This window comes from Pan paniscus, chromosome 15, assembly GCF_029289425.2.
Source record: "Pan paniscus chromosome 15, NHGRI_mPanPan1-v2.0_pri, whole genome shotgun sequence".
In the NCBI taxonomy this organism is placed as follows: domain Eukaryota; kingdom Metazoa; phylum Chordata; class Mammalia; order Primates; family Hominidae; genus Pan; species Pan paniscus.
The window spans coordinates 21258727-21330815 of NC_073264.2; the positions used below are offsets into that span (position 1 = coordinate 21258727).

Below are 72089 nucleotides of genomic sequence, written 5' to 3' on the forward strand. Positions count from 1 at the left end.
TCCTCAAGGATATACAACTAGAAATACATTTGACCCAGCAATCCCATTACTGGGTATGTACTGAAAAAATAATAAATCGTTCTAATATAAAGACACATGCACACATATGTTTACTGTGGCACAGTTCACAACAGCAAACACTTGGAACCAACCCAAATGCCCATCAATGACAGACTGGATAATGTGGCATATATACACTATGGAATGCTATGCACCCATAAAAAAGGATGAGTTCATGTCCTTTGCAGGGACATGGATGAAGCTGGAAATCATCATTCTCAGCAAAGTAACACAAGAACAGAAAACCAAACACCTCATGTTCTCATTCGTAGGTGGGAACTGAACAATGAGAACACATGGACACAGGAAGGGGAACATAACACACCTAGAACTGTTGTGGGGTGGGGGAGGAGGGAGGGATAGAATTAGGAGATATACCTAATGTTAAATGACGAGTTAATGGGTGCAGCACACCAACATGGCACATGTATACATATGTAACAAACCTGCACGTTGTGCACATGTACCCTAAAACTTAAAGTATAATAATAAAATTTAAAAACTAAGCAAAAGTTTTAAAAAATTTCCAACTGGATTTTTTTTTGCGTTTTTTTTTTGTTTTGTTTTTGTTTTGGTTTTTTGTTTTGTTTTTTGTTTTGGTTTGGTTTTTTTTGCAGCCATAGGAGTTTTAGCCAATTCAGATGCCTTGCTCCCCACAATTTGGAACATTCCTTTGGATTTGACCAAGTCAGGAAGAGATGGGAGAAAAGTGAAACAACAATAAAACCCCAAACATAAACAAAAAGAGTTAAGCAAAACAAACAAATGCACAATTCATATGATTAAGTGAGTGTTCTAATGGTAAGGAGGAATTAAAAGCAGCTGGTGGGTAATCTTAAATTTTAGTCATTAAGGAAAAATTTTAAGACAAAACTCTAATTCAGCTACTTACCTGGAAATAAGGCTCAGACTGGGTGATCATTCTCTGCCATCTTAGAAGCTGGAAAAACTTACACTAACCTTCCCTGTCAGAAGCAAGCTGAAAGGAGGTGCCTGCTCTCCTTTGTCATGGAAGCAGGAAAACTTGCCTTCCTTGTTGGAAATGAGTAAAACTTCAAAAAAGGAGTTGTACAGCAAAATCAACCTTACATCTCAACCAAATTTTGGGAGATCAGGGACTCTCTGCAAGGGAGAAGCTCCACAACCTCAGCAAATTATCCTATTGGTTTGGGCAATAAAAATAGCCCAGGTTGGTATCAAGCAATAATGAGATTTATCAAAGGTCAGGACCACCTTTGTAATGTCCTTCTCTTTTTTTATCATTATTGGTATAGTCTGTTTTGTCAGAAACTGGGAGTGCAACACCTTTTTTCTGTTTTCCATTTGTTTGAAATATTTTTCTCCATTCCTTTATTTTGAGCCTATGTATGGCACTGCACATGAGATAGGTTGCTTGAAGACGGCATACTCCAGTGGGTCTTGGTTCTTTACCCAGCTTGCCCCGTGTCTTTCAATGGGAGCATTTAGCCCATTTACATTTAAGGTTAGTAATGGTATGTGTGGATTTTATCCTGTCGTCATGCTGTCAGCTGGTTATTTTGCAGACTTACATATGTGGTTGGTTTTTAGCATCATTGGACTGTGTACTTCAGTGTGTTTTTGTAGTGGCAGGTAAAGATCTTTTCTTTCCATATTTAGTGCTTCCTTCAGGAGCTCTTGTAAGGTAGATCTGGTGATACCAAATTCCCTCAGCATTTGCTTGTCTGAAAAGGATCTTATTTCTCCTTCACTTATGATGCTTAATTTTGCTGGACATGAAATTCTGGGCTGAAATTTCTTTTCTTTAATGGCAGTTGATGTGGGTTGGGGTGTGTGCTGCATTCCCGTGTGCTGTCAGGGCAAGTAAAGCAAAACCCACCCGTGTAAAAACACACAGCAAAGTGATTTAGGAAGTTTCCAAATAAGGGGCTGCCGTATGGACAGGCAATGGGCAGGCTGGTGCGTGGCTGTAGGGGCCACCTTGCTGCAGCTCTCCACTGATATGGTACAGTCCACTAGCATGGAAGCTATGGTGTGGGCATCTAAGAGTGCCCCGTAAGCAGGTGTGGCCAGGCTGGGGCCATGGGAGAAGCAAGCAGACTAAGGAGTGCTGAGATCAGACCAGCCCCATCTCAAGTGCAAGACTGCCCAGCCTCCAGAGATCAGATCTCAGAGGAGAACTCTCTCAAAAGTGAACCCCCAGCACAGCACAGCTGCTCTACACAAACGTGGCTAGACTTCTTTTTTTAAGCAAGTCTCCTTTTTTAAAAAAGGGAACTCTCGGACCTGATCTCTGCTGGGCAATCTCGCACATGAGATGTGGCTGGTCTGACCTCAGCATTCCTAAAGTGCTGGGATAAAGTGTCTCACAAGGGCAAGTGGACCCTAGAGAGATAGCCGTCCCTGACCTCTGGGCTCCACATCACCTGACTTGCTGCTCCACCACTTTGCTTGTCTCCTGGGTGCTCCATCCCAGAGACATGTGAGTTAGTAATCACTTAGTGTAATCAGCCCAGGATGGAGGGTCTGTGCTGTGGGCCCAAGCCAGGGTTCCCTGTCTGGTGATGAGTAGTGGAGGGTGTGTGGTACCTGTGGGAGATGGACTGGCTTGTTCTTTGGGTCAACGGCAGCTTATTGGAAGAGTTGATAGGGCACTTAGGGTCTTTGCTCCCTTGCATCTTCTGAGGGTAGCAAGGGCAGTTCCACTGCAAAGGCAGTGGCAGAAAGGATTTCATTTGCTCCTGGAAGCTCTGTCCCAGGAACTGCAGAGTTGCTACTGGCTTGATAGCTCCAGTGGTGGGCTGGCTAGAGACCCAGGCCAGGAGGACCTGCCCATCAAGTAGAAAGTCCGGCCACTTTTCTGTAGGGCTGCTGTAGTATGCTGGGGGTCCCCTCCAGTCCCTAATTGCCTTGTATTTTCCAGGGAAGATGATAGCCTGCCCCTTCCTCTGGAAGCTCTGTACCACTGAGGTACGAACCTGTTGCCAATCTGAACACACCTATAAGATGTGGCTGGAGGCAAGTTGAGAAGTTTTACCTAGTCAGGAGGAACAAGAACAGGGACTTGCTTCAAAAAAAAAAGTCTGGCCACGTTTTTATAGAGCAGCTGTGCTGTGCTGGGGGTTCACTTCAGCCCCTGGTCACCTCAGACACTCTGAAGCCCTAAGGCTGAAATGCCTGGGTCGCCCAAACAGCAAAGATGACAATCTGGTCCTCCCCCTGGGAGCTCTGAGAACAGCAGTCAAGGTAGCCAGAGACCCTGGTTGAAAGACTTTACCCGCTGACCAGAAATGTGGTCAGGGACTGACGTAAACAAGAGTCTGGCCACATTTTGGCAGCGTGGCTGTGCTCTGCTGAGGTACCTCTTCCACCCCTTGTCAGCTTGGGCTCTCCAAAGCCCAAAGGCCAGAATGGCTAGTCACCGAAAGAGCAATGGTGGGGGTCTGCCCCTCTCCGGGAGCTCTGTCCCAGGAACATTTCACATTTCCATTGGCCAAGGAATGCTGGTGGGGGTTGCTGGAGGCCCCAGTTGGGAGGTCCTGTCCAGTGAGGTGGAACAGGATCAGGGGCCTGCTTACAGAAGCAGTCTGGCCATGATTTGGTAAAGCAGCTATGCTGTGCTGTGGGATCTCTTCTGTCCCTCATTGGTTTGTACTCTCCAAAGCCCGCAGGCTGGAATGACTAAGTTGCCTGAATGGGAAAGATGGCGGCCTGCCCCGTCTTTTCTCTCAGAGTTTTATCTTGTTTCATGGAGCTTAATTTTTAGCCTGTTGATTTTACTGTCTACATTAGACTTGTTGAGAAAGAATCTGTTCTCTTTCAGGTGAGATAAATGAGAATTCATTGTCTTCTGTAAATAAACCTGTTCATGTCTTGTTCTTTGGAAAGAAGTCTCTTTCAGCTATCTGACTTTGGTCACAATCATGTAGAGCAGTAGCCAGTCTACAATGACGTAATTGAATTTCCATTTCCAGTGTTTCCTCGTTGTGTCTTACATTGTCCAGTTCAGAACTGAGCATTTTATTCTCAGTTGTCAACATGCTAAGCTGTCCACTGTACTGAAATACTGTGTTTCCTCAATTTTTTTTAAGGTGTGCACTTTTATCCAACTCTCCTCAAGTCAGAGTACAGGTAAGCCCTGGCTGCCTCCAGCCACTCTCAGGGAGACCAAAAGCCTTCATACACCCCAAGTTGGGGTACAAAAGAGGGGGGCCATGAAGGCTGATCATTCAAAATAAAACAAAATTAAAAAGTATTAAGGCGAAGATTCAAAAAATTTTGCATTACGTAATTTGCACAAAAGCAATGCTATCACCACCCCTGTGTGAAATAGGGAGAGGACTGGGCCATTCTCCTTAGAGAGAAGTGGGGTGGCTTTTAGCAGGGCAAGGGACTTCCTGAAACAATGCATCTCACAATATTTGGAATGACTATTGAAAAGAAGAACAATGTACAATCAAAGTCCTCGGCCACATTGTAGAACTTTGGAGGAAGCTCACTCCAACCGACTGCTGTCACCTTCACCATTCCGGTTTTTAAATCCTGAGTCAAGCCAATAAAAAACAAAACAAAAAATGAAACAAGAAAACAAATAAAGCCATGCCAATCTCATGTTGTTTTCTGAGAAGTTTGGTTTTGTCAAGAAAGGGTGTAATGCAACTAAGTCAGAGTCCACCTAGAAGCATTTGTGGTGGACAATGGAGGGGCCTGACTCATCATACTCCTGCTTGCTGATCCACATCTGGTGGAAGGTCACCCCACGATGGAAGGGAAGACAGCCCGGGGGGCATCGTCGCGCGCAAAGCCGGCCTTGCACATGCCAGAGCCATTGTCAATGACGAGCACGGCGGTATCATCATCCATGGTGAGCTCATTTCCAATCGTAGAGCCTTTAAAAGATTATCATTCCTTTTTTTCACACTTTCAATTCCCTCCAAATATTTCTTTTCTCTTAGCTGGCTCTGATGTTTCATTGTGTCTAGCTCCAGTCTTAGCAGGGCAATTTCTTCCTGCAACGTACTATTTTCATGCAAGAGGTCTTTTTCTTTCTTACAACTAAGAGAAAGCTAAGTAAACAAAGAGAACTTTTAGTTAGCACTCAATAGATTGACATATCATGATTTCTTCTGAAATTAAAAAATAACGTGTATTTGTATAATGAAAGAATCCCCATAGTGGATATTTAACTGGAAAAAAATTGGACAAAACTTCAAACCTAACAGAGTGTAAATTCCTCCAGTGATTTATTTTTCATTGTCTTTAAATATTTAAAGTTTTAGGAATCTGCTCCTGAATTCCTAAAAGTTTAAATATTTATTTAAAGACGATGAAAAATAAATCACTAGAGGATTTTTAAGAATCTCAGAATTAAAAAAGCCTTTTTCTGAGTTACAAAAAACCCAGAGGCATAAAATATAAGATTAATACATTTGACTATATTTTTAAGATTAGGTTTATACTCTGATATCTAACCTATCAACCACACCATCCTAAGAGCCTTAGCTATGCATTTATTTGGACAGAAGCAATTTCTCAAAGTTCTTTAAGTTTCTTTTACTGAAGAACGTTTTACCGATATTCTACATTTCTAATATTTTTATACTCAGTTATAAGAATTACATTTATTTATAACTGTCAAATCTAAGCACTGTACCCTTCTACACTGTACACATCTGTATCTAAGCATTGCACTCCTACATACAATACTGAACTCATTTAAGATCGCGATTCTTAAAAGGAGAGGTCAAAAAATATACACAGATGCAGGATTTTCCCCAGGTATGCTGATGCTACTTCTAGTGACCCTCCACAAAACCACAGTTACTTCTGTGGTGTAAATATATAAATACAAAAGAAGCCTTTTGTTTCAAAATATGAATGGTAAATAAGATACAACTTATAGAGATTTTCTTCGAAATCATGAGATTATTTGCCATTGCGGTAACTTTTATTTCCTCTTTATAATGTTTGAAACAGTAGTAATGGTGAAATAGGGGAAATATACTGAACTATTTCTCCAGAAACAAAATACTTATCAATAAATTATTACTAAATGTGTATCGCGGCATGTCATTGTTTTCAAACCTCTTTACATTGAAATGAGAAACTACTTGGAGCAAACTGTTCCTCTCTGCAAAAGTAAGGATAATGGTATCCACAATGTGGCCTCTGACCCAGCTATACATTTCCTACTTTCTCATCAGTGAACATAATCAATTGACTTCTCTATTAACATTTTTTTAAAAACTAATGTCCAAAAACAAGAAAATCTGTTTTCAGTCGCAAAACTTATTTCTGATGTGGAAAGATCATCAATTCTTATGAAAAATATCAAATACTTCTCCTTTGGATTGAGGCCATTGTGCAGGTCACTACTCAACTGTTGCAGGCAAATGGAGGTGAATTAAGAACATGGCTTTATCCTATATGTACATATATAGATATATGACAAAGGACATATAGAATATATACACACATATATATGACTTAAAAATCCTTTATATTTCCAAAATACAGTTCTTTAAAATATACACACATATAAAAACATTTGAAAATAACTAAAGAAAATACCTCAGAATTCATTTTTTCGACCACTTCTATCTGCTTTTCTTCATGAATCAGAATCTCATCTTGTAATATTCCAGTGTTCTGTTCTTCACAAAATTGCTTCTGAGTATCATTTTGTTCATCACTAGAAGAAATTTTAATTTTCATGAAATACTGGAGGTGTCCCTAAAATGATTTACAGGGCAAGATGGCGCCATCAGATGTCACTCACACAATGCATATCTGCACATTATTCCAAGACAAGGCAGAGGGGTCTCACATCTGTTAACCAGGTGTCCCCAACCATGCTGGCACCAGGGACTGGTTTTGTGGAAGATAATTTTTCCAGGAACCTGAGGTGGGGGATGGTTCCAGGATGATTCAAGTATATTACATTCATTGTGCACTTTATTTCTATTATTATTAATATATAATGAAATAATTATATCTCACCAAAATGTAGAATCAGTGGGAGCCCTGAGCTTGTTTTCCTGCAACTACATGGTCCTATCTGGGGGTGACGGGAGATGGTGACAGATCATAAGGAATTCAATTCTTATAAGGCGTGAACAACCTATATCCCCCCGCATCAGCAACTTACAACAGGGTTCAGGTCACACTCAGGACAATCTAATGCCACCGCTGATCTGACAGGAGGAGGAGCTCGGGCGGTAATGCGAGCGACAGAGAGTGACTGTAAACAGATGAAGCTTCACTTGCTCACCTGCCTCTAACCTCCTGCTGTGTGGCCCAGGTCCTAACAGGCCAGGGACTGCTAATGGTCTGTGTCCTATAACCCATACTTTTTATGTTTATTTTTTGGAAACAGTTTCCACTTATATTCTTGATTCCTATGTATTTTATAAACAACTTAGAAATTCCTTTTAGAACAAGACAGAGTCTAATATTATGTTTTTAACATAGGACTTTGAAATAATTTTATCTGTGTATGAGAGAGAGATGTGAAATAAACTCATCGTTAAGCACTTTCCATTTTACTTTTATTTCATGCATATTAAGAATAAAACTGGGAAGTCCTAGGCAGAGCAATTGGGCAAGAGAAATAAAGGGCATCCAAATTGGAAAAGAGGAAGTCAAACTCTCTCTTCACCAATGATATTATCTTATACCTAGAAAACCCTAAAGACTCCTACAAAACACTCCTAGATTTGATACATGAATTCAGTAAAGTTTCAGAGGTTACAAAATAAATGAATACCAATCAGTAGCACCACTATACACCAACTATGACCAAGCTGAGAGTTCATATCAACAATCCAATCCCTTTTACAGTGGCTGCAAAAAAGTGTGAAATACCTAGGAATATACTTAATGAAAAAAGTGAGTGATCTATATAAAGATAACTGGAAAACACCACCAAAGAAAATAACAGATGACACAAACAAATGAAAATACATCCTATGTTCATGGACTGAAAGAACTGATATAGTGAAAATGACCATAGTGCCCAAAGCAGTCTACACATTCGATACAATTCCTACCAAAGTACCAATGTTATTCTTCACAGAATTATTTTAAAATGCTGACATTCATGTAGGACCACAAAAGAGCCTGAACAGCAACAGACATACCAAGCAAAAGGAACAAATATGTTGGCATCACATTACCTGACTTCAAATTATACTCTAAGGCCACAGTAACAGAAACAGCGTGGTACTGGTATAAAAACAGATACATAGATCAACGGAACAGAACAGACAACTCAGTAATAAAGCCGCTACAACCAAGTGATCTCTGAGCAAGGATACAAAAACATACACTGGAGAAAGTACAGGTTATTCAATAAATGGTGCTGGGAAAAAAAGAGAGCCACATGTTGAAGAATGAAACTGGATCTCTATCTCTCACCATATACAAAAATTAATTCAAGATGGATGAAAGGCCTAAACCTAAGACCTGAAAACATGGGCCTAGGCAAAGGATTTATGAGGAAGACCCTAAAAGCAAATCCAACAAAAATGAAAATAAATAAATAAGACCTAATTAAACTAAAAAGCTTCAGCACAGCAAAAGAAATAATCATCAGAGTAAAACAACAACCTATACAATGGGAAAAATTTGAAAATTATGATGCTAACAAAGGATTAATATCTATAACCTACAAGAAACTCAAACAAATCAACAGGAAAAACACAAATAATTCCATTGGAAAGTGGCCAAATTACATGAATAGACATTTCTCAAAAGAAGATGTGCAAACGGTAAACAAGCATATAAAAACATGCTAAATATCTCTAATCATCAGGGAAATGTACAATAAAACCACAGTGAGATATCACCGTGCTGCAGCCAGAATGGCCACTATTAGAAATCAAAAAACAACAGACGTTGGTGTGGATGCGGTGAAAAGACAACAGTGATACACTGCTGGTGGGAATGCAAATTCATACAAATCTATGGACAACAGTATGGAGAGTTCTCAAAGAACTAAAAGAAGATCCTACCATTTTATCCAGCATTCTCATTTCTGGATATCTACACAAAATAAAAGAAATCGTACTCTCAAAAAGACACGCGCACACATATGTTTACTGCAGCACAATTCACAATATGCAAAGATATGGAATCATCCAGTGTCCATCAGCTGATGAGTGGAATAAAGAAAATGGATATATATACATATATATATCTCACATCACGTATATGTGTCATATATATGTATGTGTGTATATACACTCACACATATACATATGTACATAGCTGAGACTGGGTAATTCACACACATACATACCTGAGACTGGGTAATTCATAAAGGAAAGAGGATTGATTCACAGTTACGAATGGCTGGGGAGGCCTCAGGAAACTTAACAACCATGGTAGAAGGGGAAGGGGAAGCAGGCACCTTCTTCATAAGGCGGCAGGAGAGAGAGAAGAGAGAAGTGAAGCGCAAAGAGCCCCTTATGAAACCATCAGCTCTTGTGAGAACTCACTCACTATCACAAGAACAGCATGGAGGAAACCGACCCCATGAGCCAATCACCTCCGAGCTGGTCTTTCCTCAACACCTGGGAATTACAATTTGACATGAGATTTGCATAGAAACACAAAGCCAAACTATTGGGGGGGTGGTATCCTTATTTTTAAAATATCTAAATGTCATTATTTATAATTCAAAATAGCAATTTTTATTACTTATGATTTTGTTTGAAAATAAAATGATCTCGTAAATTTTCTTCACTTTTAACCTATTCAGTCAAAATATAGAAAAAGCTAGATTTGCCAGCAGAAAATTGTAACAACTTTTTAATGAGATAAAAATGTATAACAATATCACTACTATTGTACAGAGAAAAAAGTGAACAAGAAAAGGAATTTAAAAAGACAGAATATGACTATCATATACATACATGAACTGACAAAGAGACTAAAATCTCCTACTGGAGATTATGTTAGGACTTGAGCAAAAGCTTCTAAAAATACCAAAAACAAAAACAAAACAATTATTTTTAAGAAATAAATTATACAGAGAACTCTTCTGGTTAAGATGATGCATCAAAAAAAAAATGTTCGTGAGAGCTATTATTAACCAAGTCATCATAACCAAAACTTTAAATCCACAATTCTGGAATATTAAAAAGTTTCTTTTTGAACATAGTTAATGGAAGGCAACTTTTGAACAGAAAATTTCTGGTTAAAGTTGACTCAAACTTAGGAAAGAATTGACCTGTAGCCATGGTAACAAGAAGCCAGCCAGAGCCAGTTCAAAATCTTGTCAATCGATCAATGACCACTGGCCTTGCTCACCAACCAATATCAATGTGAGCAGCTTGCTTCTGAAAGACAGCCAAGCAGCAACAGCTGCTCCATCAGAATAGACAGTGCCTGACCAGTATAATCTTACTATCGGAAGCGAAAAATTCCAACTGTCTTTTTATTTCAAATACCGAAGGTCCATAATCCCTTGGAAAGAATTTGTGAGTCCATTACATTTACCACCCTAAAAAAAATAAAATACTAGTGGCCGGATGTGGTGGCTTACACCTGTAATCCACCCAGCACTTTGTGAGGACGAGGTGGGTGGACTGCCTGAGGTCAGGAGTTCAAGACCAGCCTGACAAACAGGATGAAACCCTGTCCCTACTAAAAATACAAAAATTAGCCGGGTGTCATGGCATGCACCTGTAATCCCAGCTCCTCAGGGGGCTGAGGCAGGAGAATCGCCTGAACCCAGGAGGCAGAGGTTGCAGTGAGCCGAGGTCACACCACTGCACTGCAGCCTGGGTGACAGAGCGAGACTCTGTCTCTAAATCAATAAAATACCAGTAAAGTTTGCAATTCCTCTGACTCATTTTACCATAATTGCAATTATCATGATTACCAGTAAAAGAATAGTGAATAACCACAATATTGGGCTTTTCTACCTAAGTGAAAAAATATTAATATAAAGAATGTAGCTTATTATAAAAAGCCAAAAGAATTTTTAAAATACATATAATTACCAGGCAAAATTGTTAAAATGAACCTTGTCAAACATTTTTTAAGTGAGAATCAATCAAACGATATACCCGGGATAAACTCCATTCATTCATTTAATACCTATTTATTAGGTAGCTACGTCTGATAGGCTAGGCCTTTTTCTAGGAAGTGAGGATATGGTAATGAACAATAAAAACCCTATTCATGAGAGTGAGATAAACACACAATAACAACAGACAGATACGGCAAAATACACAGTACGTTAGAGGAGAAAAACTAAATCAGGAAAATGAAATCTTTATGTGTTTGATGGGAAGGGTGGTGGGAAAGTTGGGATGGCCAGAAAAGTCCCTGCTGAGAAAGAGGATTTTTCTTTAATACAAAGAAACTTTATTTGTACATCAAAGACTCTAAAAAATGATGATGGTAACAGAGTTGATGTCAAGACACAAATAGGTTTGAAGTTAGAGATGATAAATCACTTTGTTTCATTGAACCTTCCCTCGATTACGTTAGAGAGCATCCCTGGTATGTTCCCAATTGAATCTCAAGCCTGATGCGTCCTGATGATACAATCCTAATTCCTTTCTGTTAGTCCTCATTATCTCTCTTTTTTTTCATTTTCTTCATTTTCTCTGGACTAGGAATTGTGCTGGTACATGGTTCTTCCTCAGGAAGTGGTTATTCCTTAATGTATTTCTTTTTACCCTTTTTCTTCTTCTTAGAAAGGGGATTTTAAGTAAAGAGCTGAAGTAATGGAAACAGTAAGCTAGAAGAATATCTGGTGAAAAAGCATTCCAGACACACGGAACTGCTAAGTGCAGAGGTGTGCCTGGAGTCTTTAAGCACTAGGGATAGGTAAGGAATAGCAACAAGTTCAGTGTGGCTGAAACACAGCAAAAGAGATAAGAAACAGAAGTTTAAGCAGGAGAGGTAACATGCCAGATGGTTTACTGCCTTTCAGTTATTAGGAGGAACTCTGGCACATACTCAGAGTGAAATGGGAGGCAATCAGAAGGGCTGGGGCAGAGTAATGACAACATTTGACTTATGTTTTAAATACATCCACTGAGATAAGAATTGATGAAAGGGGAAGTTTTTAAAAACCAGGACTATCAATTCCCAGTCTATGACACTCATCTAAACTGCAGATGACGGTGGCTCAGTTGTACAAGATAGACTGGCCTCTGGATATATTCTTCAGATAGACCTGACAAGATTTACTGAGAGATTAGATGTGAAGTGTCAGGACAGAGAGAAAGATCAGTCAAGAATGACACTGATGTTTTTGGCAGAGCAACTGGAAGAGTTGCTGTTAACCAAAGTAGGAAAGACTACATGAGGTATAGATTTCAGGAAGGACATCAGTAGCCCAGTTTTGGATCTGACAAGTGTGTGATACCCAACAGCTAATCAAATAGAGATGTCAAGTAGGTGGGATGATATAGAGATCTAGAATTAAGGAAAGAGATCTAAGTTGGAGACATACATTTGGAAATCACTAGCATATACACAGTAGAAAAAGTCACGAGGGGCCAGGCGCGGTGGCTCACGCCTGTAATCCCAACATGTCATGAGGCCAAGGCAGGCAGATCACCTGATGTCAGGAGTTTGAGACCAGCCTGGCCAGCATGGGGAAACCTGTCTCTACTAAAAATACAAAAATTAGCCAGGCATGGTGTCGCGCACCTGTAATCCCAGCTACTCAGGAGGCTGAGGCAGGAGAAGTGCTGGAACTCATGAGGCAGAGGTTGCAATGAGCCAAGATCATGCCACTGAACTCCAGACTGGGAGACAAAGCGAGACTCTGTCTTAAAAAAAAAAAATTATGAGAAAGAAGATTGAGGACTGAGCCATGAGAAACAACAATGTCCAAAAGGAGAAAGATGAGGAGCAGCAAGCAAAACAGACCATGATAAACGGACTAGAAAGGCAGGAGGAAAAGCCAGAGGGAGTGAGGTCCTGAAAGCCAAGTGAAGATGCCATTAGGGAGGAGATGCCCTCCATTGGCTCAAATATTGCTGACAGATTAAATGAGGTGTAAGAAAAATGCCTAGATTTAGTACAGAAAAAATTAGTGATAATCTTGAGGAAAAACAACTCTGGAGGAGTGCTGAAATTGAAGACTTACCAGCATTGAGATCAAGAGTGAATGGAAAGAAAATTTGAGTTCATGAGTGTAGATAGTTCTTTAAGGACAACATACTTAACACTCATGACTGAGAATGATGTAATTTTCATCCACAGTCATGGAAAAGTGATAGACAAGAAACAGTAGCTTCCAAATTTTACATACCAGGTGGAGTTTTCAAATTTTATGTAACAATTATATATTCTAAAGGTTATAAAAATTATACACATATGGCATTTAGAAATGTCAGACTAAGGTTTTAAAGGCCCTTTGAACATTTCTAGATTACATAAGCTGATTATCATTTTGTTCATGCTTATACATAAAGACCAAGAAATACTAAAACTCTCAAGGAGAATATTTCTTGCTTGATAAAAATCAGCCAATTCTAGGACAGTTGACACTCATCAAATATATGAAGTAATTGATCATAGTAAAATACTGAGTTCTATTAACAGGAATAAAGTGGGAGAAATGCAGAAAATAATCTTATTTTATAAATGTAGTTTTCAAAATCATATGAAGTCACTGGAAAAATATGGTGAGGTGAATACTGAAATATATCCTTGTCTCAAAGGGAGGATAATGTCACACATGCAGGGCACTTTTACAAGCAAGAGTCACTGCATTAGCAGCACCTTCCTTTTAGCACAAGGGTCAGCAAATAAGCACCTGTGGGCCAAATCCAGCCCACTGCCCGTTTTTGTAAGTCAAGTATCCTGGAACACAGCCATGCTTATTCACTTTACAGTCCATAGTGTCAGTTAGCTGGGTGATTGCACACCTGTGGTCTCAGCTAGTAGAGAGGCTGAGGTGGGAGGATCACTAGAGCTCAGAAAGTCGAGGCTGCAGTGAGCCATGATCACACAACTGCACTCCAGCCTGGGAAACAGAGTGAGACCCTGTCTCAAGAAAATAAATATATGTAGTCCACAAAGCCTAAAATATTTACTAACTGGCTGTTTGCAGAAAAAGCTGGCCAACTCCTGGTTTAGTAGATCAAATATCCTTTCATATATTTGAATAAAAGTTTTACCCAATATACTGAAATGTTTATATTAAATATAGATCCCCATGTACAATCCCTTGGCAATATTCAGATTGAGGGTCCAATATTTCAGCACTCAGGCACTGACAACAAAAATTTAGTAACTAGCAATCTTGTTGCTAACAAGGTACAGTGTCAATGTAGCATGTAGCTTCCATTTGCAACACAGCAGATATTACAAGAATTTTAACAAGAACTCTTAAGATGTGTCATCAAACTAAATGCTTTAAAAACATTTTAATTGTGAAATAATCAGTATACCCTAGATCTAACCTCATTTTTTAAAAATGGTTGCATAATACATTATTTTGGGGATATGGAAATTGAGCTATTTCCTATTGATAAGGAATTAGACTAGCTCCAAATTTTTTATATAATAATACTATAATAAATGTCCTTATACATAAGTATACATATAACATATCTATACAAATATCCTTTACATGTATTATATATGCTTACTCTGTTGTATATGTGTGTGTGAATATGCTACTAAATTAATGTTCAAAATGTATTTACCAACAGTGTATGAAATGTCTTTTTCAGTGAAACCATTTCCCTTGCAGCAACACAGATGGAGCTGGAGGCCATTATCCTAAGCAAACTAATGCAGGAACAGAAAATCGAATGCCACATATTCTTACTCATTAGTGGGAACTAAACGTGAGAACTCATGGACACAAAGAGGAGAATAACAGACACTGGGGCCTACTTGAGGGTGGAGCATGGCAGGAGGGAGACGACCAAAAAACTACCTTTCGAGTATTTTGTTTATTATGTGGCTGATGAAATAATCTGTACCCCAAACCTCCATGATACAGTTTACCTATATAATAAACCTGCACATGTACCCCGAAGCTAAAATAAAAGTTCACTGAAAAGAAAAGAAAATGCCTTTTCCCTCACATTTGCCAATACTGGTTATTTTTCAAATAAATTAATGACTGGAAAAAAACGGTAACTGATTGTTTGCTGATTTTCATTTTTCTGATTAACAGGCAAGGCTGAATATCCTAATAAAAGTATAAAATTTGTTCATCATGAATATTAGCCCAAATTAGGATTAGTTTGACAGCACAAAGTCACCTCCTGTTCAATGTTGCCATAGGCTTACCTGTGATACTCTTCATTCTCAGTGTCAGGAAATTGCTGGCTGTCAGGTGTTCTGCTCTTCCTTGGAGGAATTAATCCATCATCATCATTGCCAGCAGTGGCACCATTAGTCAGGTTTTCTGGGAATCTGACATGTGTACTTCCGTGCTTCTTCATTTCCTCTTTGATAGCCATAAAATTTTCTAGCTGGAAGATACACAGAATAAGAAATTATCTACTTTAGGCACATTATCTATTGATAATCAGACTAAAACCAAGAAAGATAAAATAATTGGTCTAAAGCTCCTAAAGTGGCATTACCTAGCATTTTATGGCACCATTCGGGATTATTCCATAATAATGAAAGAATAGCTCTAGGGTTTGCACCTCTTTAAAATTCAATGTACAGAATTCTGAGTTAAGTATTAAATTTTTCACTGATGATTTATGCTACTTACATGATAGGATCATGTATGCCTACATTTACTACACTTTGTTAAACAACATAATGTAAAAATCTAATTCAACACAAACATTTGAATATAAAGGTATACCTCTCTATCACCATCCTTATTTATTTCTGGTTCTTGAGATCTTTTCTGCAGATGTAAAAACAGAAGGTTAATTTGCTTGTTGTATTTCTGTGACATTTCCTCTTTTGGAGTGCATGTTTTTAAAATAATTTTATTCTTAAGTAATCAAGTATGGGCAATAAAAATTAGAAAATAATTAAAATTAAAATTTAACTGTTAAATAATAATTAAAATTAAGAATTAACTTTTTAATCTATGTTTAGCTACTGCCACATCACTGGCTTCTAACATGTGAAAAATAATTCACCTTAGACAAAGGGAGAAGAAAAACATGAACCAGCAAATTTAACTTTCTCACTATTTGTTTGGACTAAATTTAATTTGTTATGTGTTAAATCTACCAAAAATGAATCAGCAGATGATTTGTAGTGTTCCAAAATCTTCCTCACTTGAAAAGAGTTTACCTCATGAAACCCTAATTAGTGAGCACCTACAGTGCACTGAAGTGCTTTTTAAAAAGATTCCTAACTGGATTGTAGGCACCTTTTAAACTGTTAGGAGCCGAAATCAACACCAAACAGAAAGAAATGCAAATTCTCACATTTTAATTGAAATTATATACTGTCATATGATAGTGTTATGTATCCAGATTATCTGCTTAAGTCCAGTTCTAATATATTCTAATGTGTGCTAATGACAGCAGATAAAAATTTTTAATCTGTACTGATTTTCTGCAATTGAAATGAATTAGAATGTTATTGTGTTTGTGCACTAACACCAAAGGTCCCATTCTGCAAGATATGGTTCTTGTAATAGGCAGTTGCGTTGCTTTTATGACCTGGTTCCCTCCCTGAACAGAAATGCTGAGGTCAACGAGAGACCACAAGGCAGGATATGTCCTTAACCTTGGTATCAGTGACTGACAATATAAAACTGTGGATTTTCAATCACAGGTCATGATTACTCTTTAACCATGAATCCAGCTCAGGGAATCAGTGTTACATTGTTCATAATTCCTATTGCTTAATAATATGATTCAATAATTGATGTTACTTTATCATGTTAGGGTGTTGTAAAAATAAAAGAACAAACAAAGTTCTGAAATTTGTTTTTGCCTCTATTTCAAAAGGAAAGATTAGCTATAAGCTAATCAAGAAGGTAGATAAGAATATTTTAAAATAAGAGTATTTTAAATTTTATAGTGGGTTATGTTGAAGTTAAATATCAAATATTAAATTAGAATCTATTGATTCTTCTGTTAATAAGGTTGCTGAATTTATTACAATAAATTTTAAGAATCTATTAAAATATTCTTTTTTTTTTTTTTTTTTTTTGCGATGGAGTCTCGCTCTGTCACCCAGGCTGGAGTGTAGTGGTGGATGTCAGCTCACTGCAAGCTCCCTCTCCCGGGTTCATGCCATTCTCCTGCCTCAGCCTCCCGAGTAGCTGGGACTACAGGCACCCACCACCACGCCCAGCTAAGTTTTTGTATTTTTACTAGAGACGGGGTTTCACCATGTTAGCCAGGATGGTCTCGATCTCCAGACCTCGTGATCCACCTGCCTCAGCCTCTCAAAGTGCTGGGATTACAGGCGTGAGCCAACTCGCCTGGACAAAAGATTCTTAAAAAAACAATCTACTGATTTTCAAAGCCTAGTCTGAAAGGTAATTTCATTTGGACTATCTAATATTATTAAGGCAAAAAAAAAAAAAACAACATTAAACAAAAGTTTAAATTAAAAAGTTTCCATGCCTCTGGCTGGCCATTTTCACTGCCTTTAAGCCTTTGTGACTTTTCCTCTGATGTCAGCTTTAAGTCTTGTTCTGTTGAAAAATCCATATATTCAGTTAAAATCAACCACTTAGAACAGTTAAAAACTATTGCCTTTTAAAAACAGATTTGAGACATTTCATTTTATTTCATAAATTGAGTGTTTCATCTTTTGTGAAATTGTTATTTAAGAAATAATTCTCAAAAACTTCAAAAACCCACTTGGGGAGATACCAGATGTCACCAGATTGAAGACAAACAAACATGTCAAAAATTCCCTCACAAATTCATCCACCCAACATCCATGAACAAAACCACCAGAAACACAGCTTTAAAATACAGTAGAAACATATAAGGTGACACAGTGTACTGTTCTCCACTTCCTAATAGTACCTTATAAATGATTTCCAAAATCACTGCTGACACCTTTATTAGTGTACAACATCTTCCTAATATCTAAAATGTTTCCCTCCACTATTCTGACAAATTTATTTTCTTTTTTTCTTTTTTCTTTTTTTTTTTTTATGAGCCAGGGTCTTCCTCTGTCCCCAGGCTGGAATGCAGTGGCATGATCAGCTCACTGCAACCTCTGCCTCCCTGGTTCAAGTGATTCTCCTGCTTCAGTCTCCTGAGTAACTGTGATTACAGGCAAGCACCACCACACCCAGCTGATTTTTGTATTTTTAGTAGAGATGGAGTTTCACCATTGGACAGGATGGTCTCGATCTCCTGACCTCGTGATCCCCTCCGAAAGTGCTGGGATTACAGGTGTGAGCCACCACACCTGGCCTTATTTTCATCTTTTGAAACAATGCTATGTGAAGTCTTCCTTGATTCTGCATGTCTTTCCCCAAATAAACAGGTACCTCCTTCCTTGAGGCTGCCTTAGTACTTTACTGATTTTTCTACTGCATCTTTACCACCTAAACCGTACATTATTCCTCCACATGTCTGTCCCCTCTACTCCAAGACTGCAGGGGAGAGTCTTGCACATCATCTTTGTAAAAACAGTCTTTGTTTTACTCAGAAATTTTTTATTGAGTCTTGCTAAATACATGCTAGGCATTAGGGTTTAAAAAGAATGAAAATAAAGCATGTCAGAGATGGCTTTTCTAGAACACATGCCCAAGCAGAGACTTAAATATTGAGACTAGCCAGATTAAAAGGGGCAGAGGGCAGGAAAGGGTGACGGCATGCCACGCAGCAGCAAGAGCGGGAGCCAGGCCTGAAAGAGTGAAAGTATTTGCCTACAATAGAAGGATGAGTGAGTAGGGCACTACCCGCAGCTCAGTAATGCCAGAGAAAGGGCACACAGGGAAAAGGGCTAAAGATGGAGAGTGGGGCAGAAGTCAGATTATGAAAGCCTCATGTGTAATTTTAAGTTACTTGGACATTAATGTTCAAAAGTGGTCCCGGGTCCTATCTGCATTTAGATATAGATCATTTCAATGCCAAAACCAATATTCCTAGTGAACCATTATTCATTAAGACAAGGTGACAGATAGCTCATGTGGACACAGCTGAGATGAAACTATGTAGCAAATTCTAAACAATTCTCATGAACATTTGGAAAGTCAGTTCTATAATAAAGTCATACAAATTATAATAAATCAGTAAATATTTGGTTTTGAAAGATGCTTTGTAAAGTTATAGTGCTTATGAATACAACTAAGAGTCATGAATTCAGAGCTGTGACAATAAAGCAAAGAAACCACATTGTGTTTGAGTCAGCAATCTTTACATTTCTATCCAGTCTTCCCATCCAGTCCATAAATTCTAAGTATAATCCTGGTACTCACTCTCAAGTTTACGTTAAATACTATCCCATACAAAAAAACACTCTCTCTTACTTCTTTTCATTATGTCCTGCTAAAAAGATTCTGATTGGCTGCAGGCGGCAAGAGGGAAAAACACAAAGCATATTTTGCAGAAAATGATTATTTAGAAGTCAGAACTACGACATGAAGCCAAGCAAGGCACTCTAGGACCGAATTTGCTGTGCTGCCTTCATACGCTCCTTGCTCTTTCTTTTCTGGCAGCTGTGACTCACACAGGTCATGGAGAGTATCATTCCCTAACAGGAACAACTCCGATATTCATCTTTATCTATTAAGTTCATCTGTCCCAATTCTGTGTTCTGTGGATGCTGACTTTCTGTCACGGATGGTGATGCACATGGACATTTGTCACTGACTTTCAGATTCTTGGATCTTTGACAAGTCTTATTACTGAGAGTCAAACTAGTAGGATGCGACTTATAAATGCTGATTATCCAATTACCTGCTGAAAATATCCTACATGAATATTCCATTAAACATGCATAGAAAAAAATTAGTCATTCCTGCTGACCTGCTGCTCTTTGCTCTTCTGTATTCACCAGAAAATTTCCTACTCCTTCCTCATATCCAGGTTAAATACTAGTGTACAATCTGGAAACCTGTACATCATCTGAGATTTCTCTCTGTCCCCCAAGCCTTTCTCATTCAATTATCACTAAATCATATTGACTATACCTCTCTTCTGTCTCTGTTTTATATTCCCATTGCCACTGGAAACACAAACATTTACAAAATGACTTCTATTTAAAAGAAAACTGCCAACTATTAATGTTATTTCTTACAGGAAAAAAATTAAGCAAAACAAATGAAAAAGGCACAACAAAGGCCAACATAGTAAAATGAGTAACTGAGATTCCTAACGTTATTTATTTCACCATGGACGGGTGAAAACCTCATAATACATTGATGCTACTCCAAGGATGTGTGACATGGAAACTATAACTGACTACTGCAAAAGCTTCCTTTGTCTCCTGGTTTCTTTACATGATTATCTTCCATCAATCCCAGGAAACTATAGGCCAGCCACAGGCCAAATCCAATCTGCATTATGGTTTTGTAAATAAAGTTTTATAGGAGCTCAGTCATGCCTGTTTGCTTACATATAATCATGGTGGCTTTCACACTATAACAGCAGACAACAGCAGGGTTAAGTAGATATGACAGAGACCACATAGTCTAAAATATTTCCCCCCAGTCCTTTAAAGAAAAAGCTTGCTAACCCATTTTACACCATAACCAGAATGCCTTAATACTCAAATTTAATCTTGTGACTCCCCTGCTCAAATTTCTCCAATGAGCCCCTGCAGCACACATTGTTGGCTCTCTATCAATAGCCATTCCTCATTCTTTCCGGCAGAAAAAACATAAGTCTATTGGGATATTTATTATCCCAATCCCCCTCCTCAGCCTCAGAAAGAGAAATGTTTATTCTAAGCTAATCAGGTATTTACCTTCCCAGTGCCTGGTTTGGGAATGAGCATGTGGTGTGACCCAGCCAATGAAATGTTACAGGAAGCCCCTTGCATGCTTCTAAGTTTTCTCCCTGTTTAAAAGACACACGTGAAGAAAAGGAGCCCTTGCGATGTTGTGTTGTGAGAACAAGATGTTTGGAGCTGCTGCAGATTAGCCAACCACGAAAGGAGATGTGAATAAAACACTGCCAACAGCACAGCTGAAATAGGGACAAGTGGGATCCCTAGGATATCAATGAACAAAAAAACAACTCTGGTTCCTAGTGTTTTAGCCACTGCTCATCTAGTATTTGCAGTCCAAAGCATTCTACCTGGTAAATTTCCCATGGCCCACAGGAAAAGACCTACTCATTTCTATAGTATTAAAAAGTCTATCGTAAACTTGCCTTAGCTAAGTATTCACCTCATTCCCAACCTCTGGTATCTCATACTTTTGGTAATAGCAAAAGTGAACTGCTCAGAAACCCTGCCATGTTGACTCGAGCATCTTGTCTTCTGCACTTGCTGCTCTTCCTCCCAAACAGGCAATCTCATTAGATGTTCCTTCTGGCAAACACACAATCTCACTACATGTTCCTTCTGCCAAATGTCATTCTTCTGCTTCTTTCCCTGAAAAATTCTTCTCACTCTGCATGCTTACCTTAAATCCTGCCACCTTTCTTTCTAAAGCTTTCACTCCTCATCACATATGTCTGGCACAAAATCAATATCACATATAATAAATCACAATTATAAGATTCCAGTGGGCATCTAGCACACAGTAAGCACTGAATAAAGCAGCAAAATAATAAAAATGACAATGATAATAATAACAAGCTCCTGTCTGTGTTTTTGTGTTCTGTAGCCTTAGAAAAACTGCTTAGTATCTAAAAGACATTTGACAGTTATTTGTTAAGTGGACAAGTGAAAACATAAATAAAAATGTTTTCTTTGTAAATTCTGTTGAAAAAGCACAGAAATGAAATAGAGACACTTCTGTTGTGAGCACCTTAAAGATTAAAACTACATCTATTCCATCTTTGTCTCCTGCAACTTATAAAACCTAACTTACAGAAGCTCTTTGATAAATAGGTAGCTAAATTAAAGGTGTCCTCATACAGTTTGGATTGTACCATGTATTAGGTGTCCACATCCAGGTAGCATACTAGCATTTTTGTTACTGTGAAACATTTTTATATTTTTATTATAATCTGCTGACCCTTGCGTTGGGCAAATTGTACATTATGACAATCGTTTGGCAAATGGTAGCAGAGCACGTTCTTCTAACAAAATTACTGTTAACATGACAATTAACCAGCCGGTGGAAGAACATCTTATTCCAACAAAGTAAATGCATCCCTTTCAACTTCAAAATAGGAGGAATGAAGTCAGTAATAGTGAGACCTTGTTGGCACAAGCATATGTAACATGACCTGTGCTTCACTGTTCTTTTGTGAACTAAAATTCCTTACTTTTACTTTTTAAATCTATGGTAGGACTTCCCAGAGCAAGGCTCCACAACTCCCAGGCCACACACTGGTACCAGTCCATGGTCTGTTAGGAACCATGCCACACAGGAGGAGGTGCGCAGCAGGCAAGCCAGGGAAGCTTCACCTGTACTTACAGCCACTCCCTATGGCTCATATTACAGCCTGTACTCTGCCTCCAGTCAGATCAGTGATAGCATTAGATACTCATAGGAGCATCAACCCTGTTGTGAACTGCCCATCTGAGGGATCTAGGTTGTGTGCTTCGTATGAGAATCTAATGCCTGATGATATGTCACTGTCTCACTTTGCCCCCAGAAGGGACCATCTAGTTGCAGAAAAATAAGCTCAGAGCTTCCACTGATTCTACATTATGGTAAGTTGTATAATTATTTTATTATATATTACAATGTAATAATAATATAAAGTAGCACAATAAGTGTAATGTGACTGAATAATCCTGAAACCATCCCCACCTTCCCCCAGCCCATGGAAAGATTGTCTTCCACAAAACCGGTCCCTGGTGCCAAAAAGATTGTGGACAACTGACCTAAAGTAATTCACTATCACAAGTCTTACCTGGGTTGCTGTTTTCAGAGGAGAATTTTGGCATCTGTTTTTCTTTGTAGTCAGAAAGTAATTCACAAATTCTATGTATAAAAATATAACAAATAAAATTACTGTTTTAAAATACTGATCTGGAAACTTACCAAATGTAAAATTCTTAGAGTATTTCAAACAATATCAGAGTATCAGAACTTAACAGTATTATCCCATCCACTTATGCGTACGTTCTACAAACTTCTCATGAAGCTTCTAATTAAAGAAGAAAAAAGGTAAGATGAAATACTCATAAATCGAGGGCACTTTGACCCAGTAAATTAACTTGCATTAGCCTGACATAATAGAAAGTGTCCCAACTCTAAATAAGTCCTAGCTCCATAATGAACAGCTATTTGCTCTTGAACAAGCTGCTTCTCTTAGGCTCAATGTCTTCTTCTACAAAGTGAGGACTATGCTGCCTTATTTTACTAGGTTGTTACAATGATTTAACAAGATAACATTTTTTTAAATGCTCAGAGAAATAGTAAAACAATGGAATAATTTGTTCCTAAACTTTATGACTGAAATTATCTTGGAATCCCAAATAAAATCCAGTGCGAATTTTGTTCATAGGTTCTAATATGCAAATGTTGTAGTTTTCAGGAAATGTTATTAAGTCCTAATTTTGCTTCTTAGTTGTCCTACTCTTTATGGCTTATAATTCAGGGCATCTCAACTATGTCATAGTTCGTAACTAAATTTTTTCATAAATATCTCATTAAAGTAGATAATGTGATTGTCCACTATTATGGAGTTGATCAATCACGCCAAGGGCAGAAGAACCAATGGATGTTAAGACCTGACTTGGACCAATGATCCTTCTCTACAGACTCAAACTCTCAGCCAGATGTTTGTTACGATGATGCTTTATATATATGTTCATCTCCAGCTGACATGGGAGATGAAAACCTTACTTTTATTTTTTTTTTTTAGGTTCCACGAAGAAGTTGCAAGTTGGCATTCTCTAATTTTTAACATACATACTAACAATATATTTTGTACACAACACCCCACACGTTATTTGGCTCTGGTGTCATCTCACAGACCACCTTACATGACTATTTTTATTGCGCAAATCACAATTTCAATGTTTTGGTGGCACCCATTTTGCTTTGATTCACACCATTTTCTTAAAGCTACTCAGCAAACAGTCAAATGACCTTCCAGTGACTGCGCAAAATATAGAATGTTTCAAAAATTTGTGTGGCCGCCTTATGCAAGGGCCAGCTCCTTGGGAGGCTGAGGCAGGAGAAATGCATGAACCCACGTTGCAATGAACTGAGATCGCGCCACTGCACTCCAGCCTGGGCGATACAGTGAGACTCCATCTCAAAAGAATAAAATAAAATAAATTAAAATACCAGTAGAGTTTGCCATTCCTCTGACTCAGTTTACCATAATTACAATTATGATTACTATTAAAGAATAAATAGTGAATAACCACAACATTGGGCTTTTCTCCCTAAACAAAAAAATTAATATAAAGAATGTAGCTTATTATAAAGAGCCAAAACGATTTTTAAAATGCAGACAATTACCAGACAAAACTGTTAGAAAGAACCATGTCAGACTTTTTTTTTTTTTTTTTTTTTGAGACGGAGTCTTGCTCTGTCACCCAGGCTGGAGTGCAGTGGCACAATCTCGGCTCACTGCAAGCTCCGCCTCCCGGGTTCATACCATTCTCCTGCCTCAGCCTCCATAGCAGCTGGGACTACAGGCGCATGCCGCCACACCTGGTTAATTTTTTTGTATTTTTAGTAGAGATGGGGTTTCACTGGTCTCGATCTCCTGACCTCGTGATCCACCTGCCTCGGCCTCCCAAAGTGCTGTGATTACAGGTGTGAGCCGCCATGCCTGACCCACGTCAAACATTTTTAAAGTGAGAATCAATCAAACAAAATACCCAGGATAAACTCCATTCACTTATTTAATAAGTATTTATTAGGTAGCTACATCCAATATGCTAAGCCTTTTTCTAGGCAGTGAGGATATGGTAGTGAAAAATAAAAACCCTATTCATGAGAGTGAGAAAAACAAACAATAACAACAGACAGATAAGGCAAAATATACAGTATGTTAGAGGAGAAAAACTAAAGCAGGAAAATGAAATGTTTATGTGTTTGATGGGGAGGGTGGTGGGAAAGTTGGGATGGCCAGAAGAGTCCCTGCTGAGAAAGGGTTTTTTTTTTTTCTAATACAAAAAACCTTTTATTTGTTTATCAGACTCTAAGAAACGATGACATAAGGTTAACAGCATTGATGTCAAGATACAAATAGGTTTGAAGTTAGAGATGATAAATCACTTTGTTTCATTGAACCTTGCCTTGATTACCTTAGAGAGCATTCCTTGTATGCTCCCAATTGCATCTTAAGCATGATGCGTCTGGGTAGTACATGGTTCTTCCTCAGAAAGTGGATGTTCCTTAATGTGTTTCTTTTTACCCTTTTCTTCTTCTTAGAAAGGTGGTTTTAAATAAAGAACTGAAGGAATGGAAAGAGTAAGCTAGGAGGATATCTGGGGAAAAAGCATCCCAGACACAGGGAACTGCCAAGCACAGAGGTGTGTCTGGAGTCTTTAAGCACTAGGGGTAGATACAGGATGGCAAGAATTCAGTGTGGCTGAAGCAGAGCAAGGGAGATAATCAGGAGGAACTTTGACCCATACTCAGAGTGAAAAGGAGGCAATCAGAAGTGCTGGGGCAGAGGAATGACACAATTTGACTTATGTTTTAAATACATCCACTGAGTTAAGAACTGATGAAAAGGGAAGTTTTTAAAAGCCAGGATGATCAATTCCCAGTCTACGACACTCATCTAGACTGCAGATGACAGTAGCTCAGATGTACAAGATATGACTGGCTTCTGGACATATTCTTCAGGTAGACCTGACAAGATTTACTGAAAGATTAGATATGAGGTGTCAGAGGGACAGATGAGTCAAGAATGACACTGACATTTTTGGCAGAGCAACTGGAAGAGTTGCCCTTAACCAAAGTAGGAAAGACTACATGAGGTGTAGATTTCAGGAAGGACATCAGTAGCCCAATTTTGGATCTGACAAGTGTGTGATACCCAATAACTAACCAAATAGAGACTTCAAGTAGGCAGGCTGATATAGAAATCTGGAATTAAGGAGAGAGATCTGAGCTGGAGACATACATTTGGAAATCACTAGCAAATACACAATAGAAAAAGTCACAAGGGGCCGGGTGCAGTGGCTCACACCTGTAATCCCAACACTTTGTGAGGCCAAGGCAGACAGATCACCTGAGGTCAGGAGTTTGAGACCAGGCTGGCCAACATGGGGAAATGCTGTCTCTACTAAAAATACAAAAATTAGCCAGGCATGGTGGCACACACCTGTAATGCCAGCTACTCAGGAGGCTGAGGCAGGAGAATCACTTAAACTCAAGAGGCAGAAGTTGTAGTGAGCTCAGATCACACCACTGAACTCCAGCCTGGGGGACAGAGTCAAACTCTGTCTCAAAAAAAGAAAAAGAAAAAGTCAGGAGAAAGAAGATTGAGGACTGAGCCCTGGGAAACAACAATGTCCAAAAGGAGAAAGATGAGGAGGAGCAAGCAAAACAGACCATGATGAATGGACTAGAAATGCAGGAGGAAAAGCCTGAGGGAGTGAGGTCCTGAAAGCCAAGTGAAGACGCCGTTAGGGAGGAGTCGCCCTCCACTGGCTCAAATATTGCTGACAGATTAAATAAAATGAGGTGTAAGAAAAAATGCATAATTTACAGAAAAAAATTGTGATAATCTTGAGGAAAAACAATGTTGGAGGACTGCTGAAATTGAAGACGCTGCTGTGAGATTAAGAGTGAATGAAAAGAAAATTTGAGTTCATGAGTGTGGACAGTTCTTTTAAGGACATCATGCTTAGGAGTCATGACTGAGAATGTTGTAATTTTCTTCCAAAGTCATGGAAAAGTAATAGACAAATAGTTTCAAGTTTTATATAACAGGTGTAGTTTTCAAATTTTATATAACAATTACATATTTTAAAGGTTATAAAAATTATACACATGTGGCATTAAAAATGTCAGACTGAGGTGTTAAATTCTTAAAACTATAGAACTAAAAGTCGCCTTGAACATTTCTAGATTACACATAAGCTGATTATCATTCTGTTCATGCTTATACATAAAGACCAAGAAATACTAAAAGTTTCAAGGAGAGTATTTCTTGCTTGATAAAATCAGCCAATTCTAGGACAACTGATACTCATCAAATATACAAAGTAATTGATCACAGCAAAATACTGAGTCCTATTAACAGGAATAAAGTGGAAGAAATGCAGATAATAATCTTATTTTATAAATGAAATTTTTAAAATTATATGAAGTCACTGTGGAAAAATATGGTGAGGTGAATACTGAAATATATCCTTTTCTCAAAGGAAGGATAATTTCACACATGCAGGGCACTTTTACAAATAAGAGTCACTTCACTTGCAGCACCTTCCTTTCAGCACAAGGGTCAGCAAATTAGCACCTTGGGCCAAATCCAGCCCACTGCCTGTTTTTGTAAGTCAAGTATTTTGGAACACAGCCATGCTTATTCACTTTACAGTCCATAGTGTCAATTAGCTGGGTGTGATGCTGCACACCTGTGGTCCCAGCTAGTAGAGAGGCTGAGGTGGGAGGATCACTAGAGCTCAGAAAGTCAAGACTGCAGTGAGCCATGATCACACAACTGCACTTCACTCCAGCCTGGGAAACGGAGACCCTGTCTCAAAAATAAATTAATTTATATAGTCCACAAAGCCTAAAATATTTACTAACTGGCTCTTTGCAGAAAAAGCTGGCCAACTCCTGGTTTAGCAGATGAAAGATCCTTTGATATATTTTAATGAAAGTTTTACCCAATATACTGAAACGTTTATATTAAATACAGATCCCCATGTACAATCCCTTGGCAATATTCAGATTGAGGGTCCAATATTTCAGCACTCAGGCACTGACAATAAAAATTTAATAACTAGCTATCTTGTTGCTAACAAGGTACAGCTTCAATGCAGCATGTAGCTTCCATTTGCAACACAGGAAATATTACAAGAATTTTAACAAGAACTCTTAAGATGTCATCACTAATGCTTTAAATACACTTTAATTGTGAAATAATCAGTATACTCCAGATCTAACCTCACTTGTAAAAAATGGTTGCATACTACATTAATTTCTGGGTATGAAAATTGAGCTATTTCCTATTGGTAAGGATTTACTTTTGATAATGATAATTTCCTATTGATAAGGATCCATCTTTTTGATATAATAATGCTGTAATAAATGTCCTTATACATAAGTATATATGTAAGAAATCTATACAAATATCCTTTACATATATTATATATCCTTATTGTTATACATGTGTTTGTGAATATGTTACTAAATTAATGTTCAAAATGTATTTACCAGCAGTGTATGAAATGTCCTTTACAATGAAACCATTTCTTTTGCAGCAACACAGATGGAGCTGGAGGCCATTATCCTAAGCAAACTAATGCAGGAACAGAAAATCAAATGCCACATATTCTTACTCATTAGTGGGAACTAAACAATGAGAACCCATGGACACAAAGAGGAGAATAACAGGCACCAGGGTCTACTTGAAGGTGGAGCATGGCAGGAGGGAGACGACCAAAAAACTAACTTTTGGTGTTTTGCTTATTATGCGGCTAATGAAATAATCTGCAGTCCAAATCTCCCTGCATATGTACCCCTGAAACTAAAAGAAAAGTTCACTAGAAAGAAAAGAAAATGCCTTTTCCCTCACATTTGCCAATACTGGTTATTTTTTAAATAAATTAATGACTGGAAAAATGGTAACTCATTGTTCGCTGATTTTCATTTTTCTGATTAACAGGCAAGGCTGAATATCCTAGTAAAACTATAAAATTTGTTCATCATGAATATGAGCCCAAATTAGGCTTAGTTTGACAGCACATAGTTATCTCCTGTTCAATGTTGCCATAGGCTTACCTGTGATACTCTTCACTTTCGTTGTCAGGAAATTGCTGATTTTCAGGTGTTCTGCTCTTCCTTTGAGGAATTAATCCGTCATCACCATTGCCAGCAGCGACACCATTAGTCAGGTTTTCTAGTAATCCCACATTGTTACTTTCATGCTTCTTCATTTCTTCTTTGACCTTGAGTGGGATATTAAGGATAGTTATCACTTTATTGAATAAAAAGAACCTTTTTAATTGATTTTATCAATTGACTCAGTTTGTCATTATTTTAGTCATTAAAAATATTTCACACTTAAATTTGATCATATATATAGAAATATTACCATATAACTTTCAGATGTAATTATCATATCATTAATATATCACAGAAATGTTTGTAAAGTTTGCTTCATTTCTGTTTCAATGAATAAAACAGAATTTTCCAAAATTCAAAAAGGGCCCTCCTTCATTTCGTGCTTTTATTCTCAATCACTCTTCAGAATCTTATATATGTATTTACCCCATTTGACTCAAGGGAACACACAAATAAAAAGAAAAAGATGCAAAATGTGTCTTCTTCTGTCTTTACCACCTAGATTTTACATTAAACAGTCAGATTTAGAGGATGACACACTGTGGGGCTTCAGGAATAGAAAGGAAGATTGTCCTTTTCTGCGCTAAGATATTCTTCTCCCCCACTGCCTTTGAACATTCTTTTTTCATTTGGTTGCTGGGATATCAAAAACATGATGGTGCTCACTGAAAATGGGAGCCAAAGTTTGCCACAACACAAGGAGCAGAGTGAAACTGCTGAGGTGCAAACGTAGAATTCCAGAAAATGAGATGCTCCCCAAATTTCACATTCAATAGCCATACAATTTTCTAGCTGGAAGATACACAGAATAAGAAGCTATCTTCTTTAGCCATATAATCTATTGATAATCAGACTAAAACCAAGAAAAATAAAATGATTGGTCCAAAGCTCCTAAAGTGGCATTACCTAGCATTTTATGGCACCATTCAGGATTGTTCCATAATAATCAAAGAATATCTCTAGGGTTTGTATCTCTTGAAAACTCAATGTACAGAATTCTTTCTGAGTTAAATATTAACTTTTTCACTGATGATTTATGCTACTTACACGATAGGATCATGTATGCCTACACTTACTACACTTTGTTAAACAACATAATGTAAAAATCTACTTAAACAGAAACAATTGAATACGAAGGTATACCTCTCTATCACCATCCTTATTTATTTCTGGTTCTTGAGACATTTTCTGCAGATGCAAAAACAGAAGGTTAATTTGCTTGTTGTATTTCTGTGATGTCTCCTCTTTTGGAGCGCATGTTTTAAAAAAATTTTATTCTTAAGTAATCAAGTATGGACGATGAAAAATTAGAAAATAATTAAAATTAAAATTTAACTGTTAAATAAATAATAATTAAAACTAAGAATTAACTTTTTAATCTATGTTTAGCTACTGCCACATTACTGGCTTCTGACTAACATGTGAAAAATAATTCACCTTAGCCCAAGGAAGAAAAAAAACGTGAACCAGCAAACTTAACTTGGTCACCATTTCTTTGGACTAAACTTCATTTGTTGTGTTAAATCTACCAAAAATGAATCAGCAGATGATTTGTAGTGTTCCAAAATCTTCCTCACTTGAAAAGAGTTTAACCTCATGAAACCCTAACTAGTGAGCCCCTACAGTGCACTGAAGTACTTTTCTAAAAGATTCCTAACTGGATTGTAGGCACCATTTAAATTATTAGGAGCCGAAATCAACACCAAACAGAAAGAGATGCAAATTCTCAAATTTTAATTGAGATTATATACTGTAATATGATAGTGTTATGTATCCAGATTATCTGCTTAAGTCCAGTTCTAATATATTCTAATGTGTACTAATTACAGTGCATAAAAATTTTTTAATAATATGTACTAACTTTCTGCAACTGAAATAAATTAGAATGTTATTGTGTTTGTGCACTAACACCAAAGGTCCCATTCTGCAAGATATGATTCTTGTAATAGGCAGCTGTGTTGCTTTTATGACCTGGTTCCCTCCCTGAACATAAACGCTGAGGTCAATGAGAGACCATAAGGCAGAATATATTTTTAACCTTGGTATCAGTGACTGACAATATAAAACTGCAGATTTTCAATCACTGGCCATGATTACTCCTTAACCACGAATCCAGCTCAGGGACCATCAGAGTTATATTGTTCATAATTCTATTGCTTAATAATATAATCCAATAATTGATGTACCTTCTTCATCAGGTTAGGGTGTTGTAAACATAAAAGAACAAAGTTCTGAAATTTGTTTTTGCCTCTATTCCAAAAGGAAAGATTAGCTATAAGCTAATCAAAAAGGCAGATGAGAATATTTTAAATAAAAATATTATGAGTATTTTAAATTTTATAGTGGTTATGTTTTTTAAGTTAAATATCAAATGTTAAATTAGAATCCATTCTTCTGTTAATTAGATTGTGAATTTATTAAAATAAAATTTTAACAATCTATTAAAAAATTCTTTAAAAAATCTATTGATTCTCAAAACCTAGTCTGAAAGGTAATTTCATGTGGACTATCTAATATTATTAAAGCAAAGAAAACAACATTAAATCAAAAATTTAAATTTAAAATTTTCCATGCCTCTGGCTGGCTATTTTCACTGCCTTTGAACCTTTGTGACTCTTCCTCTGATGTCAGCTTTAAGTCTTGTTCTGTTGAGAAATCCATATATTCAGTTAAAATGAACCACTTAGAAGAGTTAAAAACTATTGCCTTTATAAAAATAGATTGAAGACAACATTTTATTTCATAAATTGAGTGTTTAGTTTTTCATGAAATAGTTATTTAGGAAATAATCCTCCCAAACTTCAACAAACCACTTGGGGAGACACCTGATGTCATTCACTCACAAATTCATCCACCCAACATAAATGAACAAAACCACCAGAAACACAACTTTAAAATACAGTAGAAACATATAAGATAACACAGTATGTTGTTCTCCACTTCCTAATAGTGAAGCAGTAAATGTAAAGAAAAGGAAATTTAGTTTTAAAGAGAAACAAGTTTTCCCGCACCTAGCTAGTCTGACTCTAAGGATAGTAACAAGCAGGGCCCAGGAAAGGTCATGGTGACACTGCCTGAGAAGCCAGAGCCCACAGGTATGGGCTCCAGACATCCCAGAGCAAGGTTAAGAAAACAAATTCCTTTACTGTCTCCCCTTCCCCTCAGCATTCACTCAGAGCTATTTTTACAAATGCATATTATTTGCAAGTTCCTGTTGTCCTTCAATGCAGCTGCAAGGTCATAAGCTATGCTGAGGTTGCAAAACTGTCACTATATGATTAACTGCCTTTGTTCTGCTTCTGTAAGCTTGCCTACATAAGCCAAGCCCTGTCTTTGTTCAGGGCTCAGCTTTCAGATGCAAATCCGCTGAGCTGGTGCGAACCTAAATGAAATCCTCCTGTTTCACCCACTTGGTCTCTCCTGCCTCCTGTTTTCTGCAACAATAGTACCTTATAAATGATTTCAAAAATTACTACTGACACCTTTACTAGTGTACAATGTCTTCCCAATATCTAAAGTGTTTCCTTCCACTATTCTGACAGATTTCTTTTCATTTTTCTTTTCTTTTCTTTTCTTTTTTTTTTTTTTTGAGCCAGGGTCTTGCTCTGTCACCAGGCTGGAGTCCAGTGGCACAATCTCAGCTCACTGCAACCTCTGACACTCCCTGGTTCAAGCGATTCTCCTGTCTCAGTCTCCGGAGAACCTGGGATTACAGGCATGCACCATCATGCCCAGCTAATTTTCGTGTTTTTAGTAGAGACGGTGTTTCACCATTGGCCACGATGGTCCTGATCTTTTGACCTTGTGATCTGCCTGCTCCAGCCTCCCAAAATGCTGGGATTAGAGGTGTGAGCCACCAAACTTGTCCTTATTTTTATCTTTTAAAACAATGCTATGAGAAAGTCTTCCTTGATTCTGTATGTCTTTCCCCAGATAAACAGGTACCTCCTTCCTTGAGGCTGCCTTAGTACTTCACTGATTTTTCTACTGCATCTTTACCACCTGAACCACACATTATTCCTCCACATGTCTGTCCCGTCTGCTCCAAGACTGCAGAAGAGAGTCTTGCACATCATCTTACTCACATTTTACTCAGAAATTTCTTATTGAGTCCTGCTAAATACATGCTAGGCATTAGAGTTTAAAAAGAATTAAAATAAAGCATGTCAGGAATGGCTTTTCTAGAAAACATGCCCAAGCAGAGACTTAAATATTGAGACTAGCCAGATTAAAAGGGGTAGAGGGCAGGAAAGGGTGACGGCATGCCACGCAGCAGCAAGAGCGGGAGCCAGGCCTGAAAGAGTGAAAGTATTTGCCTACAATAGAAGGATGAGTGAGTAGGGCATTGCCAGCAGCTCAGTAATGCCAGAGAAAGGGCACACAGGGAAAAGGCCTAAAGATGGAGAGTGGGGCAGAAGTCAGATTATGAAAGCCTTATGTGTGGTAGCACAGCATCTTGTTCTAACAAAATTACTGTTATGATGACAATTAACCAGCAGGTAGAAGAACATCTTGTTCCAACAAAGTAAATATATCTCTTTCCAACTTCAAATGAGGAGGAATGAAGTCAGTAATAGTGAGACCTTGTTGGCACAAGCATATGTAACATGACCTGTGCTTCACTGTTCTTTTGTGAACAAAAATTCCTTACTTTTACTTTTTAAATCTATGGTAGGACTTCCCAGAGCAGGGCTCCACAACTCCCAGGCCACACACTGGTACCAGTCCATGGTCTGTTAGGAACCATGCCACACAGGAGGAGGTGCACAGCAGGCAAGCCAGGGAAGCTTCACCTGTACTTACAGCCACTCCCTATGGCTCATATTACAGCCTGTACTCTGCCTCCAGTCAGATCAGTGATAGCACTAGATACTCACAGGAGCATGAACCCTGTTGTGAACTGCCTATCTGAGGGATCTAGGTTGTGTGCCTCGTATGAGAACCTGATGCCTGATGATCTGTCACTGTCTCACTTTGCCCCCAGATGAGACCATCCAGTTGCAGAAAAATAAGTTCAGAGCTTCCACGGATTCTACATTATGGTAAGTTGTATAATTATTTCATTATATATTACAATGTGATAATAATATAAAGTAGCACAATAAATGTAACATGATTGAATAATCCTGAAACCATCCCCACCTTCCCCCAGCCCATGGAAAAGTTGTCTTTGACAAAACCGGTCCCTGGTGTCAAAAAGGTTGGGGACAACTGACTAAAGTAATTCACTATCACAAGTCTTACCTGGATTGCTGTTTTCAGAAGAGATTTTTAGCATCTGTTTTTCTTTGTAGTCAGAAAGTAACTGGCAAATTCTATGTATAAAAATGTAATAAACCACATTACTATTTTAATACTGATATAAAAAAATACTTACCAAATGTAGAATTATTAAGAGTATTTCAAACAATATCAGAATATCAGAACTTAATAGTATTATCCCATCCACTTATGAGTACATTCTACAAACTTCTCTTTAAGCTTCTAATTAAAGAAGAAAAAAATGTAAGGTGAAATACTCATAAATCAAGGGCACTGTGACCCAGTAAATTAGCTAGCATTAGCATGACATAATAGAAAGTGTCCCAACTCTGCATAAGTCCTAGCTCCATAATGAACAGCTATTTGTTCTTGGACAACTTGCTTCTCTTAGGCTCAATGTCTTCTTCAACAAAGTGAGGACTTTGCTGCCTTATTTCACTAGGTTGTTATAAACATTTAACGAGATAACATTTTTTAAATGCTGAGAGAAATAGTAAAGCAATGGAATAATCTGTTCCTAAACTTTATGACTAAAATTATCTTGGAATCACAAATAAAACCCAATGCGTATTTTGTTCATAGGTTCTAATATGCAAATGTTGTAGATTTCAGAAAATGTTATTAAGTCCTAATTTTCTTCTTAGTTGTCCTACTCTTTATGACTTATAATTCAGGGCATCTCAACTATGTCATAGTTTGTAACTAAATTTATTCATAAATATCTCATTAAAGTAGATAATGTGATTGTCCACTATTACGGAGTTGATCAATCACACCAAGGGCAGAAAAACCAATGGATGTTAAGACCTGACTTGGACCAACGATCCTTCTCTACAGACTCAAACTCTCAGCCAGAAGATGTCTGTTAGGATAATGCTTTATGTTGATGTTCAATTCCAGCTGACATGGGAGACCAAAAGTCTACTTTTATTTTTTTTAGTTGCCACGGAGAAGTAGCAAGCTGACATTCTGTAATTTTCGACATACATACTAACAATATATTTTGCACCAAACATGTTATTCAGCTCTAAGTCATCTCATAGACCATCTTACATGACTATTTTTGCAGCACAAATCACAATTTCAATATTTTGGTGGCATCCATTTTGCTTTGATTCACACTGTTTCCTTAGAGCTAGTCAGCAAATAGTCAAATGACCTTCCAGTGACTGCACAAAATATGGAATGCTTCAAAGATGTGTGCTGCCTCCTTATGCAGAAGTCATGCTAACTTTCTCCGTATTGTTCTAATTTTAGGATATGTGCCACCAAAGCAAGCACAAAGCCCTACTTTTACACATGATTAGTGATGAGTCATGGACAAGGCTTGGCTCTGTTAAGTCCAACTAACCTACTTGAGATTCTGAGAATTCTCTTCAATGGCTTCCTGTGAGCTAGAATTTGAAAATATGTTAAAATTTTGAGCTAGAGATGGAAGTAGCTTGGACAATTTTCATTATCATGTAAATCAGATCACTCAAGGGGCCAACCACAGCTGGGAGCCACTGCTCAGGGGAAGGTTCATATGGGACTTTCTACTGCCCAAGGTTCTATACAGGATATAAAGGTGTCTCACAGTACAGATCTGGTAGCAAAGAAGAAGAAACAAACACTGATCTCTTTCTGCCACATTATTTGAACCCCTCTGACCCTTTAGAACAAGCCCAACTAATATCTGCTAGAGAAAAGACCAACAGCCTCAAAAGATCTCTTGCCATGAAGGTCTCAGCTAATTCTTGGCTAAGATGTGGGTTCCACATTACGTTCTGAATACGGGGGGAAGGGTCAATTTGTTCACTTTGTGTGCGGATAAAGTCAGGATGCCCAGCGGCCAGAGCAGGGGGCTGGTGCTCTGGGAACAATGGCATATAAGCATAGGTATGGGAACTAAAAAACGTAACTTCAAAGTCACTGTATGAATCGCCATGAAGACTTGAGGGATCTGAATCTACCGATTCATCTTAAGGCAGCAGGACCAGTTTGAGTGGCAACAATGCAGCAACAGAATCAATGGAAACAACAGAATGATTCCAATGTCCTTTTTTTTTCCTCCTCCTTCTGACTTGATAAAAGGGACTGTCTTCTTTGGATTTAGTGAACTCCTTCGGTTCCTGAAAAATTCAAGGAGTATGTAGGACATAGTGCCCAGAAGACAGTACAAGACTTTGCACTAAACTGGATATTTCAAGACCCAAAAAACTAATCACAAAGATGTGACACTATTTTTTATCCCATGCATAGGTGTTACACTTGGATCAAATGAATAATGCTGGGATCTCTAAGGATAAAGGTCTTAAAAGTCCTGAGATAAAGAATCCTGCACCCATTGGTACTTCTAACTTGTCTTGCTTTTTGTCTGATTTCTGGCTGATGCAGGGGACTAACTCGCTGCCCCTCTAAAACCACCTGAACCAAACTATGACATCTTACCTGACATGTAACATGCAACTGTTATAATTATTTTAAACCTCAATTTAACATTAACTAGCCTTTTAGTGTAAACACTTACACAGTATGATGACTAGAAACAGCATACTCTCTGGCCGTCTGTCCAGATCGATCTTGAGAAGATACATCAATATTTTGCTCAAGTAGAAGGCTAACTATACTTGCTGATCCACAACATACAGCAAGTATGAGAGCAGTCCTAAAATGACAGAGATAGGAACTGTAATAAAGTTATTTTAAAAGCTAATTTGATATACTTTACCAATGTAACATCTTGCCTGTCCGTGCAGAATCAAACATTTACATGCACTAAAAGACATAAGCATCTTCAGTGCTCAAGTGTTCATCTTTGTAAAATGCCACCAAGGTTAAAAGGAAGGGACCAAAAAAAAAAACCCTCTTATCTCAGTGGGGTATTGCATAGCAGAAGCTACTAATTTAAAGTCCTCTGATGGGCAAGAAACAATGTTAGGGCCACTTATCTGAAGTGGACAAAGATTTTAGTGAAGATTTTGTCACAGCTTCCCTAGACTGACATGCTGTAATAGAAAATCAGCCAGGGGGTCAGACAAATACAAGCTCTCTGCATGCTGAAAGCAGTAATAATAATGGTAAGAATAGTAGTCACAGGAGTTTCAGTTAATGGTGCCAATAACCATGTGCTAGGCACTGAATTAAATGCCACATTTATCTTTCTTACTTATGCACAGCCAACTTTGAAGGATATATTCTCCTACTTTTCATATATGACAACATATTTGGTGGTAAATAACGTCCCCAAGGTCACACACCTAGCAAGTAAGAAGGTTACTAATTAAACCCAGTCTTGTGTGAATCCAAAGCCTAGCTCTTTTCTCTTTATCACCCACCTACGGCTTGTCTTCATTAAAGGAAAAGTGTATCCACTTAAAACTATCTTCACTCCCTCTCTCCATACCAACTAAAAATAAAAACATCAAAATACACTGGAAAAACAGAAGGAAAAAAGCTGTTGAACCCACAGTATGTGGGAACAGCAATTAATTGTCATGTAGGGATAAGCTAACATTAATATTCTTCAAAGAAAGCAACTTAAAGCAAAGTCATTAAAAAGACAAAAGGATTTTCAACCCCTATTTATGTTTAATACAGCGTATTTAGTGGAAAAGCATGTAAGACACAGTGGTTAAAAACTATTAGAAAGGGTTAAGAAGTTCAATACTGAGTCATAAAGTAAACTAAAAGTTAAAGTTCAAACTTCATAAAATATGAAATCCCTTTAGCTAACATAAGATCATGTAACCAAAAACATCACATAGCAAATAACATCAGTCAATATAATAAAAGATGAATCCTACTAAAACTTTTATGTTGCCCAGTCCAAATAATTGTTTTTCTACCTAACTGATTTGTGTTGATACTGATCACTACGTCCCAGTAAGTATACATTAATCTTATTAATTTAATATTTATGACTTGAGTGACTGCTATCCATCTAGAACACACAGATTAAAAGAAAGAACTATACCTTCCATATCTATCCAGTGCATTTAAATTCGCTTTTTTCTTGATTAAAAATTTCACCACTTGCTGTTTTTGCTCATGCACACCAAGTAGCAGTGGTGTGAGGCCATGCTGCAAAACAATATAAAGCAAAATCGTATGTAATTCAAAAAAGTACATATTCCTCAACCGAAGTGGAAACTTTATATAAGATCTTATGGACTTACACGCATAGAAAGTAAATAAAATGTAGTCGCTTCCTTCTCACTCTTCTGTGCTTTCCCACACGCTGCTCCTTCCCTTGGAAACACCCCTTCTCTGCCTCACCACATTAACTCTACTCATCTCAAAAACTCACTTTAAACATTTACTGCTTCCAAGGCTCTTTGCTTCTAACCCAGCATTTGACATGGTATTATTGGATGGTAATATTTTTCCCATCTAAACAAAGAGCTTCTTGAGGGCAGGGGCTGTATCTTTTGTCTCTATATCCTCAACCCTAAGATAAATTGTGTATAAAGCAAGAATTTGTATGTAAAATATTTCTTTAGTTTCATGTTTTACCAAAAGTTCAACCTCCAACATGCAACAAAAATTGCTATTAAAACTCATACTGCCCATTTGAAAAAAATTTCCAACATTTATTTAAAATCTATTTGTATTTAATTTTCCCAGATTGTTAACTAAATCATCAGTTCATAGGACTACTGAAACTAAATTAACAGAATTCTTATCTGTATTCTTAATAACTCCATGGTTTTTAGTGTTTAAAACTGCCATGCTGATTATGCCAAAGCTCTACATACTTAAGAGACACACTGAATAGTCCATAATACAGCTTCAATTGACAAAAAATGGTTTAGAATTTGCTACAATTCTAATTGATAAAACTCTGCCCTTAACGACTTACTGACCTAAGCACTTGAATGACTGAACAAAGAGACACAAAATCCTGAGAGGGCCATCCTCTACTTATTGAAAGACTACTCACGGCAAATTTCTAAGGACCTTCTGAATGGCAGTGAATAACTGATGGTAGAAAGGAAAAGGTATTATCCTGTAAGCTGATACATACTACCAATAATATTCATTTTAATGTCTCAACCACAGAGATAAAAGTCAGACTAGGTCAGGAATGGTGGCTCACACCTGTAATCCTAGCATTTGGGGAGGCTCAGGTGGGTGAATCGCTTGAGCCCAGGAGTTCAAGACCAGCCTGAGAAACATGGCAAAAACCTCATCTCTACTGAAAAAAAAAAAAACAAAAAAAAAAAAACTGAGGTTGGAGGACCATCTGAGCTTGGGGAGATCGAGGCTGCAGTGAGCTGTGATCACACCACTGCACTCCAGCCTGGGAAACAGAGTGAGACCCCATCTCAAAAAAAAAAAAAAAATCAGATTAATGTTATTGGAAAGGAAAGATTTAAAGAAATCAGCACATATCCAACCCCAACTCTTTTAGAGATACCTTAAGTTTCTGAGACATAAGAATTTACATATTACATTTACGTATTCAGTGGCTCTTAAGCAGGAGTGTATCCAGATTTTGAGAAAATTGTTGTTGTCGTTGTTGTTGTTGTTGTTGTTGAGACAGGGTCTCATTATGTTGACCAGGCTAGACTCGAACTCCTGAGCTCAAGCAATCCTCCCACCTCAGCCTCCCTAGCAGCTGGGACTACAGCCATGCACCAACATGCCTGGCTTCAAGGAAACATTTTCAAATATACATATCCAGGCTTTATTAGACTTACTGTATCAAAATATTCAGAAAAAGCCTAGACTTGTTGATTATTTAAACATTTTCCTCAGGTTACTGGGATGCACAATTCTAGCTGAAAGCTAGTGCAACAGACAATAATTCAGTCTCATTTCTCACCCACATGACCAATTCCCTTTCTCATTTGAAGATTAGGCCAAAAAGAGCAAGGAGTAGGAGAGAGACCCATTTGCTGAAAACACCACGATTTTCACCGGTAAGAGAAGAACAGGGTCTAGTCAACTGAAAATCCAACTTGATCTTGTTACTTATTTATCTTCTACCTTCCCATTCAGACACTCTAGAGTTGAAAGCAGAGCTGAGACTCTAATTGGTCATTTCTACCACAATAGGATACTAAGTCAATTAATTACTTGATATTCCCTCTGCTCAAGGGTTTCCCCTTACATTACCACCTATTCACTGCCAATCTGGTTCCTTAGAGGCCTCCTAAAATTGATCTCTAGGCAGTTTACAACTCACTAACTCCCTCTCTCAAACTGAAAACTGTCATTCTCTAAAATTGAAGAGAACCTTGTCTCACCATACAAAGGAAACAAATCAATCAACAACAACAACACACACACACACACAACCTCTTCATGGTCTCCTCCATTATCTAATTTCCAAATTGGCCTTGATATTTCTGATTGCTCTCTTTTCCGCTTTCCACTTCTGCCACATGAGCAATCAGAAATATCTTAAGCCTTGCCACTGACAGGCGCGTCACCTCGTATCTATTACTGTTTTTTAGGAAGTTGCCAAAGGAGCAGGATCTCTATTCACTGAAACATGTTTAAGTTTTCTTGGAGTTTTCATGTAAAACCTATTTCAGGGCAAATTTTGCCATTTTACATTCATTAGGGGAAAAAATCCTAGGAGGGAAAAATTGAAAAATAGTAAGTATTACCTTTTACAAATTCAGTGCTTTCAAAAAAAGTATTTACCACAAGTGCATTAAAAAAAAATTGTACCCTCTAATGCTTCTTTGAAAGTAACAATATTTAAAATTAAGTCTTAGATAATTAGGTCATTTCAAAATATTTTCATTCAGGTTATGCTTGAGCTTCCAAATATGGAAGACTGGCCCTTACACAGGTCAATGATAAAATGAATGCATTTCAGTATTTTGAAGATAAAATTGGTAGCTCTATACCTTGTTTTTTGATTCAATATCAGCACCGTATAAGAGCAGTGCTTTGGCCATTAATTTATCTTCATTGTAGATAGCATAGTGCAGAGTGGTATTTCCATACTCATCTGGAATATTTGGATCAGTGCCATGTTCCAGCAACATTAACGCACATTCATCTTCCTGGCATTGGACGGCCTGTCAGTATTAGACCAAAAACAAATTACAAATCCTAGGAATTCAAAATAACATTCCACAGCTTTCACCAACTAGTTATATTTAAAGGAGAAAACTCATTTTTATGCTATGTATTGAAATCAAACCCAACTCACGCTGACATAGTTGGCTACTGCGTACCTTTGTCAGAGCTGTCCTCTTTTTGTTGTCAAGGACATTAAGTTGACACCGTCTGTCCAGCAGGAGTTTTACTACTTCTGAATTCCCATTGGCAGAGGCCAGATGTAGAGCAGTCCTATGAGAGTGAGAAGATGTTTTAGGAAATTGTAGTGCACTAGCTACACCCACATAAATGATTCATGTATAATTGCAAACACTGAATAGCCTATTACTCTACCTTCAAAACAAACATTTAACTTTCCCATGAAAAAAGCACACTATTTATTATCTCTCATTGCTCGCTGTATTAATGAAAGAGCAGCCTACATGAATACAAAGAGCATAGCCCTTGGGTGACATTCAACTTGGGCTGGAATCCTACTTGAAGCTCTGTCACTTCCTGGCTGTTGCTTAGCCTTTTGGGGTCTCAGTTTCCTCATCAATAAAATAGGAATGAAAATAGTAGCTTTCTCACAGGAAACCACTGTAATGCTTAAATGAGACTATGCACAAAAGATACAGAATAGTTCCTAACACAAATAACAGCTCAATAATTGTTAGATATTATAATTTTTACTAATACCACTAAAGACAACATTTGAATTAAGTGAGATGATACAATTATACCTACACTTTGAGGTGTGTTTTAAATATTATAGCTAACATTGTACTTTAGTGATTCTACGATGATCATTGTCTCCATGTTGTCTCCACTGAAATATCACTTACAATTCATGATTTACTATAATTGGCAGCATTTAAATAATTCTCTTATTGAGACATAAAATAATGGGGCATCCTACAATCCCTGGTGCCTTACATTAAGTAGAATATGTTATAACAGGTCTGGGGCAGTTCCAGTCAGATGACCAGCATTTAGATAAATTTTAGTTCTTAAAAGAACTATGGAATAGGAAAGCTGAGCTGAAAACAAAAACAAATTTCTAAAATAAACCAATTCTTACTTTGGTTTTCAATAAACTTTAAGCCAAAGAAAACTTGGAATTGAAATGAATAGCATGGGCTCATTTTTTTCAATACTTAGATTTATACAATGTATGTACATCAGATATTTCCAATCATTCATACTAGGATTTAATACTGTTATAAATTTTCTCTTTTTAAAATGGATTTATGAAACTATTTGTGGAGCTTTTTTCAACTTTTACATTTAGGGGTACATGTGCCGGATGTGCAGGTTTGTTACATAGGTAAACGTGCACCAAAGGGGTTGGTTGTACAGATTATTTCATTACCCAGGTGTTAAGCCCAGTACCTGTTCATTCTGTTTCCTGCTTCTTTCCCTCCTCCCACCCTCCACCCTCTGATAGGCCCCAGTGTGTGTTGCTTCCCTCTAGGTATCTGTGTGTTCTCATCATTTAGCTCCCACCTATAAGTGAGAACATGCAGTATTTGGTTTTCTCTTCCTATGTTAGTTTGCTAAGGATAATGGCTTTCAACCCCATCCATGTTCCTGCAAATGACATGCTCTCGTTCCTTCTTTCATGGCTGCATAGTATAACGTGCTGTTTATGTACCACATTTTAGTTCTTAAAACAACTGAAACAGTCTTTCTCCTGTTTTAGACTTATAAATTTTCAAAAGGGCAGTTAAGGGTTGTCTTTTACTATTTTCTACCTTCAGAAATGCTTCTGTTTGAAAGGAGGGAGGAAAAGCTTCAATTGAGATTAAGTCCTAATGCCCCAATTTTAAATCTCTCAGCTTGCTCAAGCCCTGCAGGCAAACATGAAGTTTTCAAAGATGGAAGGATCCTGAGAGATAGTAGAATATGCCTGCCACATAATAGGTGTCTGGCTTATGTCTGATGACTAAATGGATTGAAAGAATGGATGAACACAGCTTGGGAGTTCAATATTTTTAAAGAAAACTCCTGTCGAGTAGCGCAATACATTTGCAATAGTAATAATCATTTATATTTGCTACTTTAATTTTCATAAATATATAACTCAACTAAAATGACTACTTCATACTTTTTACATGTTAATCTATATATAATGAAAAGGTAATTATGTAATAAAATGTATATACAATAAAATCTACAGGAACAGGTAAACACAATCCCTCTACTTCTGAAGAAGGTAAAAGTTCACGAAGATAGCCAACCACAGAAAGAAAAATACATAATAGAATGTGAGAAATTATTTGCATCTATGCAAGAAGCATATTCCTTCTCTTCCCAAGGATTATTGCATTACTAATGAACCTTAATTAAAACTTCAGATGTTCATTGCAGAAATCACAGATAAGAGAAAGGGAAAAACTTCACTTACAAATCCCCAGAAACAAGTTTGATTATATTTTCTACATATTTTCAGCAACACGAGCAGATTCTGTTCGTGTATATGTGTAACAAACTGATTTTTTTATCACTTGATATAGCAAAGTACATCTTTGCACATTGACATATCTCTGTATCTACTGACACCCTCAATAGTTACATATTATTCCATCTTATGGATGCACTGAAATTTGTTCATGAAATCTTTATATGGGTTCTTCTAAATACACTGCTATTTTAAGCAATACTAAGAAAAACAGACATCTATTTGGTAAAGATATTTCAGTATAATGGAACTGATGAGTAAAACGCATAATATTTTTAAAATGTGGTTCTTACCACTAAAGTGTCTGTTTGAAAAGCTGCAGCAACTTCAACTTTAAACAACTACATAAGTACCATAAGTACCACTGCTCTTCATCCTCACAAACTTTGTGGATAGAAAACAGTATTTCATTCCTTTTTTTTTTTTTTTTTTTTTAGATGGAGTCTCACTCTATCACCCAGGCTGGAATGTAGTGGCGCGATCTCGGCTCACTGCAACCTCCACCTCCCTGGTTCAAGCAATTCTCTTGCTTCAGCCTCCTGAGTAGCTGGGATTACAGGTGCGTGCCACCATGCCCAGCTAATTTTTTGTATTTTTAGTAGAGATGGGATTTCACCACACTGGCCAGGCTGGTCTCAAACTCCTGACTTCATGATCCACCTGCCTCAGCCTCCTAAAGTGCTGGGATAACAGGCGTAAGCCACTGTACCCAGCCTTTCATCCCTCTTCTAACTTAAATAGAAAACAGTATTTCATTCCTCTTCTAACTTAAATTCCTTCTTCTACCAGGAACACTGTATTTTCCTATGTGCATAGGTCACTGGTAGATATGCAAAAAAAGTACTTTGCCCAATTTTAAAATGAGCTTATTTTATTATATCTGCATATATAGGCCAGGCATGGTGGTTCACGCCTGTAACCCCAGCACTTTGGGAGGCCAAGGTGGGTGGATCACGAGGACAGGAGTTCAAGACCTGCCTGGCCAAGATGGTGAAACCCCATCTCTACTAAAAATACAAAGCAATTAGCCAGGTGTGGTGGCAGGTGCCTGTAATCCCAGCTACTCAGTAGGCTGACGCAGAGAACTGCTTGAACCTAGGAGGCAGAGGTTGCAGTGAGCCGAGATCGCACCACTGCACTCCAGCCTGGGCAACAGAGTCAGACTCCATCAAAAAAAAAGTGTGTGTATATATGTGTGTGTGTGTATATATATATATCTGCATACATAAATAGGCATTTGTGTTTTCTTCTGGTATGTTTCTCTTTTTGTATATTTAAAATTTTTAATCTATACTCTTATTTTTGTGACATAAAAATCTAGCTAGTTTTCTCCAAAAATGAATTATGAAAAATCCATCTTTTTTCTATAATAAAAAAAAATCACCATTATCAAGTGCTAAATTCTTACATATATTTGGGTATTTCTAAATTCCCTATTCTGTTCTATTCATTGATGTCTTTTCAGCTGTTAGTAAACAATTTGTGGAAATAAATAACATGCACATTTTGATATCTGGAAAAGCAAGCCTTTTTCCATTCCGTTACAAAAAATTAATTTATCACAATAATAAAAGACAGCATGTGTAATTTAAAAACGCTAAAACTTTGCTATTTTTATTTGGCTTAGGTAAGAGTGATAAATAGAAAAATCTCCCATCTTTTTTTTTTTTTTTTTGAAACAGTCTCGGTCTGTCGCCCAGGCTGGAGTGCAGTGGCGCTATCTGGGCTCACTGCAAGCTCCGCCTCCCGGGTTCACGCCATTCTCCTGCCTCAGCCTCCTGAGTAGCTGGGACTACAGGCATCTGCCACCGCGCCCGGCTAATTTTTTTTAATATTTTTTAGTAGAGACGGGGTTTCACTGTGTTAGCCAGGATGGTCTCGATCTCCTGACCGCGTGATCTGCCCGCCTAGACCTCCCAAAGTGCTGGGATTACAGGCGTGAGCCACCATGCCCGGCCAAAAAGCTCACATCTTAAGAAAATTCAATCTTCCTTTTCAAGCACAGGAACCATCTTCCCATTTCAGTTTCCTTCTAAGGTTCCTCAGTAAAGAACATATTTACATACTGTACATTGACATAAAATTCATACTGGATTTTATTTGAAGAATATTTAGCCCTGAAGTTGATGTGTTATGGGGCTTCGTTCTTAGTTCTCAATATACACTTTTCTATAATGTATAGAACATTGTTTTAAAATCTGTAGATTAAAAAAAATCTGCTGCATCAACAACTTTGCGAGTTAAATCACTTTAAAACAGTCCATTAGTGTTCTACAAGGAAAATTATAATTTGATTGGAAATCAGCTAAAGTTTTGTTTTTGTGTTGCTGCTCATAAAGGGGCCTGTGCCCTGACCTCTCTGAGGTTTCCACATCCAGGGTGGTGTGAGGCCTGCGGAGGTGAGAAAGCCAGGCTCCCCTCCTCCCCCACCAGGAGGGTATGTCCCTATCATCCCCCCAGGTCCCACCTCCTCCCAGCCCAGGCCTGGTTACCTCTTTTGCTTGTCCTTCTTGTTCACGTCAGTGTCCCTGAGCATGACAATCAGATCCTTTCTAGGGACTTTACCCCACCAGGCAGCTCTGTGGAGCTTGTCTAGATCTTCTCCACAGACGTGGTACCTCGGCTCCATGAAGGCGCTGTCGTCGTAGTCTCCCCAAGCGCCCACGTTGCTCTTGCCGCTCCCCCTGCAGCAGGGGAAGCAATGGCAGCACCACTTGCCCATCTCGCTCCTGAGTGTCTTCATAGCGGAGTCGTCGTGGTCTCCAGAAGTGCCCACGTTGCTCTTGCCGCTCCCCCTGCAGCAGGGGAAGCAGTGGCGGCACCACTTGCCCATCTTGCTCCTGAGTGTCTTCATAGCGGAGTCGTCGTGGTCTCCAGAAGTGCCCACGTTGCTCCTGCCACTCCCCCTGCAGCAGGGGAAGCAGTGGTAGCACCACTTGCCCATCTTGCTCCTGAGACCAAATGGCTTCTTCTCAGAAGAGGCAGCCGGCATTGAATAAACCTCAGCCACCATCTGCTTTTAACAGCCAGCGGAAGCCGGTAGTAGCAAGCAGATCACGTCTACCAACCAGTTTCACCAACTAGCAGGTGGTAACTCCGGGTTTCCAATCTGTTTGAAGAAAAAAGTCAATCCCAGCCAAAACGTGCCAACCCAGCAGGGGATCCCAGCCCAGCCCACCCCACCCAGGGAAAACCCACACCCACCCGGGGAAAGCCCACGCCCCCCCTGGGCGACCTCACGCCCACCCCAGGAAGAGCCAACCCCCCCGCCAAGAAAACACCCAGCCCACCCAAGAAAATGCCAAACCCAACAGAGAAAAGGTCAAGCCCAGCAAAGGAACACGAGAGAGAAAACGTCAATCCAAGCAGGAAACGTCAATTCAAGCGAGGAACGCCAAGCCACGCAAAGAACGCAAAGCCAAGCCAAGCCGCTACAAGCCAGCCAAGCCGTTAACGCACGTGCAGCTTGCGCGTGCAAGCCGTTACAGGCCAGCCAAGCCGTTACGCGCGTGTGGCGTGCGCGTGCAAGCCGTTACAGGCCGGCCAAACCGTTATGCGCGTGCGGCGTGCGCATCTCAGGTGGAGTCAGTGCACGTGGCACAGACACTGGCCGATGCGTGCAACCCACGTGCTTAAGTCTTGGCGCCAGGAATGTCACTGACAGCCTTGTGTTCCCAGCAAACTTCGTGGGAGTCAGCTGAGCTTTCAAACCACTGAGAAGCCTCTGGTGAAAAAAAAAAAAAGCCTCTTGAAGGAGGACTGGGGCTAAGCAGCTGAACTTGAGGATGCTGACAGCCTCCTCTGAAGAAAGCCCCCAGGACACTCCTGGCGGTGCTGTTGTGCGTGGCAGCAGCTGCAGCTCGGAGCTCGGGCTGGCGGAGCTGGCTGCAAATGGCCTCAAAATCGCGGAACACAAGACGCCCACCGAGCCCAGCGCCTTCCTGAGGTGCCTTCGACACCTGCTCCTCTTTGCTCCGGACCCAGAACACGAGCCCATCAGTGAGGGGGCATTTGGACCCACAGGATCGCGGCCAGCTCCTGCCCTGGTGCCCCCTGCCCGGTGTCCAAGCCAAGGCCAACAGCTGTGGGGCTTCTGGCCTGGGGGGGGCTCTACTCCACTGGCATGCAATAGGGTGAAGGTGCAGACCGCTGTGTCCAGGCCGGCATGAGGGGGCTTGGAGGAGCACCTACCACCGATGGAGAGATGCAGAAAGGTAACCCCATGTGCACATCCTGGGAACAGGACACTGAGCCTCCCTGGTGCTGGCCTCTGAGCTGGACCAGGGCAGTAGCACCTCGACCCTCCTACTGGGACCCTCCTGCTGCAAAGCTTTATGCAGCCAGGCTCCAGGCTGCTTACCCAAACCATAGGTGCTTTGGTGTGGGAGGAAAAATGGATTCTGAGCCTGCACACCAACCTGCTCTTACCAAAAGAAGTAGAGGGGAAGCCAATCACAAGAGCAAAAAAAAAAAAAAATACCATTTTGTAACTGAAGTCTTGCCTGATACGCAGGGTTAAGCTAAAGCTTCTCTTGCTTGATACTAAATTAAATTGTGAATGAAAAAATAAGACACACACACTAAATTTCCTTGTCCCTTTGTGATCCCCTGAGCCAGGAAGCAAGGGGAAGCCTGGCCTCCTGGACTCTCTCCCCAGCTGGGGGCTAAGTAGTTCCTCCAGGGTCACAGGGAGCAGCTGGGCTCAGTGGGGCCAGGCTGCCCTTCCTTCCTACATGGGCATCCTCAAACCTTCCATTGCCCCATACAGAGTGCCATGATCCGGGTTCAAATCCCAGCTCCGGCACTCACCACCTGTGTTACCTGGCAAATGCCTTACCCCCAGGCACTTGCTGTCTGTGTCCTTCCTGACAGGAGGGATGGGAGCTGGTGGCCCTGGCATGAAGCGCTGTTAACAGTCAAACAAAAGCAGGAGCAGGCAGACACCTGGGTGGGGGACTGCCCTGCTGGGGGTGCTCACCAAAGAGCACCTACCCTTTGTGCTCTTTGGTGAGTAAAATGTGGGTAAGAGCCTTTATCATAGTTTCTGTGGAAATAAATGGATGGGGCAGGATAAGCAGGTTTAGGATTGGCTAGATTGAATAATTCCAGTGGGCTCCGGAGGATAGGGGCTGTCTCTAAGTGTCTGGTACTTGGCCCTGGGGTGATTAAGGAAGGCAAATAGTGGCCTGGAGTGTAATAGCGCTATAGGTGCCTGATAAAAGAAGTGGCTGGAGTATGGGTTCTGGATTGGTTGCAAGTGAGGCTTTTACCATCTCTAGGAATTGGCTAGCCATAGGAGGGACAGTTCTTCCAGTGTTAGGAAGGCACAAGATATTAAAGTATTAGAAATGCAGAAAATATAATGGCATAAGTAAAACACAACACCAAATGTTGGTGAATTAATTGTTGGAGTAACTTGAACTCTCATACATTGATGTTGGGAATTTACAATGGCTAACCACTCTGAAAAACTTAATAGAAACTTCAGGTAATTTCAGGTAGATGTAAACAAACAGCTACCTTATGACCTGATAATCCCACTCGTGTTTAGCCAAGACATGTCTATGAAATGATTTAAATTAGCATGCTAATGAAAACCTTATTGGTGGCCTAAGATTTGAAATAACCCAAATGTCCATAAAAGGATAAAATGATAATAAACAAACTTAGGGTTAAGTATATAATGAAACATTAGTCCACAGTAAAAAGAAACAACTACAGAAAATGCAACAACGCACATGAATCTCTAAATCATAATGCTGAGTTTAAAAGCCAGATACAAAATAACACATCATATACTTCTGTTTTTATAAAATCCAAGAAAAGGCAAAACTAATCTATGTTATTAGGAATTAGAAGATGAAAGCTCATTAAGGTGATAGATGGGTGGGGTGGATGGCAAAGATCACAAGAAACCTTTCTGGAGTGATGGAAATATTCTTTATCTTGTTTGGAATAGTAGTTTCTAAAGTGCATATATTTAAGAGAAGTTACCAAGTTGGACACTTAGATATGTGTATTCTAATGTATATAAATTATATTCTAAGAAATACAACCAAGAATTTATTTTCATGCTTGCTTGTAAATGCACATAAATTTCTTGAAGGACACAAAAATTAATATTAGCTTCCAATTTTGAGGTATGGGGTGAAATGGGCATATAGGGGACAGATATAAGAAGGAAATTTCTCACTGTATGAATTATTTTTTATTTAAAAATGTGAATATGTTACCTATTAAAAAATTTAATACATTTTTAAAGTCAAGTATGTTTAAAGCACACTGCCTAATTTCCAACCTTATGGCTATACCATTAAAAATTCTGAGTTATGCTTGCTTCCACACCTCTCATATGCAGTCCTTCAATAAGTCCCATTGATTATCTCTCCAAAGGTTCTCTTTGGTATAAATACTTTCTTCTGTCTTCTTTTTTACCTCTTAACCTAACCTACCATCATCTCTTATTTATATGAATAGTACTTCAAATGTTTCCTACTGTTCCCCTTGCCTCCACTTCTTGCATTCTATAGCCCGTTTTTCACTCAGTAGCCAGCACAACATTTTAAACATGTAAATCAGATAGGAACACTCCTCTGCCTGTTACATCTCACACATAGTATGTTGACCGATTGCCATTTGGCCTATATCAGTTCTACCTCTCTAATTTCCCTTACACTTTTTTCCATTTGCTCACTACTGTCTTGCCACACTAGCCTCCTTTCTGCTTCTCAATGCACTAGTCTCTTCCTTCATGAGCTTTCAACAAGTCTATCTTCAGATCTTCACAGAGATGGTGTAGTTTTGTCATTCAGATCTTAGCTGAAATGTTGTCACCTTGTCAGAAAGGCCCTCCCTGGCCAGCTCACTTGGAATAGTAGTCTCTTCCCCCATCTCTTACACTTTTATCATAGCACTCATTACAATCAGTTGTTTTCTCTCTGGTGTGTTTGTCTGTTGTCTGTTTCCATGCATTAGGATGTAAAATCCCCAGGAACAGGGACATTTTTCTGTCTTGTTCGGTGCTGCATTGTAGACACTACAATACAGGCTGCTTCATGGTTCTAGCTTCTAAGATAGTCTAGGGAGACAAATCTTTCCTAGCAGGAATAACAAGCCTCCATTCTAAGGATTAATTTAGATCATCAGACTACCTTCATTTTAAGTATTGTGGAAAACATTAGGAAGCAAAGTCCCTAATTATGTCTATAATTATGAAAAAATCATATTTTAAAAAGTCTTTGGTAGCAAGAAAGACTGTAATATACTCTAAGATGGGAATGTTTTTCCACATATGTTTCTTTACTTATATCACTTGTTTTCTGTTTCTTTTAAGAAAGTAAACACTGTTTTTTAGTTTATTTGGTACATATAGTTTTGCAAAATATGCATTTTCATGCCTCTCTGTCTTTTCATTTCCTATTATTCCATTACTGTCTTTGCATTTGTTCCTGTTCTTGCATTTCTCCCCCCTCTTTTTTTACCTTTATGATTTTGTGTATCTCTTTCTCCCTTTTTCTCTTTTCCCCATTTTCCATTTTTCCCACTTTTTTTCTGAATTGGACATAAATTAGAACAAAATATTTTTGAATATGCTTTATATTTGTTGAAAAATTGTTTAGTATTTTAATTTTTAAAATAAAAAAATCTTTTTAAATAAAAATAAATCTACTGAAATTTAACTATATTTTGTTCTACTATATGATTCTTAATTACTTTTCTTCTGTTTAGTAATATTTAGCTTAAAAACATAGTTGATATTGCTTTTTAGTGGAACATAGGAGACACTTATTCCTAAAATGAAAACAACAAAGGCCAAGACCACAATAGGGTGTATTTAAGAATACATCTCTTTGTGAGGAATTAGTCCTTCAACATGCATTTCTCCTCTCCAAGAAGGATTATGCCAAAGAGTCTTTGTGAACATCATTTATTTTTCTTTGCCTGTTTCTTTGTCACCAGAAAGATACTGAATTTAACATAATACCTACCTGACCACATTACTTCCTTTCTTGTTATATCAGTGATTTCCTATTATATACTTTAAAAAAAAAATAGTAACGTAAGAAATAAAATAACCTCTTTCGGCTTTCTGCCCACATGGACCTAATAAACATGCTGGCTATTCTGTAATGTCTGTCACTGATAGAATGTTGATTTTAAAACTTAGAAGCGACATAGTGACTTTTAAATCATATATACTTCACTATTTATATATAACATGTTTCTAGTCTCATTCTTTGACTATATTTTGATGGCATTTCCACAATTGAAAGTGTTTTGCAGCTTTTTTAGCCTTCAAATTCCCAAAGTGTATTATTCTCCATTGCATCACAAATTGATTGCAGATTTCAAAGTGTAAGATATTCCTCTTTGAGAAGAGATATTTAAGAATGAAGTCAGGAAAAATCAGTTATTGTTCCTTCTATTAGAAGGAGGTTATATCTGCCATATGAGAAGAGCTTTAGATTACTAAAGACGTAAATGTTTTTGCCATTCTCCGTATTTATAAGGAACATAAGGAAGAAATGGAAACAGATATTGTAACACCTCAGGTGGGACATCTGCTGCCTTGAAATGCAAAGATCAAAATTATAACAGACGTAGATTAATATGTTGAATCTGAATTTGGTAACACAGTAGCACCTTTTACCTGTTCTTAATAATATAGCTCCAGTTTCTCCTAATATTTAGAATTAATTTATTAGGAATGTATAAAGCCTTTATTAACATTGCCTTGGGAATGTTTATACTTGGTCCTAAACCTATATCTATTAACTGAAAGGCACGAGGGAACAGAAATCATATCCAATGCAGAAATGCCAGAGTGCAGAGAAAATCTTCAGCAACTTCACGATTTTGCAGGAGACTAGCTCTGTCTAGTTCCCACACCTGCAGGGATGAGAGGTTCTTTTACAAATAGTCTTACCATATACCAATCTGGGACTTTGAGAGCTGGCTGAAGTGAAGCCTCCATAAATTCTTTTCTTGTAATCTCTTAAATTTATGTAGCTACCATTACCCTAGTGACTCATTTCAAAGGCAGGGACAGAGGATCTATATTATATATTTACTTCTTAGAAACTAAAGGCCCTCTTAATATCTACATTTTTTCCTTGTTTATTTTTGGTTTAGTCGGACTTCAATATGCTAATTATTGCTATCATTCTCATCTTATTATATTCATAAATCAACACAGTGAGATAAAATAACTCAGGCTAGGGAGATGACCTTCCCAAGATCTCAGGGTTAAAAAAATTGCAGGATGAAGAATTTAAACCCAGATAGACAGATGCCCAAATGAGGGCTTTTTAAATGGCATCCATTACTTTGCCTAGAAATCATGGCATTATAAACATTGGTATCAGTTAATGATTTGATAATACTCTTTAACTTTATCCACATTTTTCAGAACACACAAAAAGTTAGTGATTATTTAGGTTATGGGTTACAAACTAGATAGCACATATTAATAGACATCACATTCTTATTCTTATTTTGGGGACATTTATAAAATGTGTTTTTGCTGGTAGGGTGGATTAATGAGAAATTTCTTTCAAGCATAAAGGTGAATAGTGCCACTTTTATTAAGATCAGTTATAAACAGACAAAATATTTGAGGTAATGGGAAATAATTTAAAAGTATTTACAGAGTATATTTTAAGGAGGATACTATTCAAGGAAAGTAATTTAGTACTGAAAGGTGGGTTAGTTATTTTTAACTCTTAGAAAAATTGGAGTGAAGAAACTTCATGTGCTGTCTTTACTATTGTTTCAAAAGAAAACAATAGTGATGCTTCTCAGAATTAATGGGAAGGCAAATATGAGATCTAATAAAGGAGAAATGAATAGAGAAGACAAGAAGAGAGAGTGGAAAAATATTGGAAACTGCAAGGACATTGAGAAATAAAAGTAACAAAGGAGAAAAAATAGAAGAGAAATGAGAAAAGCAAGGGGAATCATTAGAGGACAAATATGAGAGAGAAAAAGGGAGAAGATAAAAATAGAGAAAAATAAATCAACTTAAGTAAAAGTGTAACTTAAAAAATGAAGTGTAGAAATATTTAGTGAGACAGGAGTGGAAGGCCATAAAATAAATATTTTAAAAGGAGGTATGAGGAAATATAAAGAAAAATGAGTGAATTAGTGCCTGTGGATGGGAATCAAGTCTCCAAACACCTGCTCCATGAATTTTCTAACAAGAGCCTGGACACTAAACGTGAACAGTGCATAGGGCAGACTTTAGCTGGAATGCGTGTGCCGCCACCCATTACTCTTTCCTCTTCTGTGCTGCTCCAGCATTGTCAGGAGCAGATGAAAGTTTGTTTCTGTTGAAATTGAAATATAGGATAGAGGGAATGGCAGTCATTCAGATTTCTATTTCAGTTTCCACTGACAGTGATCCTTCTAATATAGTTATGTTCTTCTAATATAGTTAGACAAGACCAAGCTTGTCTTTGCAGGAATTTCTGTGCTTTTACCCTTTCTAGCTGCCTAAAAATAATTTCTTAATAACTCCTGTATTAATAGTGGGGTCTAATGTGAGAAATTAGGTACTTATAAAATTTTTCAAGTATAGAAGACCATTATTTATGCTGGGCATCTATTACAGAAATTGTTGCCAGAAAAACACTGTAGAACTAACCTGCTAGGTGACCTATCCCTGCAATAACCAGGAGGCCGAGAGGACAAGAGCCACTCTTGGCTCAAGGAACACATCAATCAGCCATGGTCTGGCATGAACTGAATTGTAGAGAGCACCTCTCATGTTATTGTCTCTCTAATTATTTTTTCTAAATTAAAATTTGTATGAGTATATTTGATAGAATCTGTAGTGCTAGTGGCAAAAGTCTTTGACAAACCTGTCTATATGCTGACAGCTTCTTCAGAAAACAAACAAAAATGGTGGTAAAATATAGGATAAAAAGTTTGCAATCTTGGAGGTGAGAAAGGCCATTGAAGTTTGACAAAGAAAATGAAAATAAAAAGATATATTAAATCTTGATGTCTTCTACATATTTTGATATGTAAAAATGAAAAAAGTTTATATGGGCAAAAGGCAGAAAAATGCTGAAAATATTTCTATGGCACATAGATGTGGAGATTATTTTCTGCACGATTATAAGGTTTGCATGTAAATTGAATATTTTCTCCCTACTCCAAGACTGTATAAGAGGGCAACCATGCATAAAAATTAAAATAAAAATAACTAAAAATTGATATAAATAATAAAAATTTATCTAATACATAAAGAATTTGCTTAAATGAATATGAAATAGGTACATAGAAGGAAATGTGGGCAATGAACAAAGGAAAAAATGAAAAGGCTTATAAGCATGAAAGTAAGCTTACCCTTAAAAATCAACCACAGAAATGAAAACCACTGATTTTGATTAGCATGTAGGATAACGTTGTTCATGTATTATCAATAAAAAAGTACAGAATAGGGAGAGGTGCCAGAAGCAGCTATCATGTGCCACTCATGGAGAGGGAGACAGGGTGGTGAGTAAACACTAGCTCTTCAAGTGGCTCATCCATGAGGCCATGTTAGGATTCATCAAGGAAGCAACTGCAATCGATGGACAGCAGAAAGGGGCCAGGCAGGAAAGCAGTCCACCCAGGATTGGCATAGAGCCAGGTGAGGCTCCCTACCATAGGGAAAGGGTGAATAAGAACCTCCTGGGACCCACACTTCTGCCATGGGCCTTTGCAATCCTGGCACAGGAGATCTCCCGTGACCCCGGGGGGCCTCCAGACCAACACAGAGAGATTACTGGAGTCTGGGCAGAGCTGCAGCTAGGCTCACCTGGAGCCCCATGAGCCTTGGGGCCCTGAGCACCTTGGTGCCGGCTGCCATAGCCCCACCAACAAGGGAGGCCAGCTCTCTTGCATGCCTCTAGAATAGGGGCTGCATCCACGGTGCTGAGGAGCAGACTGACTGCAGGCCCCACTTGCTTTAGCAAGCCAGGCAAAACCCACTAGCCTGGGTCGCCCACGCAGCCACCCCACTCCCACCTGAACACTCAGGCCAGTCAGGGCTCTTCATTTCTTTGGGAAGGAACTCCCAGAGGTAACCAATAGGCCTGAGATTTCTGGTACTGTGGTCTCCCACATGCTGCCCTCAGGCTGGGGAGGGATCGAAGAGCACAGGAACTGTCCTAGACCTTCAGCAAGGCAGCTGTCATACGAAGAGCTGTCATACAGAAAAGCGGCCAGATTATTTTCCACGTGGGTCCCTGTCCCAGCTACTCCTCACTGGACAGGGCCTCCCGGCCTGGGGTCCCAGCACAACTGCCCCACCCCCACTTGATCTTTCATTTGGCAGTGGCCCTGAGTTTCTCTGGGGTAGAGCTCCCAGAGACAACCGGCAGGCTCTGTGCCATCACCAGCTGAGTGTAAGGCCCTTCCTTGCTCCCCGCAGGCTACATAGGGAACAAAGAGCCTGACTGCAGCTGTCCTAGGGAGAGAAGGCCAGATTGTCTTCCTTGCGAGCCCCTGACCCCTGCTACTCTTCACCAGACATGGCCCGGCTTGGGCCCACAGCACAGCCTCCCCACCCCTGGATCCTTCCCCTTGGCAGTAGCAGTAGCTCTGGGTGGAGTTACCAGAGGCAGCTGACAGGCCCTCTGCCACTGCTGCCACCCCCCAGGCTAGGGAGGGAACAAAGAGCCTGCTTGCTGTGCTTGTGCATCCAGCATGCCACAGCTGCTCTATGGAGAGGAGGCCAGACAGTCCCCGCAACAAGCCCCCGATCCCTCTGCTCTCCACCAGGGAGGGCCCTGGGCTTGGGCCCACAGCACAAACGTCCCATCCCGGGCTGGTCATTCTGATTGGCAGCGGCTCTGAATTTATCTGGGGTGGAGTTCCCAGAGACAACTGACAAGCCCTCTGCCATTGACACCGCCAAGGTCCCGTCCCCTGCTCCCCCAAGCTGGGGAGGGAATAAAAAGCCCGAGCTCGCCCCAGGTCCCACACTAGAGAGGGAAGAGAAACCCACACTCTCAGAGCACTGAGAGGGGTAACCGCGTGGGTTCCTCGGCTGCTGTGGGAGCAGGGTACGCCTGGAAAACGTATGGCCTATCTCCCTGCGGTGGCCTCTGCCTGAGGGAGCCCCGCAGCCTGGAACACCTAGCAAAAGAAATGATGGTGCAGTGCTAATGATCGGAGGGGCTTCCCCCAAGGCTCAGGAGCGGACCTGGTGAGGGGGTCACTTCTTTCCCCGCTGTACCGGAGACCAGGCTGTAGATGTGAGGAAGTACAAGGGAACCACAGGCCTGAGCAAGAGCCTCTCTACTGTCCATTACTCTTAAGCGACATCTACTGGATTGCAGCCAAAACTGCTACAACACCAAAAATATTTTGCTAATATCCCCCAGTGAAATCAAAGGCAAGAATCCAGCCACAAATAAAGACCCTGCACAAAGGCTTGGCTATCTGAAAACATTCAGAAACAAAGCCAAGTGACTATACTCGAATTACACCACAGGTAAAGGAACGCCAATGCTTCCAGATGAGAAAGAATCAGTGCAAGAACTCTGACAATTCAAAAAGCCAGTTTCTCCATACCTCCAAATGAGTCCACTAGACCCCAAACAATGATTTTTTCTTATTTGCCTTCCTTATTTGTTTACTTGTTTTGGGATAACTTTTACTTTTTTAATTTTAATTTTTTAACTTTTAGGTTCAGTTATACATGTGCAGATTTGTTATATAGGTAAATTGCTTGTCATTGGGGTTTGGTGAACAGATTTATCACCCAGGTAATAAGCATAGTACCTGATAGGCAGTTTTCTGACCCTCACCCTTTTGCCACCATCCAATCTCAACTATGCCCAAGTATTTGTTGTTCCCTTCTTTGTGTTTATGTGTATTCAACGTTTATCTCCAATTTATAAGTAAGAACATGTAGTATTTAGTTATTTGTTCCTATGTTAGTTCACTCAGGAAAATAGCCTCCAGCTCCATGCATGTTGCTGCAAAAGCTATGATCTCATTCTTTTTTATGACTGCATAGTATTCCATAGTATACTTGTACCACATTTTCTTTATCAAGTTCACCATTGATGGGCATCTACATTGATTCCATGACATTGCTATTGTGAATACGCCTGTGATGAACATACTTGTGCATATGTTTTTATGGTACAATGATTTATATTCCTTTGGGTATATACCCAATAATGGGATTGCTGGGTTGAATGCTACTTTGGTTTTAAGTACTTTGTGAAATCGCCACACTGCTTTCCATAATGGCTGAACCAATTTATATTCCCACCAGCAATGCATAAGCATTCCCTTTTCTCTGCAACCTCGCCAGCATGATCTATTATTTTTTGACTTTTTAACAACAGCCCATCTGACTGGTGTGAGATGGTATCTCATTGTGGTTTTGATGTGCATTTCTCTAATGATTAGTGATGTTCAGCATTTTTTTCATATGCTTCTTGGCAAAGTGTATGTCTTATTTTATTTTATTTTTTTTGAGATGGAGTTTCACTCTTGTCACCCAGGCTGGAGTGCAGTGGTGTGATCTCGGCTCACTGCAACATCCACCTCCTAGGTTCAAGAGATTCTCCTGCCTCAGCCTCCCCAGTAGCTGGGATTACAGGCACCTGCCACCATGCCTGGCTAATTTTTGTATTTTTAGTAGAGACAGGGTTTCGCCATGTTGGCCAAGCTGGTCTCAAACTCCTGACCTCAGGTGATCCACCCGCCTTGGCTTCCCAAAGTGCTGGGATTACAGGCGTGAGCTACTGTGCCCAGCCTTGACTACTTTTTTTTTTTTTTTGACGGAGTCTCGCTCTGTCACCAGGCTGGAGGGCAGTGGTGCGGCCTCGGCTCACTGCAACTTTTGCCTCCTGGGTTCAAGCAATTCTCCTGCCTCAGCGTCCCGAGTAGCTGGGACTACAGGCATGCATTTGCAAATATTTTATCCTATTCTATAGGTTGTCTGTTTACTCTGTTGATAGTTTATTTTGCTGTGCAGAAGCTTTTTATGTTAATTAGTTCACATTTATTAATTTTTGCTTTTGTCATCTTTGTCATGAAATCTTTGTCAGGGGCTATGCTGAGAATGGAATTTCCTAGGTTATCTTCCAGGGTTTTTATAGTTTTGGGTTTCACATTTAAGTCTTTAATCCATGTTGGATTTATTTTCATATATGGTATAAGGGAGGGGTTCAGTTTCCATTTTTTGCATATGGCTGTCTAGTTATCTCAGCACCATTTATTGAATAGGGAGTGCTTTTCCCATTGCTTGTTTTTGTCAGCCTTGTTGAAGATTAGACGGTTTTTGTTTTTAGTTCTGCTTATGTGGTGAATCACATTTACTAATTTGCATATGTTGAACCAACCTTGTGTTCCAAGGATAAAGCCTACTTGATTGTGGTGGATTAGAGTTTTAATGTGCTGCTGGATTCAGTTTGCTAGTATTTTCTTTTTTTTGCTAGTTTTCTTTTTTTGTTGTATCTCTGCCAGGTTTTGGTATCAGAATGAAGTTGGCCTCATAGAATAAATTAGGGAGGAGTCCTTCCTCCTCAAATTTTCAGAATAGTTTCAGAGGAAAGGTACTAGCTCTTCTTTATGCATCTGGTAGAACTCAGCTGTGAATTCCTGTGATCCTGGGCTTTTTCTGGTTGGTAGGCTTTTTATTACTAACACAATCTTGGAACTTGTTATTAGGCTGTTCAGGGTTTCAATTTCTTCCTAGTTCAATCTTAGGAGGTTGTATGTTTCCAATAATTTATTAATTTCTTCTAGTTTGTGTGCATAGAGTTGTTCATAGTAGTCTCTGAGGGTTTTTAAAAAATATTTCTTTGGGGTTGGTGGTAATGTTCCCTTTGTCATTTCTGACTGTTTATTTTTCTCTCTTCTCTTTTTTGCTTTAGTAGTCTAGCCAATGCTCTATCAATCTGATGTGTTATTCTGAAGAAACAAAACCTGGATTTGTTAATCTTTTGTATGGGTTTTTGCATCTCAATTTCTTTCCGTTCAGCTCTGATTTCAGTTGTTTCCTTTATCTTGCTAGCTTTGGGACTGGTTTGCTTTTGTTTTTCTAGTTTCTCTCGGTGTGATGTTAGGATGTTAATTTGAAATCTTTCCAATCTTTTGATGTAGTTTTTTCTTTAGTGATATAAACTTACCTCTTAATACTGCTTTATATGTGCCCCAGGGATTTTGATATGTAGTATGTTTGTTCTCATTAGTTTCAAAGAATTTCTTGACTTCTGCCTGAATTTCGTTGTTTACCCAAAAGTCATTCAGGAGAAGGTTGGTTAATTTTCACATATGCTTTTGATGTATTTTATTGTATTGATTTCAATGTTTATTGCATTGTAATCTGAGAAAGTGTGGTTTGTATGATTTTGGATTTTTTGAATTTGCTGAAAATTGTTTTATGATCGATTGTGTGGCTGATTTTAGAGTATGTGCCATATGCAGATGAGAAGAATGTATATTCTAATGTTCTTGGGTGGAGAGTACTGTAGATGTCTGTTAGGACCATTTTGTCAAATGTCGAGCTCAGTCCCGAATCTCTTTGTTCATTTTCTATCTCAATGCTCTAATACTGTCAGTGGGGTGTTGAAGTCTCCCAGTAGTATTGTGTGGTTATTAAAGTCTCTTCAAAGGTCTCTAAGAACTTCCTTTATAAGTCTGGGTACTTCTGTGTTGGATGTATATATTCTTAGGATTGTTAGCTCTTCTTGTTGAGTTTAACCCTTTACCTTCATGTAATACCCTTCTTTGTCTTTTTCGATTATTATTGGTTTATAGTCTATTTTGTCTGAAATTAGAATCAGACCATTTGCTTTTTTCTGTTTTCTCTTTGCTTGGTCTATTTTTTCTCCATCCCTTTATTTTGAGCCCCTGGATGTCATTGCATGTGAGATGGGTCTCTTGTAGAGAGAATACAGTTGGGTCTTGCTTCTTTATCCGACTTGCCACTCTATGCCTTTTAATTGAAGCATTTAACTCATTTACATTCAAGGTCATTCAAGGTTAGATTGTGTGTTTCCCAGCAATGATTCCTTACCCATAAGAAATTACTGAAATGACAGACATAGAATTCAGGATCTGGATGTCATGGAAGTTCATTGAGATTCAGGACAAATTTGAAATCCAATCCATGGAATCCAGCAAAATGACAGAAGAGCTGAAAGACAAAATAACCACTTTAAGAAAGAACCAAAGTGAAACTCTAGAGTTAAAAATTCACTAGAAGAACTTCATAATACAGTTGGAAATATTAACAGCAAAATAGACCAAGCTAAGGAAAATATCTCTGAGCTCAAAGACCAGTTCTTTGAATTAACACTGTGAGACAAAAATAAAGCAAAAACAATTTTAAAAGTGAACAAAACTTCTGAGAAAGATTACATAAAGAGACCAAATCTACAACTCATTACCATTACTGAGAGAGAAGGACAGAGAATAAACAACTTGGAAAATAAATTCGAATATATAGTCCATGAAAATCTTCCTAATCTTGCTAGAGAGGATGATATGCAAATCCAAGAAATAGAGAGAACCCTGGCTAGATATCGTACGAGATGTACAAGGCACATAATCTTCAGATTCACCACAGTTAATGCAAAAGAAAAGGGATCTAGAAAGAAAGGTCAGGTTATGTACGAAGGGAACCCCATCAGGCTAGCAGCAGACCTTTCAGCAGAAACTTTATAAGCCAGAAAAAATTGGGGGCCTATTTTTAGTATTCTTAAAGAAAATAAATTCCAACCAAGAATTTCATATCCCACCCAAACTTAGCTTCATAAGTGAAGGAAAAATAAAATCCTTCTCAGAAAATAAAATGCCAAGGTAATACATTTCAACTTAGCTAGCCTTACAACAGGTCCTTAAGGGAGTGCTAAACACGTGAACAAAAGAACAACGTCTGCTGCCACAAAAACACACTTAAGCACATAGCCCATAGACACTATAAAGCACTACACAGTCGTCTATAAAACATCCAGCTAACAGCATGATGACAGGATCAATATCTGACATATCAATACTAATCTTAAATGTAAGTTATCTAAATGCCCTACTTAAAAGGCATAGAGTGGTAAGTTGGATAAAAAGGCAAGACACCACTGTCTGCTGTCTTGAAGAGACCAATCTCATATGTAATGAAACCCACAGGGTCAAAGTAAAGGGATGCAGAAAGATTTGTCATGTAAACAAAAAACAAACAAAAAAAATAGTAGGGGTCACTATTCTTATAGCATATGAAACAAGCCAACAACAATTACCAAGGACAAAGAAAGGCATTACATAATGATAAAGGGTTCAATTCAACAAGAAGACTTTATCCTAAATGTATATACACTGAACATTGGAGCACCCAGACTCATAAAACAAGTTTTTCTTGGCCTACCAAAAGACTTAGACAATCCTACAATAATGCTGGGAGACTTCAGTGCTCCACTGATGGTATTAGATAGATCATTAAGGCAGAACACTAACAAAGAAATTCTGGACTTAAATTTGACACTTGACTAATTGGACCTAATAAACATCTACAGAACACTCCACCCAACAACCATAGAATATTCATTCTCATCTGCACATGGAACATATTGTAAGATCAACCACATGCTTGGTCAGAAAGCAAGTCTCAATACATTCAAAAACACTGAAATCATCCCAGGCACATTCTTGAACCACAGTGCAATAAAATTAGAAATAAACATCAAGAAGATCTCTCAAAAGTACACAAATTCATGGAAAGTAAACAACTTGCTCCTGAATAACTCATGGGTGCACACTGAAATTAGGCAAAAATCAAAAAAATTCTTTAAAATTAAAACAGGGACACAACTAACCAAAATCTCTGAAATGAAGCTAAAGCAGAAAATAAATATTTTTTATATAAATAAGTAAATAAGATAATAAAAGGAAAGATTATAGCACTAAATACCTTCATCAAGAAGTTAGAAAAATCTGAATTTAATAATCCACCTTTGCACTTAAAGGAACTAGAAAAAAAAAAAACAAAGCTCAAAGCTAGCAGAATAACAGATATAACTACAAACAGAGAGAAACTTAATGAAATTGAGATGCAAAAATACGTACAAAAGGTCAGTGAAACCAATAATTGGTCCTTCAAAATAAAAATAAACAAAACTGGTAGATTGCTAGCTAGATTAACATAGAAAAAAAGCAGAAGACCCAAATGAGTACAATCAGAAATAACAAAAATGATATTGCAACTGATCCCACAGAAACACAAAAGATACTCAAAGAATACTATAAGCAACTCTATGCATACAAATTAGAAAATCTAGAAGAAATGGATAAATTCATGGAAACACACAATCTCCCAAGACTGAATCCCTGGAAGAGATTGAAACCCTGATTAGACCAACATCAAGCTGTGAAACAGAATCAATAATAAAAAAGCCTATGAACCAAAGTAAGTCCTGGGCCAGATAGATTCACAGCTGAATTCTATCAGATTTAAAAAAAAGAACTCTACCAATTTTATTGAAACTATTCCAAAAAATTGAGGAGGAGGAGCTCCTCCTTAACTCATTCTATGAAGCCAGTATCATCCTGATACCAAAACCTGGCAGGGACAGAACAAAAAACAAATCATCAGGCCAATATCCCTGATGAATACAGATGCAAATATCATCAACAAAATGTTAGCTAATTGAATCCATCGGCACATCAAAAAGTTAACGCACTGTGATCAAGTAGGTACTATTCCGGAGATGTAAGGCTGATTCAATGTATGCAAATCAATAAATGTGATTCATCACATAAACATAATATGAGACAAAAACCACATGATCATCTCAATAGATGCAGAAAAAGCTTTCAATAACATCCAACATCCCTTCATGATAAAAACCCTTAACAGACTAGATTTTGAAGGAATACACCTCAAAATAATAACAGCCATCTATGACAGACCCACAGCCAACTTGATACTGAATGGCAAAAGCTGGAAGTATTCCCCTTAAGAACTGGAAAAGGACAAAGATGTACATTCTCACCACTCTTCTTCAATATAGTACTTGAAGTCCTAGCCATAGCAATCATGCAAAAGAAATAAATAAAAGACATCCAAATAGAAAAATAAGAAGTCAAACTATTTCTATTCACTGATGATATAATTATATACTTAGAAAACCCTAACTTTCACAAAAAAGCAACTAGAACTGATATACAGTTTTAGGAAGGTTTCAGGACATGAAATCACTCTACAAAAATCAGTAGCATTTCTATACATCAATAGTGTCCAGGCTGAGAGTGAAATCAAGGACACAATCCCATTTACAATAGCAACAAAGAAAATTAAATCCCTTGGAATACAGTTAACCAGAAAACTCTACAAAATTAATGGCAAAACACTGCTGACAGAAATCAGAGATGACAGAAATGAATGGAAAAACATTCCATACTAATAGATTACAAGAATCAATATTGTTAAAATGGCCACACTGCCCAAAGCAATCTACAGTTCAATGGTATTTCTATCTCACTACCAACACCATTCTTCTCAGAATTAGAAAAAAGATCTAAAATTCATACAGAGCCAAAAAAGCCTGAATAGTCAAAACAATCCCATGCAAAATGTACCACATGAACATATGCACCTACTCTGTAACCCAGAAATATTGAAAAAAAATGTAAAAAAAAATGAAACTAGAGGCATCACACTATTCAAACTATAAGGCCACTGTAACCAAAAGAGCATGCTACTGGTACAGAAACAGACACATTGACCCATAGAACAGAATAGAAAACCCAGAAATAAATCCATGCACTTACAACCATCTGCTCTTCAACAAGGCTGACAAAAACAAGCAATGGAGAAAAGACTCCGTTTAGAAGCCCCTACTGAGGAAAGTTGTGGGCTTGAGTCTGTAGCCTAAGAACATTCAATCAAGCTAACTCTCAGGTCTCTCTATTCAATAAATGGTGCTGGGATAACTGGCTAGCCAGATACAAAAAAAAAAAAAAAAGAAACTTGACCCTTATTTTTCACCATATACAAAAATCAACTCAAAATCAATTAAAGATTTAAATTTAAGACCTCAGCCTATAAAAATCCTAGAAGAAAACCTAGGAAATACTCTTCTCAGCCACAGTCTTGGCAGAGAATTTTTGGCTGAGTCCTCAAAGGTAATTGCAACAAAAACCAGAGTTGACAAGTCGGGCCTAATTAAACAAAAGAGCTTCTGCACAGCAAAAGAAACTATCAATAGAGTAACCTACAGAATGGGAGAAAATATTCACAAGCTATGATTCCAAACAAAGGTCTAATATCCAGAAACTATAAGGAACTTAAACAAAGCAACAAACAAACAAAAAATCCACTTAAAAATGGGCAAATAAGGCAATCCTAAGCAAAAAAGAACAAAGCTGGAGGCATCACATTACCCAACCTCAAACTATACTATAAGGCTACAGTAACCAAAACAGGATGGTACTGGTACAAAAATAGACACATAAACCAATGGAACATAATGAGAGGCCAGAAATAGTGCTGCACACCTATAACCATCTGAACTTTCACAAAGAGGATAAAAACAAGCAATAGGGAAAGGACTTTCTATTCAATAAATGGTGCTGGGATAATGGGCAAGCCACATGCAAAAGACTGAAATGTAACCCCTTCTTATACCATATACAAAAATCAGTTCAACATGGATTGGAGAATTAAATGTAAAACCCCAAACTGTAAAAACCCCAGAAGATAACCTAGGAAATTCCATTCTCAAATAGGCCCTGGCTAAGATTTCATGGTGAAGACACCAAAAACATTGACCACAAAAACCAGAAATTGACAAATGAGACCTAAGTAAACTAAAGAGCTTCTGCAGAGCAGAATGAACTGTCAACAGAGTCAACAGACAACCTACAAAATGGGATAAAATATTTGCAAACTACGCACCCAACAAAGGTCTAATATCCAGAATCTACAAGGAACTTAAATTATCGAGCAAAAAACAATCTCTTTAAAAATTGGGCAAAGGACATGAACAAATGCTTTTCAAAGACCTGCATGCAGCCAAGAAGCATATGAAAAAATGCTCGACATCGCTAATCATTAGATAAATGCACATCAAAACCACAACGAGATACCAACTCACAGCAGTCAGAATGATTATTATTAAGAAGTCAAAAAATAACATGCTAGTGAGGTTTCAGAGAAGAGGGAACACTTATACACTACTGGTAGGAATGTAAATTAGTTCAGCCATTGTGGAAAGCAGCATAGCAATTTCTCAAAGAACTTAAAAGGGAATTATCATTTAACCTAGCAATCTCATTATTGGGTACATATCCAAAGGAATATAAATCATTTTACCATAAAGACATATGCACACATATGTTCAACACAGTACTATTCTCAATAGCAAAGTTGCCATCAATGGTAAACTGTATAAAGAAAATGTGGTACATAGACAGAATGGAATACTATGTAGCCATAAAAACAATGAGATCATGTCCTTTGCAAGAAAGAGATAAAAGGAAAAGAGTCAAAATTAATGAAATATAAAGTAGACAAACATTAGAAAAAATTTTTAAAGTCAGAAATTGTTATTTTGAAATGATTACCAAAATTGATAAACCCATAGTAGAATTTTAAAAGAGAAACACACAAACTACCAATATTAAGAATAACAAGAGAAGCACTATTAGTCCTAAAGAAACTGAAGGGATAATAAGGGAATATGAAGAATAACAATATGACAAAACACATTTGCCAAAACTGGCACATCAAGATATACAAAATCTAAATAGGAATATATTTTGAAAGGAAATGAATGTAGAGCTGAAAACTTTATACTAAGAAAATTCCAGGTTCATATGGCTCAACCAGGGAGTTTTCTAAAATATGTAAGAAACGGGTAATGCCAATTGTATCTAAACTCATTCATAAAATAGAAGAAAGGATACCATTTCCCAACTTTCTTTATGAGGTCAGTATTACCCTGATACCAAAATCTGACACAGGATTTTGCATTGCAAGGATTTTGCATTACAAGGAAAGATGATTTCTCAAAAACATACACATACAATTTTATTTTATTTTTATTTTTTTGAAACGGAGTCTCACTCTGTCACCCAGGCTGGAGTGCAGTGGTGCGATCTCGGCTCACTGCAAGCTCTGCCTCCTGGATTCATGCCATTCTCCTGCCTCAGCCTCCCAAATAGCTGATACTACAGGCTCCCACCACCACGCCCGGCTAATTTTTTGTATTTTTAGTAGAGATAGGGTTTCACCGTGTTAGCCAGGATGGTCTCAATCTCCTGACCTCGTGATCCGCCCTCCTCGGCTTCCCAAAGTGCTGGGATTACAGGCGTGAGCCACCCTGCCTGGCTACACATAAAATTTTAAAACAAAGTATTAGCAATCCGAACATGACAATACATAAAAAGTTGTGACCAGATGGGATTTATCCCAAAAACGATAGTTGGCTTAACATTTGAAAATCAATCAAGTTAATTGCTATATTCACTGAATGAAGGTGGAAAAATGATATGATCTTGCCAAGAGGCAGAAAATCATTTGTTTTAACATCCATTCATGTCTGTAAAAAATTCCAAGTAGATTGGAAATGAAAGGGAACCTCTCCAGTCCAATAAAGGGCAATTATGAAAAACCTATAGCAACCATTATAACATATGATGAAATCTTGAATGCATGCCCCCTTAAGATTAGGAAGAATGCAAGTATACGTGCTCTCACCACTTCTATTCAACATGTGCTGACCATTGAAAGAAAGTTTTTTTTTTAAAGGTATTAATATTAGGAAGAAAAAAATAAAAATCTATTTATTCATAGAAGAAATATATGTGTAGAGCATACTATGGTATCTTTAAAGAACTAGAATTTACAAGGAAATTTATCAAGGGTTGCAGGATACAAGATCAACATTTAAAAACCAAATCTTGGTGAGAATGTGAAACAACTATTAACTCTGAAAAACGAAACAAAGTAAACTTAAATGTTATTATTCTTCTTCCACTGATTTTTTTATATAAAGTGTTAAGGATATAAAAATATTAGAAGTCATGCCATAAAAGTAAAAAAAGAAAAGAAAATTCTCTTTGAATTTTCTGTTATTTTTTGACTTTTCTTTTTTTTTTTTTTTTTTTTGAGACAGAGTCTCGCTCTGTCGCCCAGGCTGGATCTCGACAGTGGCGCAATCTCGGCTCACTGCAAACTCCACCTCCAGAGTTCACGCCATTCTCCTGCCTCAGCCTCCCGAGTAGCTGGGACTACAGGCACCCGCCACCACGCGAGCTAATTTTTTTTTTTGCATTTGTGTGTGTGTGTGTGTATTTTTTAGTAGAGATGGGGTTTCGCCGTGTTAGCCAGAATGGTCTCGATCTCCTGACTTCGTGATCCACCCACCTCGGCCTCCCAAAGTGCTGGGATGACAGGCGTGAGCCACCGTGCCCAGCCATTTTTTGACTTTTTAATAATAGTCCTTCTGACTGGTGTGAGATGGTATCTCACTGTGGTTTTGATTTGCATTTCTCTAATGAATAGTCAAGCTGAGCATTTTTTTTCATGTGCTTATTGGCCGTATACATGTCTTCTTTTGGGAAGTATCTGTTCATATAAAAAGTGGTAATATTTTTTGAGGAAAAAAATGAATAAATTCAGAGACAAACTCTTTTGTTGGATAAAAACAATATTATTGAATATATACATGTCAATGCATAAATTGAATATAATTTAATAAAATGCCAGTAATACTTTTCATTGTAAAATTAATTCCAGATTATCTAGAGGAAAAAATCTATCCAAGGTGATAAAACTTTCCTAGAAGGGTTAAAAAGTCTCCATTTTGAGGACTATTATAGATCTTCAGATTACTTTTATCTTATGAATTAGAGTGAACATTAAGAGGTGAGTAAGATTCTGGATTATATGCACAATTATGAAAAAAATCATATTTTTAAAAGTTTTGGTGGCAAGACTAACGTATTCCAAGATGGGGTTGTTATTCCACTTAAGAACGTATCTAACCTCATGTATTTTGCTTCCTTTCTCTATTTTCCTGTGTGCAGCTCTCTTTATCATGGTTTTCTTTTTGTGGTTATATGGATTTGTAGACTGTGCATTTATATGGACTGCCATGCGAGCTGTCACAGCCCGGGCAGTGGAGTGTGGTTGGCTTGTGGGTAGTAAGAAGAATTTACCAACAACTGTATAGATTTGAAAAGGAAAGTTGTATTAGCTGGAAAGAACGCTGCAGAGGAGTGCAGCAGGGCTCCTCAGCAAGAGAGGACTGAGTACACCACTGCAGTAGATTTTTCCTTAGGGTATTTATGGACCTTAAAGTGGGAGCTTAAGGGTAATTTTTACCATATTAGCCACATAGGTCATGGTAAACAATTACATTTATAGACATTTTGGTGCCTTGATGTCAGCAAGAGTTGCACAATGAGTTTAGAATACATGCATTCCAGAGATGTATAGAAATTCTAGTTACTCACAAATTTTTGGAAAAGAAATCTCATACCAGATGCCAGCTTTACATAATAGGGATGTCTAATTACTTCTGAATTCCTTGGATAAGGAGTTTCGCCTCTGGATGGTCTTGCTCTCCTCGTGGACTAGTATCTCTGTTTCTTCACCTTTTTTTTTTAAGTCATACAACTATCTTTCCATTTATGTCTCTGCTAGTCTTTTCCCTTTTCTCTTGATCTTTATTTTGATTATTGTAAATTTTTCTGTACTTCTCTCTCTCTCCTTTCTTCTTTCTTTCCTTTTTCTACTCTTACACTTTGTTTTTGAAATGTAAAATAAATTAGAACAAATATATTTGGTGATAAATTATGTTTATTACCCCCAAATCTGTGTTCTTATTTCACTTGTAAAGTGACCCATAAACTCAATGTTTTCTCTAAAGCAAAAGAAAAGATTAAAATAATTTTAAAATAGAATTAATAAATTTAATTTGTATTTATTTTTTCTGACTCAATTAATTTTTAAAATTAATAATCTTTAATGGAAAAATGTTTTTCATCCTTGTTTTAGTTGAGCAGAGTGAAAGGGAACAAATTACAAATACCAAGATCATGATGCATATTTTCATGCTATGTAGGAGGTCACCTTCCCTTTAGCAATTGTTCTATCCTATACCAAGAAACTATTTTCTCTAAGAATAATTATGCAACAGTATTCATGAGCTTTTTAATATTTCCTTTGCTAATGTCCTTATCACCGTCAACATCCTGCAACTGAGTAAGGTGCTTATCTTGCATGCAAAATTTAAAGGTGTGCCCAAAAACTCAATAGTAGAGATAAACATTTTAATCAATATTTTGAGAAATCAAAATTAATTTTCAAATTTGTGATAAACAAAGTACCAAATTTTAAGCAAAGGCAGGATCAGCAACTGCCATGTTGAGCCATGTTGGAACCTGAGGCAACAGGAAAAATAAATAATATTGGTGAAGTCTTTTTTAAAAATTATACTTTAAGTTCTGGGATACATGTGTAGAACATGCAGGTTTGTTACATAGGTAAATATGTGCCATGGTGGCTTGCTGCACCCATCAACCTGTCACCTACATTAGGTATTTCTCCTAATGCTATCCTTCCCCTAGCCCCCCACCCTGTGACAGGCCCCCATGTGGGATATTCCCCTCGCTGTTTCCCTGTGTTCTCATTGTTCAACTCCCACTTAAGAGTGAGAACATGTGGTGTTTGGTTTTCTGTTCCTGTGTTAGTTTGCTGAGAATGATGGTTTCCAGCTTCATCCATGTCCCTGCAAATGACATGAACTCATCCTGTTTTATGGCTGCATAGTATTCCATAATGTATATGTGACCCATTTTCTTTATCCAGTCTATGATTGATGGGCATTTGGGTTGGTTCCAAGTCTTTGCTATTGTGAACAGTGCCGCAGTAAACATACATGTGCATGTGTCTTTATAGTAGAATGATTTATAATTCTTTGGGTATATACCCAGTAACGGGATTGCTGGGTCAAATGGTATTTCTGGTTCTACATCCTTGAGGAATCGCTACACTGTCTTCCACAATGGTTGAACTAATTTACCCTTCCACCAACAGTGTAAAAGCGTTCCTATTTCTCCACATCCTCTCCAGCATCTGTTGTTTCCTGACCTTTTAATGATCACCATTCTAACTGGCATGAGATGGTATCTCATTGTGGTTTTGATTTGCATTTCTCTAATGACCAGTGATGATGAGCTTTTTTTTCATATGTTTGTTGGCTGCATAAATGTCTTCTTTTGAGAAGTGTCTGTTCATATCCTTTGCTCACTTTTTGATGGGGTTGTTTGTTTTTTTCTTGTAAATTTGTTTAAGTTCCCTGTAGATGCTGGATATTAGCCCTTTGTCAGATGGATAGATTGCAAAAATTTCCTCCCATTCTGTAGGTTGACTGTCCACTCTGATGAGAGGTATTTTTTTGTTTTTTGTTTGTTTGTTTGTTTGTTTTCTGTGCAGAAGCTCTTCAGTTTAATTAGATCTCATTTGTCAATTTTGGATTTTGTTGCCATTGCTTTTGGTGTCTTAGTCATGAAGTCTTTGCCCATGCCTATGTCCTGAATGGTATTGGCTAGGTTTTCTTTTAGGGTTTTTATGGTTTTAGGTTTTCCGTTTAAGCCTTTAATCCATCTTGAGTTAATTTTGTATAAGGTGTAAGGAAGGGGTTCAGTTTCAGTTTTCTGCATATGTCTAGCCAGTTTTCATAACACCATTTATTAAATAGGGAATCCTTTTCCCATTGCTTGCTTTTGTCAGGCTTGTTAAAGATCAGATGGTTGTAGATGTGTGGCATTATTTCTAAGGCCTCTTTCCTGTTCCATTGGTCTATAGATCTGTTTTGGTACCAGTACTATGCTGTTTTGGTTACTGTGGCCTTGTAGTATAGTGTGAAGTCAGGTAGTGTGATGCCTCCAGATTTGTTCTTTTTGCTTAGGATTGTCTTGGCTATACAGGCTCTTTTTTGGTTCCATATGAAATTTAAAGTCGTTTTTTCTAATTCTGTGAAGAAAGTCAGTGGTAGCTTGATGGGGATAGCATTGAATCTGTAAATTACTTTGGGCAATATGGCCATTTTCATGATATTGATTCTTCCTATCCATGAACACAGAATGTTTTTCCATTCATTTGTGTCCTCTCTTTTTCCTTGAGCAGTGGTTTGTAATTCTCCTTGAAGAGGTCCTTCATATCCCTTGTTAGTTGTATTCCTAGGTATTTTATTCTCTTTGTAGCAATTGTGAATGGGAGTTCACTCATGATTTGGCTGTTTATCTATTAATGGTGTATAGGAATGTTTGTAATTTTTGCACATTGAT

General features: G+C 38.2%; 1 non-coding gene and 1 pseudogene across 1 annotated transcript; both read right to left on the bottom strand.

Moving 5' to 3' along the window:
* Positions 1-4791: 4791 nt before the first annotated feature.
* On the bottom strand, positions 4792-47264 carry LOC100995769 (POTE ankyrin domain family member F-like; annotated as a pseudogene).
* LOC117975930 (U6 spliceosomal RNA) lies at positions 35463-35569 on the bottom strand. The gene has a single exon (XR_004666381.1). It is a non-coding gene; the product is annotated as a U6 spliceosomal RNA (small nuclear RNA).
* Positions 47265-72089: the final 24825 nt, after the last annotated feature.